This window comes from Martes martes (genome assembly GCF_963455335.1).
Source record: "Martes martes genome assembly, chromosome: 14".
NCBI classification, from domain to species: Eukaryota; Metazoa; Chordata; class Mammalia; order Carnivora; family Mustelidae; genus Martes; species Martes martes.
Window position 1 is genome coordinate 8,491,659 of NC_137902.1, and position 70,908 is coordinate 8,562,566.

At 48.6% G+C, this 70,908-nt stretch overlaps 3 protein-coding genes across 4 annotated transcripts; all 3 read right to left on the reverse strand.

Moving 5' to 3' along the window:
• Positions 1–20,820: 20,820 nt before the first annotated feature.
• Positions 20,821–33,910, reverse strand: BUB3 (BUB3 mitotic checkpoint protein). Of its 2 annotated transcripts, none has more exons than XM_080823092.1 (8): positions 33,680–33,910; positions 33,027–33,221; positions 32,411–32,480; positions 30,287–30,438; positions 27,500–27,658; positions 25,432–25,609; positions 24,522–24,738; positions 20,821–22,294 (listed from the first exon to the last, which is right to left on the reverse strand). In XM_080823092.1, exons 2-8 carry the CDS (start codon positions 33,219–33,221, stop codon positions 22,285–22,287), a joined length of 981 nt encoding a protein of 326 aa, XP_080679218.1. In that variant the 5' UTR covers positions 33,680–33,910; the 3' UTR covers positions 20,821–22,284. The 2 variants fall into 2 exon arrangements, with proteins under 2 accessions (XP_080679218.1, XP_080679217.1); XM_080823091.1 differs by having other exon boundaries at positions 21,889–23,541; positions 33,680–33,897.
• Positions 33,911–38,015: 4,105 nt separating this feature from the next.
• HMX2 (H6 family homeobox 2) lies at positions 38,016–39,699 on the reverse strand (the record flags this gene model as incomplete). Its single annotated transcript, XM_080822698.1, has 2 exons — positions 38,016–38,566; positions 39,432–39,699. The coding sequence occupies 2 exons, from the start codon at positions 39,697–39,699 to the stop codon at positions 38,016–38,018; spliced, it is 819 nt and encodes a 272-aa protein (XP_080678824.1).
• Positions 39,700–50,175: 10,476 nt separating this feature from the next.
• On the reverse strand, positions 50,176–51,870 carry HMX3 (H6 family homeobox 3; the record flags this gene model as incomplete). Its single annotated transcript, XM_080823043.1, has 2 exons — positions 50,176–50,849; positions 51,471–51,870. 2 exons carry the CDS (start codon positions 51,868–51,870, stop codon positions 50,176–50,178), a joined length of 1,074 nt encoding a protein of 357 aa, XP_080679169.1.
• Between the last annotated feature and the right edge of the window lie 19,038 nt (positions 51,871–70,908).

The window sequence follows — 70,908 nt, forward strand, 5'->3', positions numbered from 1 at the left end:
AAGCACCTGCCCTTGGGAAGCTCGCAGATGGCGGGCAAGGAAGGCAGGGGGGCCAGGGCGGGAAAGACCCGAGGCTGATCTGTCCCTCTGCCTCCCAGAGCCACCTGGCCATGGCCCTCTGAACCACTCTCTAGGTCCGGTACCCAAGAAATCAGAAAATAATGAAAGGCAATTGGCTGGTTTCCTCAGCAGTGAGAGTTTCATACAGACGACGCTCTGGAAAGAGAAACCACTTTGAGGGATGATAAAGGGCAAAGCGCCCTGGGCTGCTTTAACCTTCTCATTTAACTCCAGGATGGAGGTTGGCACTACCGAAGTTTCCAGAAGACAGGAAATGAGGAGAAGTTGACCTCCTATCCCAAGCTAATGGAGCAAAGTAAAAGGGGGCAGGGTAAAAACAGCTCCTGCTTATCTCATTTAAGGAGCAAGAGTCTGGTTAACTGATTTACCCACTAGGATCACAGCTCATAAGGGTGGACCCAGAATCACAACACAGATCCACCTGCTTCCAAAACCCTTCCCTTGGGCTCCACTGCACTATCTTCTCCAAGAAAAATTGCCAAGGAGGATTGATAATAATACCATCCACTGCGGCAGAGGGCTTCTAGATGTTTTTCAACGTGCTCTCACACCTCCAACCTCCAGTGAAGTCAATCAGGACAGCACAATACCCACTTTGCACCAAAACAGAAAATGACCTGGAGGAAGTCATCCTGCCAACAGCAGCCGTGACAAGTGACACTTCCTCCTGACCTGGTGGTCATCTTGCTAGTGCTGGTAAAACAAATCCTGAGAGAAGATACGCCTGGCCTAAGAGGTATAAGTCCAACCCCTTGGTTTCGTTTCACCAACCAGAATTAATTCTCTCAATGTAGGCAGTATCGGGAGACGGTAAATATTCGATCCACCACTTTTATTTTTCTAATTGCTTCTCATCAGGTCATCTATCTGGTACAAATAAAGCGAACTGTTTAAACCACATGAGCTAGCTCATCAAGATGACATATTAAGCCCACATTCTGATCACCCTCTGCTCCAGACACCACAGCAAAGATGGCTAAATTAGAAGAGAAACAAAAAAGACAGATTTTGACCCAAAAACCAGAAACCCACATTTCTGTGGAGTTGAACAGCTGATCTCTGGGGCTGTCAGCAGCAGCAGGGAGTTTAGTGTCTGCTGGGTGACAGGGACCTGCTAGACAGGAAGGAGGAAGTATAAAGAGAGAAAAACCAGTAGTAACAACCAAGGACCAAAATTAAGAACCTTTACTCAAAATCTCAATGGGGAATTCCTGTGACAATGTATACATATATCAAATCATCCCACTGTATACTTTAAATATCTTACAATTTTGTCAGCCTCAATAGAGATGGGGGGAAATAATAAGCCTAAAAAACAAAATTATAAGTCAGCCATCAAAATCAAACTGAAATATCTATTTACTCCAGATGACATTCATTTTAGAGCTCTGTCAACCAAAGACTTTCTTTATGTCTAAAATATTCGAGGAGGTCAAGGAAGGCATGACTTCATTAAAATCAATTTAAGAAATTATGTATCAAAAATAGGCAAATATAAAATAAGAAGAGACAGATATAAAAAAAAACCAGAAATCCTAGAAACAAAAAACACTTACTGGGTGAAATAAATTCTACAATCCTAGAAACAAAAAACACTTACTGGGTGAAATAAATTCTACACTAAATACAAAGAGAAAACTAATACATTGGAAGAGAGTTCCAAGGAACACACTCAGAATGGAGCACAGAGAGAGAATAAATTCCAGCAAGCAGAAGTGCCAGAACAAGGGAATGTAACGAATTTGGGGCAAGCAATACTCACAAATACAAACGTGACAAATTTTCAAGAAGTTAAAGTTTGTACACTTTGAGTACCAAGCAGGTATAGATAAAATAAATCACAGTGAAACTACAAAATATAAAGGATCAGAAGAAGATCTTAATAGCTTCCAGAATGTAACAGGTAATTTTATGTGTCAAATTCACAGGGCCACGGTGGCCAAATACTTGGCCAAACATTATTCTGGGTGTCTCTATAAGGGTGTTTTTGGATGAGCTTTATATTTGAACTGGTGGACTTTGAGTAAAGCAGATTCCCCTGCATGAAGTGGCGGGCCTCACCCAATCAGTAGAAGGCCTGACTAGAACAAAAGGTTGACCTCTCCCACGCAAAAGAGGATTCGACCAGCAGCTCGCCTTCAGAATTCATGTGCAACATCAGCACTTTCTAGTTCACCAGAAGACTGCCTTTGAGGTGCTCTCTTTACTAGCATCCAGCCTGCCAGACTCCCCATATCCAATTTTGGACTCACAAGCCTCCACAAATGCATACAAGTTAACTCCTTAAAATAAATCTCTTTATATACACATATACATCTTATCAATGCCTTTTCTGCAGAATCTCGACTAATATACAGAAGGAAAAAACACAGATACTCTATAAACAATAGTTACACTTATAACAGGCTTCTCAGCAGGAAAGTACAGATGCTAACGAAAAGCAGGCTGAGTCTCTAAAGCAAATTTTCAACAGACATAGTACAGCCCAAATTTAATAATTAAACTGTTTAGCAATGTGGAAGAATTTTCTGTTAATATTATCTATTACTATTACCGATATTAGTTGCTCAGAAACTATCATAATTAGAACAAATGAAAAGATGTGGAAATAAAGACAGTTTTTAAAAAGAAAAAAAAAAAGGACGGTGCCTGGGTGGCTCAGTCAGTTAAGCATCTGGCTCTTGATTTAGGCTCAAGTCATGATCTCAGGGTCGTGGGATCGAGCCCCATGTTGGGCTCCATGCTCAGCAGGGCGTCTGCTGGAGATTCTCTCTTTCCCTCTCCATCTGCCCCTCCCCACCCCTCTCTCACACTTTTAAATAAATAAATATATATATATATATTTTTTTAGAATTCTTTTTTTTTAAGATTTTTATTTATTTATTAGACAGAGATTGCAACTAGTCAAAGAGTCAGGCAGGGAGAGAGAGGAGAAAGCAGGCTCCCCACTGAGCAGAGCCCGATGCGGGGCTCGATCCCAGGACCCTGAGACCATGACCTGAGCCGAAGGCAGAGGCTCTAATCCACTGAGCCACCCAGGCGCCCCGAAATAAATATTTTTTTTAAAGCAGACTGAGGGAAAATTAACTGTCAACCTAGAATTTTATATACAGCTAAGCCACCCTTTAAGAGCAAGAACAAATAAAGACATTATCCAGATACAAAGATACATTCATGCTCACTATGGGTAAAGATTTTTAAAAAGTTAATACATGTAATTAATTAACTATAAAAAATAACTAACTTTGGTATTTTAAAATTGAATAAAACTAAAATTAAAACTGTAAACATCAATTATAAAATAATGGGAAGGAGTGTTTAGTGAACAGGTAACATGTGTGAGACCACAGTTGCTGGGAGGCTAGTGAGGCTGAGCACAGAGTTTGATAGAACATTTCATACTTGTGGTGCCTCACTGACTCAGTGTGACCCTTGATCTCGGGCTTGTGAGTTCAAGTCCCACACTAGGTGTAAAGATTAGGTAAAAAATAATCTTTTGGGAGCGCCTGGGTGGCTCAGTGGGTTAAGCCTCTGCCTTCGGCTCAGGTCATGATCTCAAGGTCCTGGGATCGAGTCATCGGGAATCTCTGCTCAGCTGGGAGCCTGCTTCCCCCTCTCTCTCTGCCTGCCTCTCTGCCTACTTGTGATCTCTGTCTGTCAAATAAATAAATAAATAATATTTTTTAACAAATAAAAATAAATAAAATCTTTTTTTTAAGAGAAAGTTTTGTACTTAATTATGAGTGTTTAAACTTGAAAGGTAGCCATCAATCTACAGCCTTCAAAATGAAGTGATATGGAGAAGGAGAAATATGAAAAACTTTATCAATCCACAGAGAGCAGAGGAAAGAGAAAAGAGAAAACAAAAGCACAGTAAATAAAAATACTCAAATCAATGAAATAGTGGAAACTATAGAAATGAACTCATATACATCAGTGATCACATAAAAATCTAAGTGGATTAAGCTCATCAATTAAAAGACTGAAATTATTAGACTGTATTTCCATTTTTAATCCAGCTATATGATGCTTAAAATAGACATACATAAAACCCACAAGAAAGGTTGAAAATATTGGAATATAAATATATATTACATGCAAATGTTAACCAAAAGAAGCTCGCAGAGTAATATAATATCAGATAATACATAAAGCAAAAGGTATTCATAGGGATGAAGAGGTATACTTCGTAATAAAGGGAAAAATCAACCTAGAAAATATAATAATCACAGAGTTGTATATGCCTAATAACATAACCTCAAAATAACATAATTCATAAAATATATAAAAATATATAAGGTAAAAAATTACACAAAGCAAAAATAGAATTACAAGCAAAAACTGACAAATCAACTTAGTTGGAGAGCTTAACACATCAGAAAATTGATAGCTAATGTAGTTCAAAATTTAATAAGAACATAACAGATTTGAACAACAAAATTAACTTTCTAATAAATATAAAAATTGAACTCTACACCTGACAGAGAAAATTCTTTGCAGATGTACATGAGCCATTTATAAAAAATATGTGTCACAACGGAAAGCATAACAAATCACAAAAACTGGTATCATTCAGACCACTCTCCCTGTCTACACTGTCATTTAGTTATAAATCAACAAATAGCCCACGTGTTTGGAATTTAAAATGTACATCTCAATAATTCATGACTAAAAGAGGAAATTCTCAATGGAAATTATAAAGTATGTGGAACCAAACAACAATGAAATAACTCATATCAAAATTGATGAGATAGAGCAAAGAATATACTTAAAAGTAAATAGTGTAGAGCTTTATGTACATTTATTTTACATTGAGAAAGACTGCGTATTAGTGAGCTTTGTGTTCAACTCAAGAAGCAAGAAAGAGAACCAAAGAGAAAACTGGTGGAAGACGGTGGAAAAAGGATGGGGCGCCTGCGTGGCTCAGTGGGTTAAAGCCTCTGCCTTCAGCTCAGGTCATGATCCCAGGGTCCGGGATCGAGCCCCACATCGAGCCCCGCATCGAGCCCTGCATCGAGCCTTGCATCAGGCTCCCTGCTCGGTGGGGGCCTGCTCCACCCCCGCTCCTGCCCCTCTGCCTACTTGTGATCTCTGTCTGTCAAATAAATAAATAAAATCTTTAAAAAAAGGAAAAAGAAGTTGGAGGAAAGAAGAAATTAATGAAATAGAAAAGTAGCAGCAGACAGGAGCAACAAAACCAAAAATGTTCTGTGGTGGGAGGCAATTAATAAGATAGACATTCTTCTAGCAAGACCAGTGAATAAAAGTCACAACCAATATTAGGAATAACAAAGTAAGTAGTGAAGATTTTTTTAATCATAAGAGAATGCTACAAACAATAAATCTGGAAATTCACATAAAATGAAGGGTAATATATGTATTACCAAGATTGACGCAGGAAGAAACAGAAAACTGGAATAAATCGAATTAATTACTCATCAATCTCCCCACCATCCCTACCACTTACAACCTACAAGGTCCAGATGATTTTCTAGGCAGCTTTTACCAAATCTTCAAGGATCAAGTAATCCTTAAATTGTTTCAGAGACTGGAAAAATAGGGGGAGCTACCCAATTTGTCTTAGAGGACGAACAATAAACTTGATCTGACAACTGGACAAGACCCGGCAAGAAAGAAATCACGGGGCGCACTGAACGGCACTAGAATGGAGAGCGGCTGCATGGGCCGGAGAAGCGCTGTGACCCTGCAGCAGTTGGAGCTCCCCAGCTCCGCGCCAGAGAGGTTACATCCTACCAGCTTCATGAAAACTTCAAATAGAAATAAAGCAAGAATTCAAATTGTCTCTTTTTTTTTTCTTCCCTCCTATACAACCTAGAAGCCACGTTCTCGCTCTTCAATACAGCTGGGTGACGTCAGGCTGAAATCAGTCACACTCTACCCAGAAAGACAGCACCTCCAATCCCACGCACACCCAGAGGGACTTTGGTTTTCTAACAGCCAGTGTTTCTTCAGACTGGGCGCCGGGTGCTAAGCAAAGACGCATGTGTGGCCTGTGACTGTGGTGAGACATACATGAAATTTACCAGTTCTGCCGTCTTCAAGTATACAGCAGCGGTGCGGAGTACATTCCCATAGCTGTGTGGCCATCGCCATCGTCTCCAGAACTTTTTCGTCTTCCCAGACTCAGTTCCCATTAAACAACAAACCCCTCCAAGCTCCCCTCCAGCAGCAACCACCATTCCACTTTCTGTCCGTGTTTGACGACTCTAGGTACCTCACGTGGATTGGGCTCACACAGGGCTTGTCCCCTCGTGACTGCTTTATCTCCCTTAGCGCACTGTCTTCGGAGTTCATGTGTGGAGCCTGTGTCAGAATTTCCTGACCGACCAGTATTCCATTGCAGGTGCAGAACCCATTTTGTTCCTCCATCATCTGCTGATGGACGTTTACTTGCTTCCGCCTTCTGGCTACTGTGATTCACGCTGCTGTGAACAGAGGTGTACAGATGTCTCTTCAAGTCTCTGCTCTCAATCCTTTTGGATATATACCCAGCAGTCGGTTTACCGGATTACAGGAGAATTCTGTATTTCCTCTCCTGAGGAAAAACCTACTGTTTTCCACAGAGGCTGCTACCAGCAGGGCACAAGGCTTCCGGTTTCTCCACACCCTCGTCAACACTTGTGAGTTTCTGGGTTTTTTATAACAGCTGCTCTCACGGGTGTGCATGACATCTCATTGTGGCCAGAGAGATTTTCAGGACACTGGACGCACGGTGGGCATCCTTGGAAGAGGGCTTCTGTTCCCACAGTAACAGCTCAGTTTAGAGATCAGTTTGGGTTTTAAAAGAGACTAGGGACTAAGGCAGGGCTGAGGGTAGGGGGGTGTGTAGTTACAAGATGCACCGCCTGAAATAAAAGACCTTTTATTTATTTTTTTTCTATGTTATGTTAGTCACCATACAGTGCATCATTAGTTTTTGATGCAGAGTTCCATGATTCATTGTTTGCATACACTACCCAGTGCTCCATGCAATCCGTGTCCTCCTAATACCCATCACTGGGCCCACCCATCCCCCCACGCCCCTCCCCTCTAAAACCCTCAGTTTGTTTCTGAGTCCATAGTCTCTCATGGTTTGTCGCCCCCTCTGATACCCCCCTTCATTTTTCCCTTCCATCTCCTAATGTCCTCCATGCTATTCCTTATGATCCACAAGTGAAACCATATGATAATTGACCGTCTCTACAATAAAAGTCCTTTTAGATTAGAAAGAGAATATTCGATTGAATCCCATGAGAGTTCCCCGCTACACAACGGAGCTCCTTTAAACCGAAAAAGGAAGAGGAAAACAGGAATTTGTGTTTATTTTTGGCTCTGTGGGTCAAAGATCACCTTCCAAAAGCATACAGTTTATATAACAGCCAATGTAACATAATATTACCATATTATATAATATATTATGTAACTAATTAGCATGAATTGAGTCCTCACTGTATGTCGGGCACTGGGCAAGGCAACTTTCTTAACTTTTCATGTCATCCTCCTAGCAATCTCCTTTCTCGGATGAGGTGGGTGAAGCCTGGGACATAGGAAACGTACCCCAGATCACACAGCTGGTCACCTGCAAAGCCAGGATTTGAATCACAGGCTGTCTGCTTTGGAATGTTCCAGTCCGTAAGTCATAAGACCTCAGGATTTTTTTTCTCCCGTTCCAGTTTACTCTCTTATAAAACTTAAGATCAGCTTTGCTCACCAAGTTAGCTGCCGCATGCTTCAGAAAATGGGAGCCCCTCAGAAGAGGAAGGATTTCTTTCAGTCATGCTACAGTTCTCTTATGAACTTGCAGCATCCTCAGTATAGACAAAACTCTTCCCTCAGTGGAAAGCATGGATCACACACACCCAACTGCTTCCCTCTGGATTGGGGCACATGTTAAATGCTGAAGGTTTAGGACGGACCATCTTACAAACTCACAAGACAGCTGGATAGGGTTTGAATCTCCAAAAATAAAGCCCCCACTCTTTACATGTAATAGCATTTATCTGGCAATCAGTAGTCAATTGATTTACAACTACACCGCAGAACAGAAAAAAAGGCCTATAGATGAGTCTGTAGAACTTCATCCCAGAGATCCCAACAGAGTTCAGAATGCAAGAAACGCAACAGAATATACAGCCTAGACACCACTGATCAAATGTCTCAGTGGAAGCAGGATCTCCACTTCTCAGGGGCTCCATGGTCTCTGCTCCTCGGTGCACACCTACGCTCCCTTGTCCCCACCTTACTTACCTGCCTGTCCTAGCAGAAGGACCAGGAGCTTTCCCAGCCATGAAACGTACAAGAGCCTCCGTCCAGCTGCAGAGCCGACCACCAACTGGCGCAGTCTCTTTAGTGCCCTAGGAATGAATTCCAGTTGATCCAACTCATCTTCCTTGAGTTGGAGGACAATGAAAGTCCAAGGTCACCACCCTATTTCCTACCAGAAAATCAGATGCCCTTGGGTCAAATATCCATCTCAAGTCCATTTAACGTGCCAGGAAGGAGGAGGAGGTGGTGTAGGAAGGAGGAGGAGGTGGTGTATATAGTTCTGTGGCTTTAGAGACCACCCCATGGGAGAGGACTCAGTCCAGGACCAAAAGAGCAATTGTGTTGCACAGAAGATATGCTGGGGAGGTGATAATTTGGGAGACCTTTTGTTTTAATGATGATTATAATTATATTTTAAATATGTATGTAGCCTCATAATGCTTATCCACCTATACTTTCAGTATCTCTAAGCTTAAGAGAAAAACACCTAACTCTTGTCCCTTTCCTCTCAGCCTCAAGCCACTTTGCTGGCTTCTGTGTCTGCCCCTCCCCAGTAAACTGTCAGCTCCGTGAAGACAAAGACTGCATGTGGTTCATCTTTGATTAACAGTTAACAATTACATATCAATTCTATCTCAATAAAGCTGGAAAACAGTAACAGCAGTTAACACTGTGTGCTATTAATATACCACACACTGGTGTGAATCCCTTTACACCTGTTAGCTCATCTAATCCTTATGACTATTCTGTAAAATACACACTGTTATCACCACCACACAGACTAAGGACATAAGGCACAGAAGTTAAATAACAACCCCAAATTCCATAGTCAGTGAGTTATAGCACCTACATTCAAACCCGCCAGGTCTACCACAAAGCCCACCCTTCTAAACCCAATGCTATGTCCAAGGCAGGTCATTCAGAAGTGTTAAGATCTGAAGATGGATGGACGGGTGGATAGATGGATGGATGGTAAGTTGGTGGGTAGGTGGAGGAATATGTTAGGAAAACAAAAAAGTGACCCACAAAGGGAATACTTTGGTGGCCAGTGGGCTTAGTAGCATTAAGGCATGTTCCTGAAGGAGGGGAAGGGCATGGATGTGCTGTATTCCTGGCTTTCCTAAAACTTTAGATCCTTACCACTAGTCCTAAAACCATAAGAGGTTCTATGACAAGGAAAGGAGGAAGGGACGAAGGACAGAAATAAACATGTGTGTCTTCTCTCTCATGAGCTTTCACAGATCTGAATTTGTCTTGATCAGCACGAACACCCCCTTCACAAATGGTAGTGAGTCAGAAGGGTCATCTTCATATAAAAAAGGACATCTCATTATGTCCCAGAGACCACAGAAGCAAGGCAGAAAGGTTTTAGCACTTTTGTCCACTACTAAACACTTGCCCTTAACAATTTTAAAAGCGAAAGGCTTCGAAAGAATGAAAGTCCTTTGGAAAAAAAGACTCCACACTTGCTTCTAATTCTCGTCCTCCTTGGGTCAGTCAGGGTTCAGTCAGGGAGCAGAGACACCACAAAGACATGGAATGGGATTTTATTCTAGGAACCTGACTGTATGCAGTTGTGGGAAGAGCTGAGAGGGGGGCGTGAAGGTCCAAAAGGTGCTGGCAGATCAGGAGTCACCAAACAAGCAGAGAGGGCAGGCATGTCCAGCCACAAAAAGGACTACAGTGGGGAGCCGGGCAGAGGCCTCTGTGTAGTTGCTGTCCTGGGAGTCTCACCCACACAACTGGTGGTGGGTCTCAGGCTCCAGCTGGGCATTACAGCCAAGTCAGGAAGAAATGCTGGGGCGAGGACAAACTGGGCACTCATTAGACTCCTCTGCTGCCATCTGTCTCCGCACCTGACGGCAACAAAGCTTGAAGAATTCCGGCCATGTTTCTAGTCTGTGTACCTTCCTCTTTGGGCCACATCTCACCCGGAACCATACAGACAATGGGACGCTGGGAAATGTAGTTCTCAGCTTAACCAAGGCAACCCAGCATAGTCCACCAGACTCCTTTAATTAAATATAGAATACTTAACGTTATTATTCATATCTTTGGGGAGACTGTACATTTTAATCATAATTACATGATAAATATTTCATGGTATATATCTTTGTCATATAATTAGGAATAAAAAATGTAATCTCAAAAAGATGCTAAATAATTCAAATGGTGGAGGATGTGATTAAAGCCATGATTGAAATATGGTCAGAAGGTAACTCGAGGTCTTCACGTATGATAGCCCAAGAAACATGTCACACCTAGGTATTTAAAAAAGTGCACTGAAATGGAAATGACCCAAAAGGAAAAAATTTATATGGCTATTGGGTTCAAAAACCTGAAGGATCTCTCCAGCTCATGTTAAAATCTGGCAAGAAATATTCCAGCCAGTTTATGAGATCAATAGCTATTCTTCTCTGGCCATTGCTGGGGCAGTGGTATTCATTTCACTCACTGTGAAAATTATCTTCTTTTTCTCAAACCCCTTGAGGTTATGGACTGTGCTATGTTACTTCTAAAGGCCCTCACAGCACTTAGTACCAGAAAGACTGGCATTTGGGATACAGCTCTTGATGAATTTCAACAATTCCGTATTTACCGCATCCTACTTCATGTAGCATTATGTTTGATGCTGGGTTGCTGTGAACTAGTGGGGTTCCTGACCTCTAGGGGTTCATTAGCCAGCACAAGAGACAAGAGACTACTTGTGCACAAAATTTATTCTGAAACAGAAACAAACTGGACTTTGAAAAGTATAAGGAAACATGCCTTGGGGAATATGGGAAGAGGTGAGATCAATGTGATGTGGGAAATTTGGGAAGGCTTCTTAGTGGTGGTGGTGGGAGAAGACCTTGAAGATTAAAACATCAAAAGAAGGAATATGTGAGACAGAGAGGCAAAGAGACAGATGGGGAGGTGGGGAGAAGGAAGGAGGAGGGAGAATACAACTGAAGATAATCTGAAGAACTTGTTGAGGAGGGTCCGCGGGGGTGTGACTTCCCAGTAGATCACCTGAAGCATTCTAAGTGTCTCCCTTAACTTACAGCGAAGTGACTATCCACACCTTCCAACACTAAATCTCAAATACAGTAATAAACAACTTCTATCAAGTGTTACATCCTGGTTTTTGTTTTTTTTTTTCAAGATTTCATTAATTTAGGGGCGCCTGGGTGGCTCAGTTGGTTAAGCTTCTGCCTTCAGCTCAGGCCATGATCCCAGGGGTCTGGGATGGAGGCCTGCATGGGGCTTCCTGCTCAGCAGAGACTGCTTCTCTCTCTCCCTCTGCTGCTCCCTCTGCTTCTGTGCTCTGTCAAATAAATAAATAAAATCTTTTTTTAAAAAAAGATTTTATTTATTTTATTTATTTGAGAGAGAAAGAGAAAGGGAGAGCACAGAGGAAAAGTAAGAAAGAGAAGCAGGCTACTACTGAGCAGGGACTCAATCCTAGGATCCCAAGGTCATAACCCTAGCTGAAGGCAGACACCCAACCAACCGAGCCATGCAAGCACCGTACATCCTGCGTTTAAAGAACTCATACCTATGGAGGAAATTGGAAACTTTTTTTTTTAAGATTTTATTTATTTATTTGAGAGAGAGAGAGAGAGAGAAAAAGAAAGAGCATGAGAGGGGAGAAGGTCAGAGGGAGAAGCAGACTCCCCATGGAGCCGGGGGCCTGACGCAGGACTTGATCCCAGGACTCTGGGATCATGACCTGAGCCAAAGACAGTCACTTAACCAACTGAGCTGCCCAGGCGCCTGGAAATTGGAAACTCTTGGATGGGTCAAGCAAACTCTTGTACCATGAACTATGTCCATCCTTCCAGACAGGTATTCATGTAGCATACATAAATTTATTGAGCACATACTCCAGTCCAGACACTGTAGAAAAAAATGAAAACCGGGGCGCCTGAGTGGCTCAGTGGATTAAAGCCTCTGCCTTCAGCCCAGGTCACAATCCCATGGTCCTGGGATCGAGCCCTGCATCAGGCTCTCTGCTCAGCAAGGAGCCTGCTTCCTCCTCTCTCTCTGCCTGCCTCTCTGCCTACTTGTGATCTCTGTCTGTCAAATAAATAAATAAAATCTTTACTAAATAAATAAATAAATAAATAAATAAATAAATAAAAATGAAAATCAAGACACCATCCTTATCCTGAATGAACTCACTACCTAGCACAGTCTGGAACTCAGTATGGGCCAAAACAGATATAGAGAGAATGAATGAATGAATGAACAAACGAACAAACAGGAAAATAACATACAACTTCATCAACTACACAGATAGAAACAAAATGGCATAGCAGGTTAAGTGCTCAAGCTCTGGAATGAGGCCAGGTATGAATCCTGGTCCTACAGATACTAGCAGTGTGGCCCGGTTGCTTAATCCCTTGAAGCTTTGGTTTCCTTGTCTGTCAAAGAGATTCATAATATCACCCTCTTTGATTGGAGGGAGAACATTATGCAAGGACAAAAATGACCCAGTGTCGTTCAGGAGATGCTACAATCATTGAAGGGCTCTGAGCAGGTAGAGGCAAGACACTTCAGTTTGTCTTCACCTTCATCTACTCAAATACTTAGAAACATTACAGGTCCATCCCTGTAGAAGCTGAGAACCCCTGCCTCTTTCAAAGGCAAAGGGACAGCAGGTCAGGCCACGTCGGCATGGGGAGGAGCCTCAGAGAGCCTTTCAGAAAGAGCTGGAGCCTAGGGTCCCCCCTGCGCCCCAGGACACCCTGAAAGGTAGGCCAGAGGCATGTTCTGCTTATCATGAGCCCTGTTGAGAAGCAGGAATGAAAGGATCTCCTAAGCTAGTATCTGGCAGAATTCCTCCACAATGCTTGTGTTTCTGTGTTTTCATGTACGGAAAGGAAAACGTGCTCTTTCACTGTGCTCCCAAACGGCCCAGTGATTTCACGGCATAATGCATACAATGGGCTGAGTTACCCAGTGCCACCCACCAACCACCTGGACCGAAAGGCACAATGATGTCTTGAGCGTCTATTTCAAAAATCCACCAATGGCCTTATTTTCCTAAGTCAACTTCTACACAAATGCCTTTTATTATCAGTCCACTGACTGAAGGAAAGAAGGAGAAAAGAGAAGGAAGTGAGAGAGGAACAGAGGCAGGAAAAAAATGAAGGACTGTATCCCCTGAATTACAGATCTGATGATTAGCTCTACACAGCGGCCAAAAGACCTTGAATGATGCACCATTTTACGCAGCCAGGCGTAGGCTTCTGATCGCTGAGGATGAGGACGCTATTGTCAAAGACCCTGATATTTTTTCCAGCAGGTACTTGGCAGTAATGGATGGTCCCATTAGAATGGCCACGACTCCATGTTTTCTATGAGGCCGTCAACATTCGGTAAGAGGCCAGACCTGAAGAAGCTTTTCAAATCTCCATTCTCCAGATGTCCAAGGATTTGGAGAGCCCTCACTCAGCAAGCTCTGGCAGAGGTCCAAGGAGACTTGTTTCAAACTGATTTCTTCAGTTTCTAATTCCTGACCTTTGCACTTCTCCGGGGCTAAGAAAAACAAAGATGAATCCCCTTCTGCCAAAAGTAATGACAATTCCACCCACAACCACCATACGCATAGCCTCCAGAACAGCTGTCGCCCCTTCCAACATGTCCCCTTCCCTCTCTTGCCATGAGTTGCCAAAAAAGGAGAACTTCTTACAGGAGTTTTTGTCTCTTGAAGTCCAAATCTACAATTAGATATGCTCAAAGCAACAAGAATTAAAAAGAACTTTCTCTAATTTATTTTTTTTTCTCATCCACTCCACTAAGAAGCTCTAGTCAAGGACAAAAACACAAAAAGATGAAATCAATCAAGAAACTTGCGGAGAGAGGTCTAAATGCTGTCCAAAGAGGAAACAGAAATAAGCCTCTCTCCTGGCTCTCACCTCGTCGGTGGCCAAAGTAAAATTTTGCCTTGATAGCCCAATGTAAATTTCAGGTTAGTCCTACTGTTTCCCAAGTAACCCCAAGAAGCTGGTCTCTGCATGTTTCCACAGGTTTGTCTCCGATCACCAGCTTAGAGGTCTCGGGTAAATCAAACTGTTTCACCATTTTTGGCCAAAAAGTGTTTCTTCAGAAACATGACACGTGCCCAGCCTCTGGAATGGGGACGGGTCCTCAAGCGTCTCCAGGCCGAAGCCCTGTTCGATGCCCAGATCCAACATTACCACTCTCTCTACCAAAGTGCTAAATTGCCATGAAGAACTCACCTTTCAGGAGTTAAGTATATTCCCTCTGATCTCATTTGCTTTTTCTCCTAAGTCAAGTCAATTTATCACAAATTCTCTGTTAGTGAAGTCCAAACAAATGAGATTTCTCTTCCTCTTCAATAGCTTCAGACCAGAGTCAAAAATAAAACCGTGGCAAACAGTGGGCCCTGCGCGGGAGGAGCTTTGGAACAGAACGCATTAGTGCAAAGCGAAGGCCAAGTCCAACCTTCACAAGTACATTTAACACTGCCCGAACACAAGCAGAAGGCTGGGCCATCAAGGGAGGACCAAGCCGTCAATGAACGGTGCCTGTTCCAGACTTCTGCTAGTAACTGAAGTCAGCGTTCACCTGACAGACAGAAGTACAGAAGGACAAAGCGCAACGCGGGGAGTGGCTGTCAACACGCTTGTGCCCCCGCGGCAAGGACTACGGTTCCCTGGGCCGCGCACGGGAAGCCGGGCTCCTCCCCGGTCTCCCCAACACCCCCCGCTCCCCCATGAACTAACCGTGAACCTGCCGCCGAGCCTCCGCCACACCGGAAGCTGGCAGGTGCGCACGGCCATTACTCCGACCCAGGGTGTCTCCGTAAATGGGCGAATGCTGATAACGGACTGCTAGGGTAAGCCGTGAAGTAACGAGGGAGCGGAGTGATTTCTGTCAGGCGATTCCCTAAGAACGTCGGGTGTCACCGGCGGAGGAGATATGGCTAATAAAGCACCGAAGACAAATCGCCTGGCCTCTTTAAGAATACATGGCTGGTACTAAGAAAATCTTCGAGAGCCGAGTATTTTGAGAATTATAAAGTGATGTTATAACAAGGTCAGGAGTCTAGGTACATAGGTTTTAAATTACTGCAATAGCCTGTAACACGGTCCTATAAAGGGGCTGAAAGGTACTTCATTACGACACTGGAAAAGCAAACGTCGGGGCTTCCCAGACGACCGGGTGTACCCTGTCTGGCTTCCTCAGGTTTGCTGGCCAGGATGGTCAGAGGTGAAAGAATACTTCGTGGGGAATTAGTTAATGGAATAAACCACTGGAAATGAGCCCTCGATTCCTTCAGCAGGACACGCTGCTGCATTAAAGCTAAGGAAAGCAAAACATTTCTTTTTCCATTTCTCTGCTCAAGTCAGGTGACTCGGGAAAGTCAGACCACCAGTGGTGTATTCACGGAGAGCAAAACAACAAAATAAAACCAATTGCTTTTCATTTAAAGTAAGGTTCTGAAAGCCGGTTGCCAAATCCTAAATTATATTAATCCGGCAGGCTAACTTGTGTTGTACTTGCCTCGTGACAGCTCGCCATAAATCACAGTGCCGCCTGTACCTTCGGATTTCTTCCCTCAGGATATAAAGTACTTCCCAACTAAGAAGCCAACACCCCACGACAACCCCACAAGTTCTGTGGGCATCCTTCAAAAATGAAAGCAATGTTGGGGTGCCTGGGTTGCTGCGTCAGTTAAGCCTCCAACTCTTGATCTCAGCTCAGGTCTGGATCTGAGGGTCATAAGTTCAAGCCCCATGTTGGGCTCCACACTGGGTATGGAACCTACTTAAAAAATAAAAATAAAAAAATAAAAAATATATATATAAGCATTGTTGCAACACACCCTTGATCAAGGGGAAAGTACCTTTGTACTCAATGGTCCAATGCGCATTTGTGGGCACCACACTCAACAGCGAGTTTCTCTATGTGCCAGTTCCAAAGCAATGGAGGCAGCCAGGGGCCATTTTTTTAAAAGAAACTGCTATAACTAGACCTTATAGCTTAAGTAAGTTGTTTCCCAAGTGAAAGATGGTGGCTAATCTCACTCCTAGGAGAAAGGGGGCACTCGCTCAGTCACTCCACTCTACAACCTTGCTGCTTTGCTGTTTCCCTACAAATGATCCTGTCTTTGCCCCTTTCCTTCTACATTTTTTTAACCACACTTGATGGAGAATAGGGGCAGGCTCATTCCAGGATAGAAACAGTATACCATTTCTGCAACTTTTTTTTTTAAGATTTTATTTGACAGAGAGAGAGAGAGGAGCACAAGCAGGCAGAGCACTATGCAGAGGAAAAAGCAGCTCCCTGCTGAACAGACAGACCGATGTGGAACTTGATCCCAGGACCCTGGGATCATGACCTGAGCTGAAGGCAGATGCTTAACCGACTAAGCCACTCGGGTGCCCTCCATTTCTGCAACTTAAAAACATGTATGTTTTGGGGGCACCTGGGTGGCTTGGTTAAGTGTCTGCCTTCGGCTCAGGTCATGGTCCCAGGGTCCTGGGATCGAGCCCCACATTGGGCTCCCTGCTCAGTGGGAAGCCTGCCTCCCCCTCTCCCACTCCCCTTGCTTGTGTTCCCTCTCTGTCTCTGTCAAATAAATAAAAAAGTCTTAAAAAAAAAATGTATGTTTTGTAAATACCACATGAGCCTAAAGTCATAAAAGGGTACAACTCTTAAGAGGAAAAATGGGAATGGGGTGAGAAGGGTACAAATGAGGCCTCAGGTATGTGCAAAGCTTTATAGTAAAAATAAGCAATTAAGTAAAGATGGCAATATTAACTTTGTAAAATCTGGATGGTGGGCTTGTGACTGTTTTTCTGAATGCTTGAAAAAGCTTATCAGTTTTTTAAAACGATATATATACTGGCAAACTTAAGAATGAGGAATCCTATAGATACATGAGAACTATATTAATCTACTAAAAAGGAAAAAAACCTAAAAGTCAGCTAATAAATGAGAGCAACAGATTATTTTATTTAAGGGAGCAAGGATTTGCTATTTATTGACTTTATCAGATACACCCTCAGAAACATGCTACACACTCATTTCTAACTCCATGAATTAGGTATTTTCTCCACATTTTACAGATGCTGAAGTTGGCTCAGAAATTAACTTGGCCAGTGATGCAATGAATGAAGCAGAAAGTTAGGATTCCAAGTCAGGTTCAAAGGCTAGTGTCAAGACTCAAGCTGTCTCATCATGCTGCCTGACCCGGTAAACTAGCAGACCCAATTCTGGAGGGCTAACAGGCCACACAGGTGATAGGCTCTAAGACTCTACACTATCTTGGTACACTCTCTCCTTTTTAAAGTACTAACTAGAAAATTCTTAACAGGGGCCTTCTGTCTGAGCTGCTTTCCCTGGTGCCCAGGTTGTCATAGTATCTGCATTATTAACCAGTGACGTAACCTTAGATTTAAGAGCAATCACGAAACTAGAATGCCCCCTTCCCTGAGACGATAGCGGATGTGAGGACCAAAGGTCATCCAAGTGCTTCAAAGCAGGACTCGGTCACAGTAGGGCATCTTAGCATTTGTCAGTTGTAACTTGTCTGCATGCTCGTCACTACCAGCCACAATCCCTGCCCCAGACTGGTGGAAACCCACCAGGGATAACAGGGACTTTACCCTACTTACCAATGGCGCCTCAGCACCTAGCACAGCGCCTGGCATACATACAACAGGCATTAAATATTTGTTCAAAACCTTAAATGAGGTGGCAATTAAAAATAAGGCAAGGGGGCACCTGGGTGGCTCTGTCGGTTAAGCATCTGCCTTCGGCTCAGGTCATGATCCCAGGGTCCTGGGATTGAGCCCTGCATCGGGCTCTCTGCTCAGTGAGGAGCCTGCTTTTCTCCCTCTCCCTGCTGCTCTGCCTACTCGTGATCTCTCAAATGAATAAAATCTTTTTTTTTTTAAAGATTTTATTTATTTATTTGACAGACAGAGATCCCAAGTAGGCAAGAGAGGCAGGCAGAGAGAGACGAGGAAGCAGGCTCCCTGCTGAGCAGAGAGCCCGATGCGGGGCTCAATCCCAGGACCCTGGGATCATGACCTGAGCCGAAGGCAGAGGCTTTAACCCACTGAGCCAGCCACCCAGGTGCCCCATGAATAAAATCTTTAAAAAAAAAAAAAAAAAAAGGAGGCAAGAAACAAATGAGACTCTTCCTAATACATTAAGTGTATAAGCCAAGGTTCTTCCCTGTGACCCAAATGAAACTGCACACAACACAGCCCCCGGTCTTGCTCAGGAGCACCTTAGCTGTAGGTAAACAGGCACCTGCAGCCTCTCACTCTGGAACAGCCTAAAGAACGAGGCCATGTGAGAAGCAGCTCACTTTCAAACTGTCACCAGTCATTTGGAGCACCTGCCCAGTATGAATGACAAATGGGGGGGGGAGGTCCAAATTTGAAATCCATCTGTCGTGAATTCTCCAGCACCAGGCTCCTCTCAGCCACCGCGGTAAGATCTCTTGCATTCATGCTTCAAATGCTCTGGGAGACGACCAGCTGCCCATTACTTCAAAGTACACCTAGGCTACCTCCTCAAAGTAAATGCCACGAGGACACACGGCATGTACCATACATCCCACCATCCATAAAATCTCCAAATATGTTCACCCAGGCTTTTCATCATTTGATGTGGTTAACAAAATCGGTTACTCACAGAAAATTCTGAAGGATGGATTTTGGATAACCGAAATGTTATCTCCTACTGTGGGACTGTGTGATAGTACAACTCATTTTTTGCATGTTGTTATCTAAACATTTCTACAATGAACAGGTTATATTAATTCTGTAACAGTTACTAAATGCTTATTGAATTAACACAGCCAAAGGTCACATGTCCAGTAGACTGGACACTATTTCAACACTGTATTGATGGGGCGCCTGGTGGCTCAGCTGGTTGAGCATCTGACTCTTGATTTCGGCTCAGGTCGTGATCTCAGGGTGGTGAGACTGAACCCCGCCATCGGGCTCTGCACTCAGCAGGGAGTCTGCTGGAGAGTCTCTCTCCCTCCGCCCCTCCTGCTGTTTGCGCTCTCTCTAAAATAAATCAATCTTAAGAAACAAAACAAAATTATACTGAAAATAACTTTTGTAAAAGAGATCACCTCTATCATCCAGCACTATCAAATCGGCCCAATGCTCACGTGCCAGAGTGTATAAAAAGATGTGGTCCCTGCTTTTGATGGAATGGAATAAGGGAGCAAGGTCTATACATACAAAAATGTGAAAATACCAGGCAGTATATGCTAAAGGCAATATAAACGGGAGGTGCTCCATGCAAGCTTTGAGGAAGGATATACTATCTTGAGCTGGAGTAAGGCTGGAAGGCTTTGTAGCCAAGGGGATCTTGAACAGGACCTTGCAGGTTCTAATTAAAACTGAAAACGCAATTTAGGAAAAGGAAAAGCCTAAGCGGGCTGTGAAATCTGGTATCAGCATGATCTGAGCGACAGTAAAGCAAACAGCACTTCGAGTCCAGAATCCTGTTTTCTCTGGGAAATGGTAAGAAGCGCGGTGTTAGGGGCACCTGGGTGGCTCAGTGGGTTAAAGCCTCTGCCTTCGGCTCGGGTCATGGTCCCAGGGTCCTGGGATCGAGCCCCGCATCGGGCTTTCTGCTCAGCAGGGAGCCTGCTTCCTCCTCTCTCTCTGCCTCTCTGCCTACTTGTGATCTGTCAAATAAATAAATTAAAAAAAAAAAAAAAGCGCAGTGTTAGGGCTGGGGGGTGTGGAGGGCACGGGGACAAGGGAATGGGGCAATGAGGAGAGGCTTGGGGCAAAGGCATTTGAGAAAACCAGGTTTAACAAAGTTAAGAGGCTTGTCTCTACTGGTGGAATTCTTCAAGCTCCTAGTGGGATAAGGTGCACTGAGCCTCCTCCCCCTGGAGAAGAGATCGTCTTTGACCGTGCCATCCTTTTTCACCGAAGAGATTCATGCAGAGGAAAACAACTCAGGACACACCTCTTCGACAGAGAACAGAACCAAAACAATAAAGGGCTTGAATGCCAAAGGCAAATTTCGGGGTCTGGCCTTGGTCCAATCAGGCCTGGATTTTCCCCAGAACAGAGGAACTGCGGATGTACCCTGAAGTTTCTACACAGAACTCAAACCAGGTACCGCTACCCCCACATATCCATCTACTTGTCAGAATCCCCCGTGGTCAGCCCCACCCCATTCTTCCGAGAGCACCTGGACAGTCAGCAGTGGCTTCTGGGTGATCTGCAGGCCTTGGGCACATACCTTCTTGTAAAAGTGATTCAGGGACTTCTATGAGCAGTGGGGCGCACTGGACAATCCCAAGCACAGCATGAGAAACAGAGCAACTGTTTTTAAAGTCTTACGTGGCATAGGCAGCCTTTTCAAATTAGAGGTGGCAAGGCATGTGTTATAAAATCAGTTCAGGGGACCAAAACCAGCATTTCTTTAAAAAAAAAAAAAAAAAAAAAAAGGAAAAAACCAAACAGATACATCATAGGTACAAAGAACAAGGAATACTTTATGAAATTTATCTCTATTACACATACTGGATTGACCTCTGTGTGTTCTGGACTTCAGTCCAAATGTATTTCCTACTTGGATCACAGCTAAAAAGGTCTGAAAGTCACTGTTCCAGCAGATGCAGAACTCGGGGCAGAGCCCCAAGGCTGCTGCACATCCCAGATGGGTGAGTAGCAGTGGGAGACGGGCAGTAGAAAGAATCATCATCAGAAAAGACACTTAAAAACACTGAAGAGGATATGGAAAAGGAAATCAAGGAGAACACTAAGGTTTTTTTACCCCTGGGTCATCTGGGGGAAAAGTGGCTGTAATCCTAAACAGGCAAATCGTGAAGGAGAGCAAGCAGGTTAACAGGTCCACAAGGGAGGCCAGGAGACACCTTCAGGTTGAGACACATCCGGTTTCAAGAGAAAGAGGACATGCAGATAGAAGTAGAAAAACAGCCCTTCCACACCACGAACTCAAAACAGGTCCCCAACATTGCTTTAATTTTAGTCACCTTTTACAACACCATAGTAATTCCCTTTCAGTTAAACAATGTTTTAAATTTATGCTTTGTCCTCAACCAAGTGGTTAAGGAGTCTGAAAAGCACATAATCACACTCCAGCACCAATGCCATCAGTTAGTCTCTGGCTGTTACATTATTTACCATCCCAAGGGCTTCACTTTGATTTAGCGTTTGATGGAGAAGTACAGACGGGTCCGTCACCTGGCTCTGTGCAGGCGCGTACGATGACTGCACCGGCCCACGGACGGGGGAGCCGCAGGACCCCTACTGCACCAGCGCAGGAGAGTCAGGCTGAAGGGTGCCCGTCAGCTGCCACCCTGTCTGTGCCCACCCTGCGAAGCTACACAGTTGGCTCAAGGCCCCAACTGATCCAGCAAGAGGGCACGAGGGAAATGGCAGAACTCCAACAGATCACTTTAGCCAGGACTGAATCCCCAACGTACACAAAAACAGACGTAATTAAACGAGGCCGTGTGGACTTAAAGGTAAAATGTCATCCCTACCAGGCCCTTGATGAAACGAGTTTTGCTTTACAGAAGCCTTTTTATGAAGTAAATTACATTAATTACCAACATTTAAAAACATCCAACATTTAAGGGTTCTGAATCTCTGATTTATTAGACAGCACGGCAGTAACAGGGTTAGAATATTTTACAAAAAGAGCTCAAGCTGCTCCGAAACAGCAACTGGGCTTTCTGGGGGTAAAAACAATTCTTCAGACTATCACCCAAGGACACAAAGACTCCTCATCCTACACAAAGTCAGCATGGAAGGGCACACAGACAAGTTTTTTTAAGACAGAAAACAGAGAAATCCACATACTAAATAAGGTGTCCACAATGACTACAACGCATCCCTTAGGGGATGAATATGTGTTTGTAGGAAGCAAAACAAAGCTTGCCATAGAGAAACCACTTTCACGAGATGATTAGGTGGACCTGCAATGAAGAAAATACATTTCAAAAGATGGGTTCACACTTAACACTAAGTTTTCACTGAAATGCTTACAAAATAAAAGCAAGAATTTCTCTGTATCAAAAGAATTAAAAAAAAAAAAAACACGTCATGTGTCAATTTCAGTAAGGGTCCAAGGCCCATTCAAAAACATAAATTTGCAAATAATATAAATAAAACACCGAAGTCTGAGCACAGAAATACTATTTGGAACTAGCTAGAATAGACCAAGCTAAGTTCGTGTTCTGCTTCAGGGCATTACATTAAAGTGAATCTCATTCTCACTATAATTTTTTCTTTTTAACCTTAATCACCAGTGGCTGGGCAACTGCAATGGACATGAGAACTATATAAATGTCAGAGAAATATGTAAACCTCGTTAATGTTTCCAAAAATTCATTTAGAGATAGAAACAGGTCCAAATAGATGCCTGTCTAAATGTACTGCAATTACGTTACAATTATTTTTCCAAATACACAGATATGCTCTGTCTTTTCTCAGCTCATTACTGACTCAAACAATTTGCCCTTCTGGGATCAATTGTTTGCTAATAAATAATTGTTTACAGTCACAAAATGAAGTTAGGAGGTTTTCTTATTAGTTTTCCTTCTGCACCCTAATAAGATTGAAAACTAGCTGATTCCCAGGAGTCTAACCTTAACCTTGCTTTGTGGAACAGCCCAGGAAACGATGACCCATCTGCTTCGGAACATAATGGGCGGCCAAGAGGAAATACTGTTTAATTGTAGATTAACCTCCTCATGAGGCGGTCTGAAGCAGCTTTCGAATTAGCAACTACAACCAGCAAAAGAAACAAATGGCTCAAGAGCCTGTTCCTCCACCATTTAAGGTCCAGAAAGAATGCAAAAGGATTTTTATTACCTATATTTATTTACAAACATGTATTTCCACAGTGGAAACAAAAATTACCAAGGTCAAAACTGATTCTCAAAAGTGCGGTCACTGCCCTCCAATTTCGTTTTGCCCAGAATACCTTTAATGCAACAAACCATCAACCATCTCATGCACTTAAGAGTGTTCATTTAAAAAAAAAACAAAAAACAATAAAAACCTCTTTTCCATTATTTTCAGGTTCTTATAATATTAAAATTAATATATTTCCCTGGTTTCTTTGTTAATAGTAATAAATCCACCATTGGGGAGTACGAATTGTTTTATTATCATCAACATGGCACTTAAGTAAATGAAATCTTGTCAAGTACATGGTGACCTACAAGTTCAAAAGAAAAAAAGAACAGCATGAGATCAAAATGGCCGGCCAGGACAAGAAACACAAAAGTGAGAGATTATAAGCAAACACAGCCCTTTATCCAACAGGCTTCACATGCTAAGTCTTTGCTAAAATCAAACCTGCAAAAGTATGCACGTAATTGAATATTTACTACTCTGCCCCCTTTTAGGGACTCAACCAATTTAGCAAGGGTGTTAAACCATTTTAACTCAGACAAGTAGAAGAATCCTGAAAACATTCAATTATTCCGTATTTACTGAGGCCTGGGTAGAGAAAGACAGAGAACAGGGACAAAGACCCCGGGGAGGGTAGGTATTTTACGGTTTAAAAAGAGCCTAAGTATCAGTCTTCCCTCAGGCCTGGTGCGGGTAATTAAGTAAAGAGCTTTGCCCTGTTGCTACCAAAAAAATGTAAATCGTCCATCCCTGTCAACAGTTACAACCAAAAGCCAAAGACAGCGATGAAAATTTCAAAACTACGGAAATTTGCTATTCCAGGCAAGGCCATATTACTCTGGGTTTTCAGTAAGACCTGAAGGTCATTCGCTTTGTGTAAATATTAAAGAAACAACCTCTGTGGAGAGGAAAGATTTTTGGCAGTTCAAATTCTTAAACATCTTAAATAGAATTTGCTAAAATAAATTATTCTTGAATTCCTCAACTTAATTTTGAAGCAACGAGCTGGTAATAACTCCAGAGATTCAAATAATAGTGCCTATTCAAGAAGAATGAGAGTTTGACATTCTTCTCTACCAAACAACTAGGCACAATTTTATCCATCAGACGTCTATCAACCTACGGATATTGAAAACTTGGGAGAACAAGATAAAATCAACTCCAACCCTACAGTCAGCTGTAATATCGAGCAGGCATCAACAATGCTATTCATGAATTTAGAAAAATTAATAAATCCTGGGTTGAATGCGAGAAAAGGCTCAAATACAGGTGAAGCATACTCACTTGGGTTTTGTTTCTGCATCTGTCACTTGGCGAATGAAGATACCATCTTCGGGATGTTCTGTGTCATCCATTTCATACATATACGACGATGCTATTGCGAGCGTGGTCCCGTCGTTACTGAAGGCCAGGGACGCAATGCTGGTGGGGTACCGGTGGAACTGGCACAGCCGCTTCTTGTTAAAGGGGTCCCAAATGTTTACAAATCCATCCGAGCCACCTGCAAGTCATTTCAAAAGAGCTAAAATGGTTCTTAAAACCAGGTACAGGGGCGCCTGGGTGGCTCAGTGGGTTAAGCCTCTGCCTTGGGCTCAGGTCATGATCTCGGGGTCCTGAAATCGAGTCCTGCGTCGGGCTCTCTGCTCAGCAGGGAGCCTGCTTCCCCCCTCTCTCTCTGTGCCTGCCTCTCTGCCTACTTGTGATCTCTATCAAATAAATAAATAAAATCCTTAAAAAAAAAAAAAAACCCACGTACAGAAAAAAACCATTACCCTTCATGGTTAATTTCTAAGGTCATAGAAGTTACATTTTCCCCAGAAGATCATGTTCCCCAGAAGATCATTTTACTCCCTAAGTATCAGAAAAAGCAAGCCTAATTCTTTTTTCAAAACTCTGCCTAAGTTTAACTGTCTAGTGTTCAATTACAGCCAAAACTGTCGGGTCGCTGGGTGGCTCAGTTAGTTGGGTGTCTGACTCTGGATTTTGGCTCAGGTCATGATCTCAGGGTTGGGAGACTGAGCCCCGTGGTGGGCTCTGCACTCAGTGTGGAGTCTGCTTAGGATTCTCTCCCGCCCCCCTCCCCTCCCTCTACCCCTCACCCCCTTCTCTCTCTACAATTAATCTAACGGAAATAAAATAAAGCAAAATCGTTATCGCAATGATGGGACGTAGGCGCACATGCCACACTGTATACCTGTAGCAAATGTGTTGTGGATGTTGTGAAAGGAAATGGCATTGACCGGGTAGATCTGCTCGATGTTGTTCTCCTTCAATCTGTGACACTTGAAGGCGTACTTCTTCTTCTGCACCTCAGGGCTTGGGTCCAAGTACTCAACTGCCACTCGGCCTTCTATGGAGCTTAATACATAGCCCTGCCAAGAAGGAACCAGAGAAGGACAAACCTGGTGACTCCAGCTCCCAAAAACAAGGCACTAATTCCCAACTTCAATCCGCATTAAAAAGGATTACTTCAGAAATGAAAGCTAAGTACGGCCAGGTTTTCACCAGGTACAGGTTTTAAACTACACTAACATAGCTATGACCGGTCCAAGAGTTCAACATTTATACCCGTTCCATAAAAAAAGAAAAATAAGGCTATCACATCTAGTAATTCTGTCAAATCTAGACAAGAATTTTCAAGTGCTTCAGTATCATTTGTTTGTTGTCTTGTCCAGACGGGGCTCAAACTTGTTCCATCACTTGGATATAATCTGCTGTGCTCTGTGCCTCTTCACCTCCAACAACTCTTAAGAACTGTGTGTCCTGGGGCGCGGCTGGGTGGCTCAGTTGTTAAGCATCTGCCTTCAGCTCAGGTCATGATCCCAGGGTCCTAGGATCGAGCCCCACATCGGGCTCCCTGCTCGGCGGGAAGCCTGCTTCTCCCTCTCCCACTCCCCCTGCTTGTGTTCCCTCTCTCGATATATCTCTCTGTGTGTCAAATTAATATATAAAATCTTAAAAACAAAAAACAAAACCAGAACTGTGTGTCCTTCGAGGGGGGGGGAGGTTATCAATGATCCAAATCAACTAGAACACCAGCCTTCCACCTCTGTCATTCTGCCTCTTGCATGTAACTACAGCAAGCTGAGTTCACACACGAACCCACAGATTTTCAACGATGTTCAAAGTGGTTTACCGTTTCAAACCTTTTTCACCTTCCCTTGAAATGACAGTATGTCAAAGAAACTAAGAGATACAATAAATATGAACCCTATATATTTTTTTTTTAATTCTGAAGGTATGAAAAAGAATTATTCCTGAAAAACTACTCAGGGAGAAAAAAACACATCAGTGAAATCTTAAGCTTCCATCATCAACTAGAAACATGTTCTAACAGTTTCAGACTTAAGACATAAAAATAATATTTAAAAATACAAGGATATCTTATAATCACCGAGTCAAATCTTCAAAAGTCACATAATTGCAATGTCTTCTCTTTAATGGAAATTCACAATTTCCTGAGAAAAAGAACTGTGATCACCATTTGAGGTACCAGCCCTTTGAGATAAAGGGCCAAGAGAGTAACTGACATAACTGCATCCAGCTCGTCAACCACTAAGGAAGAGCATAAGATTTCAAAGATATCTGCTGTTTTTAATGACATCTCCTCTCATAAAATTCTTACAGCAGCTGATCCCACTACCAACTCTCCTTCAAACTTCTAAGGATTTCAGGGGAAAGGGGCTCACTAATAAACAGAGCAGTCTTGTTCAGTAGTGATGACCGGGAGGGGAACCCACCCTGTGTTTTGAGAGGTAGTCATTACGTAAGGATTATCATCTTCTCTTAAAAAAAAAAAAATCCAAGTTCTGCTGTCAGACCAGCTAAAGAACTCTATTAGTATCAGAGTTACAAAGAGACCAAAAAAAAAAAAAAAAAAAAAGAACAGCAAATTCCATAAACCTGTATTTCCAGATTTAAATCTGAGTTCACTGGTTTGGTAAATTGAAATATGTGCGAACTGCTCCCTGATTACCGTCCACCTGTCAAGCGTCCTGGACTGAGGGAATCAGAAGGCCTCCAGTCAAACCACTGGTAGATTACTTAACCCCTCTGAACATCGAGATCTTCTCTGAAACTGGGTTAACACACTGCTCTGTAACACAGGGCTGTTGGAAATGTAACTACAGCAAATTCTAAATCAGTCCTCAAAACATTTTTGAAAAAGCAAAGCTTTAAAAGGCAGTGACCTATGAGATGAGATCCTCTTATTTTCAAATTCGCAAACGGGGCGGGGCGGGGGGGAGGTGACAGGTCAGTACCTGCTTGTTGGGAAATGCCCGGATGCAGCGAGTCTGGTACTTGAGGCTGGACTCCCGGCGCTGCTGCACGTAGCCCATGTTCCGTAAGTCCCACACCAGCACTCTGCGGCCTGCAGTGCCCACAATCAGCCGGTCTCCAGACACTGACAGGGTGTACACCTTTCAAGAAAGACCAAAACTTACTAAAATCCACCCACTTGCCTGAACAGGCCATTCTGTCCCCCAAAGAAGTCCACTAATTGTGAAACCGTAAAAAAGTTAGCTGATCAGGTTCACAAACACAGCTATTAAATTTGAAATGCTACAGTTACATAAACCAAGTAATGTGCACAGAACCATCAACCCGAAATATTCTTATTACTTAGCCATGGGTCATATAATGTACATTCTAATTAATTCTGCAAAAACTTTTGAAGACTTAATTCTCTTGGTTACTAAAACAAATTCAATTATTAAGCTATTTTTCCAGCCTTCTTGCTTCATTTAGTTAACAACACGAAAGTGTAAAAAACTACTCAAAGAGGAGATAATAAAGCCTTAATAACAATATAAGATACCTCTCAACAGGCTTCTAGCTTTTCACAAAATAATAATTTTCCAAGTTATTTTTCTATGACTGCCCTTTAAAAAAAGATTTCCTGTTGTAACTCTAAAAATCTTGATTTTCTAGCTGTCACAGTGAATAAATAGGCCTTTCCAAGAAGAATGAAGGAGCCATCATTAATTAGCTGCTTAGTTGCTGTTCGTGGCACATGTACTCAAAATTAAAAGACAAGGACAGTGGTCTGGCATGTGACAAAGCACATTCTTGTTCCCTGACATCCTACTAAACACTCAAGACAAAGTTCATCTTTAGCGAAAATTTAAAAAGCATTTTCTCCTTTAAATGCATTTATTTTCCCCATATAATGCCCTTTTTACAGTATTTTTTAAAATTTCCATTAAATTCCTTTACAATAAATCACAGAATTTCCTGCAAGTATTTCAAGTGGTTTGCTTTCAAATTATGTCAAATGCAAATAGCAAATTCATGAAAATGTTGAGAAAATGTATTTTCCTAATCATGTTAAATAATTTTTTTTTAAAATCTAGACTTCAGGCATAAAATTGTACTCTGGTTGTTACTTTCAACTAAGAACCAACTCTAATTTAATCTGATTTAATATTTTAAAACCTGAAGAATCGCTATTAAAAAATGAAGAGAGCCCAAGGCCTGCTAAGACATCTTTTTAACATTCAGTCACTAAACCACAAGGTTAATAATTACTAATGTGTTAACTATATACCACCACCCCAAAATACCAAGTTAGGTTTAACAATACAACAATCCAAGAGTCTCAGATTTCTGACCTTAAAATTCAACAACTAATTTGACTACGGGAAATACAAGGAATTAAGAAGATTCAAAACAGTAGATTACCATAAGCATATATAAATAAGAGAAATGCAAATCTACTGCACTTTATTCAGGAAAACACAGTGTTTGCAGAAAAACAGAAATTAACCTACGACAGTGAGATGGCAAACTTAAAAAACACAGAATCCAGACAGAGATCGATTTATAACAGTACAATCAGATTGGGAATTTTATCTTAAATCTTTACTATACAGGTGACACCCAAGCTTCTAACAGGGCTTTCTATCCCCACTGATCGTAAATCATGTGAAACCACTGTCATGCCAGTGACTAGGTGTATACATTTATCAAAGAAAGTATTAAAAAAAGTGACATAATGAACCTTGCTGAACCAATAAGCAGCTTGATTCAGTGTGGCTGTCCATTATACGATATTCTGTCAGCAATTTATCACAGCTCTTAACATGTTACATAAAACCATAAATCAAAACTAGAAACAATGCAATTATTTTATTCTGAACAAAGGTCTTGCCAGGAGTAGATTCGACTGTGATGTGACAGAAATAATGGCTCTTTGGATGCACTACAGTATATAATGATGGCTAACAGGAACTGAATAGTATATTTACACTAAGGAAATAGACTGGAGTGAAGGATACCTTTAAACTGCTGAAACAATCAATCTTTAAAATTAACTACCACCTGATAAAGTCTGATGAGGATACTGCAACAAAGCTCAATTACAGTTTCATTGTACAGATCAAAAGGTTAGAATAATAACACAAAGTTTGGATTTTAAAAAGCTTTCTTCAGGAGAGCCTTCAAACAACATCTGCCAACATTAAAAATAAATTAATAAATGGCAAAACCCGGGGAATATAGAATACCCTTCTCACTAACTTCAAGTGATAACCCATTCTACCCTCTTAACAGTCCACTCAAATGAAACCTGAGGTGGTAAGTGAAAATGAGTGATGCTCTGTCCCACTTCCAGGTCTGGGCACGTCAAACCCAGTTTTAAGGCAATCCGACAGTCTTTGCTAAATGACTTCTCTGAAAAGGCATGGAGTTGCTTCTCCGTCCTGGGATTTAAAGCATTAACAATAGAGAGCAGTGGGTTTACTTAAAAGCTACCACTATCCAGTACAGAGGTGACAACAAACAGAAAAAAAAGTTGACCCAAATACCGTAATCCAATCCCTCTCTTCAAAAAAAATCAACCTCTTAAAACTAATCTCTAGGCCTCATCCATGTGGGGCTCAAACTCATAATCCCAAGATCAAGAGTCGTGTTCTCTACCGACTGAGCCAGCTGGGCACCCCTCATCAACTCTTAATTAACCTTCAAATTCAACACCATATTCGCCAACCATGTATCAAATCAAATCACCCCAAAGATTAAAATTCCTATTATGAATGTCAAGAGCCTACCTTTTCGGGCTGAGAGAAGGTCCCTGCATTACAAGGAGTTCTGGGATCCCACAGTTTAACTGTCTGATCCCAACTCCCTGTGACCATCACATTCACTTCTGGGCAATATTCAACACACCTGATAGGGGCATCATGGGTTCCGACGAGATTTTCTACAACAGGGAAAAGAAAAAAGAAAAAAAAAAAATCACCCAGCTTCATTACCGCCACTAAACAAAGATTCCTCGAGTGAACAATAGAAGGAAACACTCATTAAACTGTAATGAATCTGCTTCCACCAACTCAATGAAAATGCCTGCATACAAAAAAATTTCTCCCTGACTACAAACCGTCACCCATCCCTCTCTGTTCACCTTACACTGCATAGTTTGGTTCACTAACTATTCACTTCCTACCAAAGGCCGACCTGAGTTTCACATTACATTAAATTGGTGGCATATCTGTTTTTTTTCCTTACAATGATTCTAGATTCCTTAAGATCAGAAGCCTTATTCAACTCTATAGTTCTGACTTTATCTACTGCAGGTTCTGATACATGGTAGGTACTCAAATACCTGCTGAATGAAACAATGAGTAGAGAACTCCGTTCTTCTGGATCTGGATAAAATTTATTGGTTTAAAGCCAATGTTTATAAGAAACTTGTTTACGTGGTCTAACCAGGTATCTGAAAGCTGGGCGATAAGGAAGGCAGAAGAGTCTTATGACAAGTTCACTTGGTTTTCACGGTGGGTCAGATTTCCAAAAGACAATTTCTTTCCTTTCAATTTCAACTCTTCACAATATCTCAACCATTCATTCAACGAACATTTCCTAAATGTGTATGTGTATGTGCCAAATCTATGTCATGTGCTAAGGGTATGACAAAGAACAGTATGTGGTCCTGATCCTCAAACAGGAAAACTACCTATTTAAAAAATGTATCATTTAAGGGGCGCCTGGGTGGCTCAGTCATTACGTGTCTGCCTTCAGCTCAGGTCATGATCCCAGGGGCCCAGGATGGAGCCCCACATGGGGCTCACTGCTCAGTGGGAAGCCTGCCTCTCCCTCTCCCAGTCCCCCTGCTTGTGTTCCCTTTATATCCCTTAAACAAGAAAAAAGAGGACCTCATGTTGTTCAACAATGACCCTGAGAGTAAACAGCTAATTCCCTTAACTGTTGTCTCCATATCAAAAATCTTTTTATTTCTGTGGTTTTTTTCCTCCTAAATTTTCCAACAAATAGGACTCAAACCCACAAGCTAACTTACTATACAAAATAAGCTAACAAAACCAAATAGTTATGCAGTTCTAAATTACATGACAAAGTGACTTTCCTGAAATAACCTCTTCTGAGTTATTTTTTGACAAAATATTGTATCCCTCTTCTTTCCATCCTCCCACTGTCCAGCTCACCCTCAGCTAGTCCTATCTTCATGCCTCGCCAACTGCTTCAAGCACATCTATACCTAATGTATGCATATACAGAAAAAATCTTTTTAATGCTCCAAGAGGTTCTATGCATTTGAGTTCCATTCCATTTCTGCTCTGCTCCAAAGTCACCATAAAAAATTGGTTAAGTCATTTCCTATCCGGACCCTGAAGAAATTAAGTGAAAAGAAAAAATGTGTCATCATCTTATTCATTCAATAAATGCAACTGAAACATATTCTATGCTAAATCATCACACAAGCAGAATTAATACAGCAGCTGGACAGGACTGCCTATTTTATAACAGCAGATTTTTAAAAACCTATCATCCTTCAATCTGAACTAAATAAGCTTCTGAAAAGAGAACACTCAAACATCTGCACTGTCCTGGAAAATTTTAATGAGCAGTAGATTACTATGGCATCCAGTCCACTTCTGAGGACAGGTAAAGGTCAAACACTTAAGGGTAACTTCGTGTAAACACCTAGAGTGGTGATCTAAATGCAAAAGAATTTACTGAGAAAGTACATGGATAATATTTTGTGCTCAGTAATTTCACGGTTATCATTTAAACAAAAAGTCCTAAACTTAAGCCACTTTTACTTGTAAACAATTTGGAAACTAAGCAATTCAGGAACCACTCTTCTTAAATAAACATTTACACTTCAGTACCCTAGCTGAGAAAACAATAAACCGGTAAAAATGTGGCATTATTACCTTGATCAGTGTTCAAATCATGCATTTTCAACTGATGGTCTAATCCTCCACTCCAAGCATGTGTTGGATCCTACAAAATAAAAGTTTCAAGTCATTCAAAAGTTACAGACATTTATAAAGAATTTCAAAATTCCTGTTTCTACAGCCAACTGTTCACTTTATGCTCAGGATGAGGTACACTGGGCTAACACACACACACACACACAAAATACAACAAATAACTGGTCACCAAAATTAACATCAGCAAATTAAGGAAGGATTATTCACATTGGCTGAGAGCACATAGGTATTCCTATGTCCTAGCTTTAAAAAAAAAGAAAAGAAAAACCTTCGTTTTGATAAGGGCAACCAAATTTTACCGTCTTGTTGCAAGACATACGAATGTCATGTAACCAAAAAGTTTGCAAGATTACTCTTTTTGACATCTAGACATCTGCATAACCCCAGCCCCCCCCCCCCAAAACTATATTTGTCTCAAGACCAGTGTTCGGGAAAATCTTAAGTGCTATCCAAACCACCACCGACAGAAGCTTCTGCTCGACCTAAGTAGAAGGACGCTCCCAACACAGGACATCCTGAAACAAAGCGGGCAGGTGCGCGAACTGGGGACACCTACGTAGAAGGCACAGTCCAGGACGGCGCCGGTGTGCTGGTACTTGAGCCGCATGGAGTTGGCCGGCACGTCGTAGAGGCGCACCGACGTGTCCCAGGAGGAGACCAGGAGGAACTGGGAGGTGTTGGGGCTGAACTTCACCGAGGAAATGCCGTCCTCGGGTGGCTGGTTCAGTTTGAACTCGTTAGAACCGGTCATCTACGGAACAAGCGACCAGTCAGTCCCCAAGGGTCCAGGATGGGGTGCTGGGCTGACGGCAGGCCGAGCATTCAGAGGGGCTTCACGGACAGGGGGTTCCTTACGGGCGGGGGGGGGGGGTGCTGTCTTGCGGGGGGAGGGACCTAGAGAACGTCGGCGACCGGGAGTCTGCGCCTGCGCAGCATCAGCGCGCCCGCCGCAATCGGGACTCACCCCCCCCCCACCCACCGCCGCCCCTTCCAGGCGCCCCAACTTGCCCCACCCGCGCCGGGGCACCCCTAACGCTCCGCGGGCTCCCGCACCCCGGCCCCTCCGCCGGGCCTACCGCCCTGGACGCTCCTAAAATAAAGCAAGAGGGATGGAAGCCAAACGGGTTCCCCTGGACGGCTCTGCCGGCTCCGGACCTGGGATGTCCCCCAAGAATCCGCCCCAGCGTCCCGTCGCCTCGTCCCTGCTACCTTGGACTCCCCTCGAAGCAACTTAGCCGCTGCAGACCGCCGCCACCACCTCCTCGCTTTCCTCCGAGTACTCGCGGGCTGGGCGAGAAGAGGCGGAGAGGAAGGTCCAGCGTATGACTGCCATTGGCTAATTTCAAACGCCAACGTCTCGCTCGAGGCAGCCAATTGGTCCGCTCGGAGGCCCGGCGCCCGTCAACCCAGCCATCTTGTTCCGGCTCAAAGGCAAACCGCGGCTTTTCCGATCACGTGGGCTTCCTTGAGCACACCGCTGAGGCTCCGGTCCTGGTGACGGCCCAGTGGAAACTACAATTCCCGAAGTGCATCGCGCCCAGGCTGAGCCCACGCTCTATCCCGCCCTTTTGCAGCACGCTGGGAAATGTAGTTTCCCTGGAGCCGACGCCCGGTTGCTCATCTGAATAGTAGGCGGGAAAGATGCTCTTTCCCATTTGACCTGTGGCTCACTTCCCAACTCAGTATCTCAGACTCAAGAACCCTCTTTTGGTCAATACTTCATTTCTCCCTTTCACTGGACATGCACACGCCCATGAAGTTAACCAAAAATTGGAATGGAAATATTTGCTCTAATCAATTGCATTACTTTGCTCTGATTTATTCTCATTTTCCTGGTGTTTCCACCCCTGAACCAGGATCTCACATTTTCCATTGTCTTAAGATCTATTGATATCATGAAAAGTCATCCTTATTTATACTATGCTTTCTCCCTCCGTTCCCTCTTTCTTCAAACATTTATGGAGCACCTACTGAATACCAGGCCTGGTGAGAGCCTCTGGGAAGATGCATTAATCGGACAGTCCTTGCTCTTGAGGGAACTCCCTGTCCAGAAGGGTGGACAGACTGGAAAACAATTACTCTGCAGTGTGTTCAAGCTCAAAACTTCCGTATGTTTAAGCAGGGTCCTAAAATGACAGCTACAAGCTTCTCCCCATTTACCTCCCTACCCCCCAAAACTCCCTAGAGTTGCAGGCTCAGCTTGCTCCCATTATCTGTTTCTAGACTCCTCCAGAAATAGGAGAATCAAGAAGTTGCTTCTGGAACTTACTTGATTTCCATGAAAGAAAAGTTAATTCTTAATTTATAACTAGAATGCTATGGCTCAGTTACTCTTGAATATAAAAAACTCATTGACAATTTTCAATTTAATCCACACTGTAACCTCTTTTTCGCTGCCTCTTGCGGGGGAGGGGGGAATCTTATGATGTGATTTTGTATGAAGTGGGAAGAAATCGTTGGAGTTAAAGGGTTTAACTTTAAAGGTATGTTAATAAAGGAAAGTGTTGTTGGTCTTTACCCCCTCAGGTGCACTTCTCTTTAGGATTCTTGACACAATGAGCATGCACACAGTAATCACCCTTCTGCCCACTGTGTTCATATTACCGCTAAAAGAACAGATCCTTGCTCTCCCTCAATGCCAATCCTCCTACTCAGTTCTCTACACTTTCTCTTTCAAGAAGTTAATGGTGAAGTTAAGAATTTTAAAATGCAGTGCCTTGCCATTCTAACTTCGGCTAAATAATTTTATCTCCAAATAATTCTATTTGGTTCCCTCTCCCAGTTGTTTATTTAATTCTATTAGAGTTTCAAGATTCTGAACATGAATTATCTGCTAATAAAATCTAACAGTATTTCATTATACAGTGTGTGTATGATTCAGGTCCCTCTGGGCACACAGCTGCAGCCGGACTCTATTCGAGTTTTAAGAAACGTCAATCTTTAAAATCCAGTTTACAGCCTAAAAAGGAGGCTGATGATTTTGCTGATTATTCAAATGAATTGATAGCCTTGAGATAGGAGATCTGGCCACAATGGAATCTTGAACATTTTAAATCCAAATGCAAAGTCGTGTGTGTGTGTGTGTGTGTGTGTGTGTGTACACTCAGTTACCTGTAGGAGCAGGGAATTCCTAGAAACTAATTACACTGTTGGATCACCTTTGACTGCTAATTTCTGAATTAGTAAAAGGGTTGAAATATCCACTATATGATAAACCGGAAAAGGGTCATCCCTGAAATCTTAAGGGCGAAATCACTCTGCCATTAAGAGCCTAGAGTGGCTGGAGAAAACCACTTCCTATAAGAGAAGTAAGCGTAAGGAGGATTTAGTGACCCAATACTGTTAAAACCATCATCTCTTGACAAAAACGTAATCTACTGAAATGCAGACAATAATGAGATGGATGGAATATTCTTATACAAGTAGTTCCTTGAGCAAATTGGTTGTTTCTGCATGGAATATTCAAATAACAACTTTAAAGGACAAGAATAATTAAAAGTGGGTCATCTGGAAAGAAAAAATCCTTTGGAATAAAACACATGTACCAAATAAGTCAGAAGAAAACAGATCCAGTATCACTTTTGTTTTCTCTCTTTGTCTATACAATACTTAGCCTAGTTCTCAGCAACTTCTAGGGCTCAGTATACATTTACTGAATTGAACTTGCTGGAATGAAATAAGTGGACTAGAACTAACTTAGCATCTGCAGATGTGTTCTTGGATAACATCCCTCTGACGTCATCTTGAAAGAGATTGTAATTTTCATGAAATCTTATATGAGAAAACAACAACCTCAAAATGGACAGGAGACCAAGCAGTTCAGATAGAATACTGCGGGTCACACAGACGGTTTACAGATAGCCTCCACATTTCCATAAAATGCTGATAATTTCGATGCCTCTCGGCTCAGAGACAAATCCATCACGCATATGCTTTCCTTCTAGAGCATAAGGTCCGACCTCCTCACTGCGCACTCCCAGCACCCTTGCACGGGCTAAGGGGATCTCGGGACCGGAGGCGGCAGGACCGGGGGGTTCTCCCCACGTGACACGGGACCGACGTCCTCCTCTAAGTTCCAGCCATCTTTTCCGACGTTTTCCTCGGAACAGGCGGCTGCGATCAAACATTGCAAAACTCTGCGATTTGCATGACACTCGCGCTGCAGTTCTCTGGGTGCCGCGCCCTCCCAGGGGCAGGTGTTAGGGCGCGGAAGCCTGTGGGCAAGGAGGCACCCTGCCGAGGTTCCTTTCAGCGCGACTGGCCACGTGCTTGCCCTTGACCCCGCCATTCAGCCACGCACAATGCAAAACATACAACAACCGCGACAACAGGGCGCGCGGAAGCGCCTTTGCAGCCCGCGCTTTCTTCGCGGCCCACACCTGCTTTGCCTGGTCTCCAGCCTCAAGATCCCTCTTCAGCCGAAGAGCCGCCTCTCTGCGTCCAGTTCCCGCGCGGCGCCGCACGCACAACTGTGCCACCCGCTCGGGAACTGTGCGCGGCTGCAAGCCTGTCGCGCCGGGTTGGGGGACGAGCAAAGCGGGCGCTGCACTTGGTACAGGCGCTGCCTTTCCACATGACCTTCGCCCTTGGAAGGAGGCGCGCGGCCCACGCTGGGCCAGGTCGCCCGGCGCCCTGCTGCGGCCAAGCCCAGGGCGCTCCCAGTGCTGGGAAGATGCTCGTTCTGGGAAGGCAGCGCTTCAGCAGTGAGGCTCCCCGCCTTTGTCCCTCTCCGCGCGGGCTCCGGAGCGGGATTCCGGCCCAGGTGCGCCTCAGCCTGCCGCAGGTCTTTGGGCAACAGGGAGTGGAAGGGGGCGCAGTTCTAGCCCGCGTGCGGCCTCAGCGGCGCCGAGGTCCCCGCCTTTAACCCCTGACCGCAGTCCCACCCGGCACGTGGGGCGAGCAAGACCTCTACTGCCGCGCGTCTCCCCGAAAATCGAGAAAAGTCGCCCGTTAGCACGCTGGGCAATCAATCTCACCAAGATTAGCAACGATGCTTAAAATGTTTTATTTTTTTTTTTCCTCTTTAAAAATATTTACAGATCTGAAATCTCCTCCTGCCCATCCTCGGGACGAGGAAAACGAAAAGAGGCGTTGAGATCATTGTCCGAAGCCCCCGCTGGCTTGGCCGGCTGTGTGTGCATGTACGTACATACAGGTGTATGTATGGGGAGAGGAGTGTACCTGGTTCTGTGGGTGTTTTTCTGATTTTGTTTCCCCCTGCCCATCCGTGTAGATCTGGCCAGAACTCCCTTTCCCACCGCCACCCGAGAACATCCCCTCCAAAATGGTTTTCAAAGCGTATTGGTTTGTTTTGGCTAGAAAGCAGGCGATCTGGCTTGAGAAATGCCGATAAATAACCCGAAACAATCCAAACAAAAAGTCGGGCAGAGGCCATAAATAAGAGATAATGAATACACATGGTGTATTTCTTAATATTCCTGGCAACGCACCGGCCCGCGCCGCAGCCCCGGGGAGGGGGGCGGGGGCGGGGGAAGGAGGCGCCGCCGGAGGCGGCGGGGAGAGCGCGGCACGGGCCGGCGGCCGCTCAGTAGTCGAGCTTGTTGTAGAGGTTGTAGAGAGGTAAGGCCGAGAGGTTGCCGCCGGGGTAGTAGAGCGGCGCGGGGAAGGCGAGCGAGCGCGGCACCGGCACGCGCAGCAGCGAGCTGTCCCGGAACACCAGCGGCATTCCCACCAGAGTCTGCGCCGAGGCGTGCGCCATGTTGGCCGCCTCCAGCTCGGCCGAGAGCTGCCGCTTCCACTTGTTGCGGCGGTTCTGGAACCAAGTCTTGACCTGCGTCTCGGTGAGCTGCAGGCTGGAGGCGAGGCAGGCGCGCTCCGAGCTGCTCAGGTAGCGCTTCATGTCGAAGGTGGACTCGAGCTGGTACACCTGGCTGCGCGAGAAGACCGTGCGCGTCTTCTTCTTGGCGCCCGCCTGCCGCTCGGCGCCGCCGTCCCGAGGCCGCTCGGGCCCCGGCGACGGCGACCCCGCGGGCAGCAGCCGCTCTTTTTCTTCCTTAAAGTCCGGGTGTGACGCGGAGAGGAAAGGCGTGCGCTCCGAGCTCGCCGGCCCCGCGCCTCCGCTGCCCTTGGGGGTACCTGGGAGGGAGAACAGACAGGGAGGCATGGAGTCGCGGAGCCTCGAGACCCCCAGTCCTGGCCGAGGCCAGGGGGATGGCAGGAGGCTGCAGCCTTGGTCCCAACGCCTTCCTCTTCTCCCTCTCGCTGGAACCCGAAGCCCAGCACCCTAGCTTTGAAAAGGCAGCGGGACCCAGCTACTTCGAGAGTATGGGGTCTCCCCCCCCCAGCTTCGGAGAAAGGACATGTGGCAACGGGGGAGCAAGTCTGGACGGGGAGGGGGGCACTAGCATCATTTTAAAAGGTGATTTTGCCTTGTAATAACTGAGCTGGAAGAGTTCCCCGAGCTTTATCGGGAGGCATCATTTCACAGACCGTTTGTTCGGAAATCACGCTAAGGACTAACGCGGGGCTCCCCTTCGTCAGTGTTGTGAAGAGGAACCATCTCTGAAAGGCACCATTGTCAATCATCTTGGAGTGGTAATCAGGCCGAGGGGGGGCGGGGAGAGGAAGCGAGGAGAAAAAAGAAGCTGGAAGAGATTGCGGTAGAGACAGATGGACCGCTGGGACCCGACTTCTAGACCTCTTGTTCGGAAAGTATCCGACCGATGTACAAAGGGGATATTGAGGGCAGAGCCGTGTGTGCGGCCCGCCCCATACCGGCCCGCTGTGGTATACGCTCCTTCCAACCCAGCCTTACCCAAGACCGTTCCCGTCCCCTCGCGAGCTCCCTCCGGGAGGAGGAGACAACATCGCGCGCGTGTCCCCTCCCCTCCTCCCTGGACCCCGGGCGGCCGGGGCTCTGGCCAGAGGGGCCCTGCACCCCGGCACAGCTTCCCTCCCCCAGAGCTTGCTCGCGGCCGGCCCGGCGGCGTGCGATCCTTACCCAGGCAAGGAAAGGGGATGGGGGGGTGATGCTTGGGGCCCGGCTCCTTGGGGCCGTGCGGGTCTGGGCAGAAGCAGGCAGGTGCCTTCCAGCCGTCGTCCGGCTCCTCCTCCTCCGAGGACACGGACAGGCTGCGCTTCCTGGCCGGCCAGCCGGCGGGCTCTCGTGGCACCTCCGAGGGGCCCCCGCCCAGGATGGACTGAATGGTGAAGCTGGAGACGCCGCCGGCTGCCGGACACCCCTTGCCTGCATCTTCCTTGCTGCCCATCCTGGGTTCATAAGAAATCGGAGGAAACCAAGAACTCCCTTTAGAGACGATCTGGGTGGAAGGTGGTGCGGGAACGCAGGCGGGGGGAGGGGCGGGGAGGGGAGCCAGGGGGAGGGGGCGGCGAAGCTGGTGAGGCGTCCCCTTTGCGCGGGGGACACGCGGGCACCGGATGGCTGCGCGGGATCCCTGCCTGCCCGGCTCTGGGTGCGCCCGCCCAGCCCCGCCGCGAATGCCCCTTCCTTGCCCGCCAGCTCGGCGGGTCTCCGCCGGCGCGGAGGTGGCGCGGCCTCATTTGCATAGAGGTTACCGGGACGCGGCCAATCGCAGCGCCGCCGAGCGGCCCCGGAAATTTTCAAAAAGCCCAGGCCGGGCAAGCAGCCGCTGTGCGCCCGGGAGCGCGCCGAGAAGCCGGCCGGCATCAGCTGTGTCCAACCAGGGACAGCCGGGCCGAAAGCAGCATGTAGATTTCAGCCCAGGTTCCTAGCCTCTGTGGTGACTCCCACCGCTCCGACTCCGGCCCCCTCCAGGGGCAGGGGGCAGCGAGGGGTCCGAGCTGGAGTGGCCCAATGCCTCCGTCGAAGGAGCTCGAGGTCCCTGGGGCGTGCGGCCGGCCTGCAGAGCTGGCGCCGATAGACCGCTGCATTCGGCAAGGGAGGGAAGGGGTTTAAGAGCATGCGCTTCCATACTGATGCCCTTCCTGGGAGCTTAACTGGGAGGCCCGGGAGCAGACAACTTCTGGCCACCCCACCCTACAGATCTCTCCCCGTCACAGGCCCCACAGGCCTGCATGATCCTTGGGGGTGGGTTTTTGTTGCAAGAGATCCTGGTTCAAGTCCCAGCCCCACCACTTACAGACTGCATGAACTAGGACAAGTCCAGTTCCAGTTAGAGCCTCACTACCCTCACAGGTGCAATGAACTTCTCAGTGGCACCTCCTCCTTTCCCCTGTTTTGAGGATGGCATTAGGTAGGAGTGGAAAAGGCGTGGAAAGCCCAGAAGCACTAGGAGTTTATAGTAGGTACTCTGTAAACTTTTGCTGGCTAGCCCACAGCCCACACTCGGTTTCACAAGTGATTTTCCAGTTTTGGCAAAGACTGCAGACCGGCGGAATTGCTGCAGAAATAGAAGCGCTTTGATGTGGGAAGAAGGCGAGAACAGGTTATGGTTTTAGAATTAGGCAAAGTCGATTCAAATCTCATCTGGGTAGTTTTGGGTATGCTACTAAAACTTTCTGAGCATTGGTTTCCTCCCTTCCTGAAATTAGAGGAAGCAATGCCTACCTCGAAGAAGTTAGGTTAGGTGAAAGTGGCCATCTCGGAGGCGCGGATAAGTGTTCAATAAACCGTGATTCGTTCCCTCGGAGCGGCCTCCTCTAAGCCCTGGCTCTCGCCCCTGTAATTCCCAGATCGGCTGTTACTGGGTCTAGAAGCGGCCAGGTGCCGGCAAAACGGTACCGGGGCACAGTTGTCTACACAAGCATGGAGGAAACGAAGGTGAGGTAAGGCCCCAAGGCAGTCAGGCAAGACCACACTGCCCCGTCCCCTGTTCCCCTTCCCCCGCCCTGGGGCTGCGGCCTTGGGATTGCTGGACCAAGAGCTCTTGGGAGCCCCCGCTCCTAGGATATCCCCCCAAAAGGAACCAAGGTGATAGGAGACTCTGGAATCAGCCCCCACAAATGTCCAGACCCTGCACCATGACGGCGCAGTTCCCTCGTTGCCCGCGCCGCGCGGGGTTATTGAGTAACGCGCTTATAATATCATTAGCCGCGGTGAGTTACCGACTGCAGCCCTACCCGTGGCAGAACCTCTCGCTACTTAACTCCTCGAAGGGCTCGTTAATGGGCTAATTGATTAGGAGTCGGCGGCGCAGCCGAGCCGGGGCAGGCGAGGGGGTGGAGGCTAGGGGCTGTGCGCCACGGCCCGGGAGGCCGGCGAGGGGCAGGTGCCGGCCTCCGTCACCGCATTAACCTCTTCAGGGCTCGGCGGCGGGGTCGAGACACATTACAAATGGTCAGCTTTAATCATGGTGTCAGCTCATTAACCCGGAAGGACCCGGCGCTGAAATACAATTTGTGCGTCCTCTCTGCGCGGCGGCGGCGCAGGCTCGGGGGCCACGTCGCAGCCTGTCCCGCGCGCTCCCGCATGGTTGGGGGTTAGAGGGGAGGTTCCTGGAAACCGACTCTCTCACCCGCCTGCGGCCTCTCCGCCTGCCTCAAGCACCCTGAGTTGGCGCTATCTCGCGGCTCTGGCCGACGCTACCCCAAGGGAAATGGGCCAACCCAGAGAGCGGAGGCCGCCACCCTCTGGGGAAGAAAACAGGAGTTGTGGGGGAGGGGAGCATTGGTTGGACCCTTCCTAATTAGTAAATACTTGGCCCCAGCAACCAGGAACACGCCGGTTGCATCCTATCACTCTTCACTTTAATCCTCATAGCAAACCTGTGGTGCAAATCTTTATCCCCATTGTACAGGCGGGGAAACTGAGGCCCAGTGGGGGAAATTGACCAGCCTGAGCAGAGTAGGGAAGATTGAAGCTCAAGGTTGTTCCACAGCCAATACCAGGCCCTTGGGAGGGGCGAGGGGTGGAGCAGGCTTCAGCACGGAGTTTGGGGAATGGCTGCAGGGGAGACTGTGAGGTCCTCTGCTTTCTGGAGACCGCGGAGGCAGATGTATGGCTGCGGCCAAGGACCCAAGGAGTTGGCCTTTGCCCGAGCGGGGAGTATGTGAGGCGGCGGCCAGGCCTCTGGGGATGGACCTCGGAGAAGCAGCTCCAAGGCCAGGAGCAGCGAGAGTGGGGAGGGGAGTGTAGCGGGGTGGGGTGTGCTGAGGTTTGAGGACTGATTTGGGGACTCAAGACTAGGAAACCACGCAGCCCCGCGACCCCACAACCTCGCCCCAGCCCTCACCCCAGGCTAGTTTGGGAAGTCAAAAGGAGCCATCTGGCTTCTCTCGTACTCCGTTTGTTCGCTACCTCCCCTCGCACTAAGAGTCTGGTCTACACAGAGGCTCGCTGCAACCGAGTCCTGCAGAGCCTACACCACCTTCCCACCCCGCGCATCTTCAGACGCGCACGCGTTAAGCCGCACGCACTTGCATAAATGCTTCCGCCTTCGCACGCATTGAGTCAGCAGACGTTCGCTGAGCTCCGACTAGTGCGCACACACACGCACACTCACTCACACTCTGCCCTGAGCCAGGGAAGTGATGGTGGGCGCCTGACGGAGGCAGGGAGGCCGTGGCAGAGACCAGGCAGACTCCTGGCTCTGCAACCTGAAGGACTCTCCTCTGGGGTCTCCCTTAAAATTCTCAGCTGGTCACCGGCGGGGGCTGCGACCCCTAGGGCACTGGTAGCAGTCACACAGCAGGGACCGGAAGGCCAAGACTCGATCTTCCCGCCAACCCTTCGGGGCATCCGTGGTTCCCCGAGACTTCACCTAGAGTGCAAGGGCCCAGATGTCCTCTCCTGGGTCCAGCACAGCTATAAAACACACTCCCAGGAACCGTCAGCTCTAGGAACCACCCCCCACAGACACCCCGTCTCTCTGTCCTCAAGTGTGGCAATCTTTCAACTCTGTACCACCTCCCGCCCCACCCTCCCAGTCTAAGGATAGCTCCGCCCCTCCCTACAGCGTTCAGATCAACCGCCCAAACTCTGGAGTATGGCCCCTCCTCATTTTGGGGATCGCCCCCTCCCTAGGAATTAGACACAACCGGGTTCTAAGGAATGATAAACTCTCCGAGGCTGAAAGGACGCTTAAAGTTTAGATCTCGAGATTATGCCGCTGCTCAATATTAAAGCGGCCCAGAGCAAACTTGCCGAGGAGCCTAATAAAAATTGATCCTCTCTGCTCTGCAGCGGTTGGGAAATAGGCTGGCTGAGCCCGGTAATGGAAGGAGGCTCCCTCCGAAATGACAGATGAAGTCATAAACAAGTTTGATCTTGGAATCAAGCTTCGATAAATATTAAACACAGCCTGCCCCCCCACCTTTACGGGAGTGGATTATGATATATGGTGCGTCCAAACTTTAAAATAAGGAAATACCAGAGAAAATGATCTCAATAAATTTTCTAAGTATAAACGTTGATTATGTTTCGATTTTCATTCAAGGACCTCTGCTGTTCGTTCTTTGGTGCAAATGACATCTCGCAATAGGCTTTTGGGGAAAAGGGCTCCCTATTTGAAAAAGAGAGCCCCAGAGGTGTACAATTTATGTAATCTGCGGCTGGAAAATGAATTGTGTAATTTATTGGAAAACAGAAAGTCATGAAGATTGGATCAGCATAGCCGAGTCCCGACACCGCCCCCCCCCCACATCCATCAAGTTCCAATTAACAGCCTAACCAGAGAGCTTTAATGGGTTTCCAATCTAGTGGCCTGATAGACTCATCAATTCCTCTGGGAGAAATTAAGAAAATCGACCGCCCCTTGGCGACGCAGTGTCATTCCTTTCTGCAACTATATGTCAAATTAAAAACACAATTAAAATTTAAACTGTTTCAATCAAAGGGTGCCCTGCAACCTATGTTTCACTTAATAGAACTTTGATGAAAATCTGATGCGTGCACTCCATCACCAAGGGGGCGAGGGCGGCGAAGGAGCTCAGGAAAGAAGGGGATTCTTTCTATTTCTTTAAGACATTAGCGCTCCGGTGAGGCACACTAGGTGACTCCCCCTCACTTCTCTGGACTTAGTAATGGGTGCCGACTCGCTCCCCTCAGAGCTTGTTGGCTCGCTCTATACTTCTACCCCAGCTCTTTTTCCTCTCCTTCCACCGCAACCAGAAGCAATCCCTTTGGGACCCCAGCGACCCAGATTTGGGGCAGTTTCACCCCACAGACTCATCGCCTGGAGCAGCAGCCGAGAAGGGGATCTGGACGGGTACAGCCAGCGTGCACTTGCCTGGGAACTCTCCAAGGAGGCACACAGCTTCCTGCCACCCCCTGCCCCAGGTCTCTGAAACTGCCTGAGGCTCCAATGAAGGTCTAGGGGACCCTGGAGGCAGAAGGGTGGGAAGTAATCCCAGACAATTAAATGGACCCCAGAGAGGGCTAAGGCTGCGAGGCAGTCTGAGACCCGCTCTCCACCCGAGAAGCCTTTAGGGTACTTCCACAGGAGGGGGCCTCGCGCGGAGACAAGTACCCCCAAATCTCAACTCAAGATCCCGTTGGAGCAGTCAGGGCTCCAAAGTACAGCCGGCCTAGTTACCTTTGCGGCCTTTTCCTCTCTCTTAAACCCCCCCCAACACCCCTCCCATTGTTTATAGGTCAAAGGGTCAACATCCACGCAACACGCCTCGACTGGGCGCGGGCACACGCGCACACAAGGGCGTGCACACTTCCAGAAGCCTACGCCGGGACGCTCGGACCACCGGCAACCAGAAGCCAGAGAGAGCCGGCAGACAGGGCGAGGTGGTGGGCAGAGAGTGGGTGGGAAGCCTGGAGGAGGAGCCTGGCGGATTTTCTCTGTCGGGCCACGTGTCCGCGCCCGGGCAGGACGAGTCCCCAGAGCTTGCCCAGCTGCGCTTCGGATCCTAAGAGGGGATTTCTGTGGTGCTCGTGGTTCTTGCACCCTGTCTCTGTCTTGGCGACCCAGTGGAGAGATCTTTTCCCAGCTGCTTTGCGGAGTCTGGTTTTAGGTCGCTAAAAGGGAGAGGCTCCTGGAGAGGCCGCTGGGTCGCGGGGCGAGGATAACCGTGAGAGGTGGGGCAAAGTGGAATCTTGGAGGCAGGCAGTTGAGTCTGCATCCCACAGGCCCCTCGAGGGAAGCTGAAGTGTCCCGCGAGCACACTGGGAGCATGGGACCGGCCCGGGAAGCCCCACAACGCGGGGCCTAGCCAAAGCTCCCAAAGGCCAAAGGCTGCTCGGCTCTCTGGGCCCCATTCCTCGGATCCCGGTTCCGCGGACCCCCACCCCCATCGCCCAGGCCATAGCTGGCCCGGCGCGCGCCCGCCTGCAGAAGAGAAAGCAAATCTCACCGACCTGGCCTTCTCCTCTTTCTCCCAGCTCTACCCTCCAGCGGGCGCTCTGAGAGCGGGAAGACGGGAGCGCTCTGGGTTTCTCCCCGCGAGGCCTCTGGCTCTGGTGTGCCCGGAGCCAAGAGGACGTCCCGGTTCAGAATGAGCGCCCGGTGACGGGAAGGGGGGGGCAGTTTATATCTGTCTTGCCGCTGTTTGATGTACACAAACCCGCTCTATTTACTATCAAATAAAAGAAATACATCTGTGTTGCCAACAGAAACAGCTCACGCGCTGCAGCGCGCTCTCCCAGGGCCCGCAGGCGATCGAGGGCGCTCAGACTGGCAGAGACCCACATTGTGGGGACCTCGGCTCCTAGGCAGGTCCCGGCCCATAGGAGTATGGGAGTCTGCGGCGGGGTGCTGGTAGGCTCCGCTGCTTTGTCGCAGATGAGAGAGAAGGAAGGAACGAGGCCTTTCTGCTGGACTGCTTTCAGGCTCCGTCCTTTCCACGGGATTCTACCCAGCTTGCCTTAGCCTGGGGTCATCAGAGAAAACCAGCTACCCAGGGTCATCTCAAACAAAGTGTGCCTGATTTTGTGTGTTAGCGATAGCTGTAATGCTAAAATATGCGGGTGGGTGTACAGTGGGCCACTTGATACGGGTATGTTAAGGTCTACCTAAAGTGTGTGTGTGTGTGTGTGTGTGTGTGTGTGTGTGTGGTGAGTGTTTATGTCACACGTGAGTGGGCCCTATGTGGGGTTTGCTGGTGTGTCTATTTGGATGATGCAGGAAGGATTTCGCCAGAACAACGTGTCATTTGCACTGACTTGAAGATTAATAGGGGGTACAAATAGGGAAGGCTCTGAAGTTAGGCCAGGTGGAAAGAGAGCTAGGTTCTACGATGGGAGGGCAAGGAGGGTGAATGTATAAAATCTGGGGTGTTGGTCTACCGTCCTAGTGTAGGGGACAAGGGCTGATGTTCCACAGTGGAACGTTCTGGACGAATTGCGTACATAGAGGTACCCTCCCTCCTTCAGATAGCCCCCTCCTGCTGAATGGTTCCAGCAGCCCCTGGCAATTCCTGGGGAAGTGGGAGTGGGGAGGGGCGTTCTTTGTAGGGGAAGCTGACCCCAACCAGCTCTCCAGATGTGACAGACCCACACGCACCAAGAGGTTTCTTGGGCTCTCCTGACACCGAGGCCTCGGAAAGCCCTGCAGTAGAGCCTAGGATGTTTCCTTGTGAGCAGTGATGCTTGGTGCCCCCATACTGAGGCTCAATTCTTTCTCTCGCATCGTGAGAAATATGACCACCCTGACCAGAGAGGAGGGAAGCGGAAGTTTCCTGCCTGGGCCGGCTTCTAGGCTCACACAGCCGCCAGTCCCTGGAGGTCTGAGGCTGCCCTTCTCCCCTAGGGCAGGCACAGTGGCTCCACGGAGAAACCTACCGGTACAGGGCAGCGGGGCTCCCCAATAGGAGGGAAAGGGAGGCCACCGGGAGCAGGACAAAGGATAAATTGTGCACACGGGGAACCAGTTATTTCTTGACTTTGTAAAGACTGGGTCAGTCAAGAACCGTTTTCTAGAATCCAAACACAAATAAAGAGGCATTTTCTTGGCGTTTGATAGCATCATGTTCTGGCTGTAAACTCTAAGGACATGTTTGCTATTGCAACATTATTTTTAATGAGCTGTTATTGGCCTGTCCCACGGTTAGTATTGCCAACAGTAAAAGGCATCACTGTGTTTGCAGTTAACACAAGGAACAACATATTTTGATCCCGAATTTCTGTTTATTTTTCATTTACGACACATGCCCTCGTTTTTATTTCAAACCACAGGGAAATAAAGGGAGATCTATTTTCACTGAGGTTCAGGCTAAAATTGTGCCATAAATACGCATGCCAGTTTATTTGGGGGCAGTTGCCCGTCACTAGGAAAGGATACTCAACATTTCAGCTATAGTAGATTCAGCTGTGTCCATTGGGTTTGAGGAACCCAGCAAAGCACTGAGAAAGGGGATGGGAGGGCGTGCAGGCGCTCCCCAGCGGACGCGCCGCGGTGTGCTCTTCGGAATCTTCACCGTCTACAGGTTCTTCATCTCCCCCTTCTGGCTCCCCAGCTTCAAACTTGCCCTGCCAGGAGCTGGGCGTACAGACCCCATGCTCTAAGGCAGGCAGCCCCGCGGTCGGCAAGGAGCGCCCAAGCACCGCTTCTGCCCGCGGATTCACGCTTCCCAGCAGTTCGGGGCGCCCTGCGCCTCCGCAGGCTGCCCACCGAGCGCGTGGGAACCTCGAGCTTTGCGCTTCCGGGGATGGGCCAGACAGGGACAGCAGACCAGAGAGGCTGCCCTGGAGGTGGTGGGCGCCGGTGGACAGAAAGGGGCCTGGCCGGGAGCAGACAATTTCCTCTCAGTGGCCGCTGCCACAATCGGATGGTCTGTGTTCCCTGGCACCCGACACACCGGGACCGCGCCCCGCCCGGAGCCGCCCCGAGAGCCACAGTTCCTCACGCCCTGGGGATGCCTCCCTGTTCGGGCGGTGGTGGGTCTCCCTGGGTCTGCCCTCTCTCGATCCCGCTTCTCCCAGCAGTACTTAGAGACCCGCCTCTGGCCACAGCTAAATTCTAAGTTCACACCCTTCTTTCCTCTTCCCGCTCACCGCCCCCCCCCCCTTCTTGATGCAACGGAGCCCAGCACAATCCAGGCCCGCTAACCAGTGCCCGGGAATGTTCTGCCCCGAAGCTCAGGGCTCTTGAAGGAACCGTGGCCTGGGAGCGGAATGCGAGGCTGCAGCACTGCGATGGGAAATTTATCGGCCAGTTCTCAGCTCGCGGCTGCCGCTTCGCTCAATTTCTCAAACTAGATAAGCTTAGGTTCTCGCCCCTTCCGCCCCGCATTCCCCCCTGAGCGCAGGGCTTTGCAAGCCGCAAAAGACACCGGGGAGAGAGCAGCCCTGGTAGCGAACAAAGCGGCCTCTGTCTCTGCGGCCTCCTGGATTACCGGGATGTGCATGCAGGTTGGAATCGGCGAGCGCAGAGGCAGCCGGGGAGCGAGGAAGAAAAGAGTTACAGAGACACCTGCTCTGCGGAAAATCGTCCGAAGTTACACACTCCGGCAACACAAAACGCATCACTTTTCTTTTCTTTTTAATTAATTCAGTTTCACGACAACATTAAGTGTAACAATATTTTGTGGGCCTTTTTCTCTTTTTCTTAAAAAGGGACAGAACCCGGGCAGTGACAAGGGAGATGGGGGTGGGGAGGACAAGCTATCGCAGAACAACAGGTGTAGCCGACAGAAAGAAAACAGATTGGGTGGCAGAGCCAGGAGCCCTGTGGAGTTGAGGGTGAACTTTACAAGAAATCTGTACATATATCAAATAAGTTAAAATTCTCCTAAATTGATTGTCCTTCACTTAAAGCGCTCCAGTATTTTGAGCATTGCTACCTTTGAGCATTGCTACCTATCCTTGTTTCTTTCCTCCCTCCTTCCCCCTTCTTAATTTTCTCCTCCCAAACGAATGACCAGGATTACACAGTGAAAACGTCTGCTCCTCTCCGTGGAGAAAGAGACCAGGCTCCCAGGAAATTTTGTACAATATTGCACAGGTCAAAAGTCCAACAGTTACTGCAGAACAAAAAAGGGGGGAGAGGATAAAAGACAGATCCTTTTTTTTTTTTAAATATTGAAATCACTCTCTCAAAACAGGGAACAAAGCAATAATGGTGATAATAATAATTTACCAACAAATGAAATCCCCCAAATAAATGCTACTAATAAATAAGACCACTCACACCGGGCCAGATGTGGAGTTGTTTCAATAATCAGAAGTCTAATTTGGGGCTGTCTTGTCTTTTCCCTTTAAACACTTAGAGAATTCTACAGTCACAAAGCAGGATGGATGAAGAGGTCAACGGTGACACACCTCTGCGCGAAAAGCGGCCTTTGTCGGGGTTCCTACCAGGGGCTTCTCAGATTCTGAAAATTGGGCAGGATAACTGGGGCTGGAGAGGGAGAACCACACCCAGAAATCCAGGAATAAAAGTAGGATAGTGTGAATTATCTCCTTCATTCTCTCTCTCTCTCTGGACTTCTGAAAATAGTTCTATAGAAAGTGAATAAACTAGAGGGGTGTAGGTTTCTGCGGCTTATTTCTCTTCTATAAAAATAAAACCAAAAAGCCACAGCGCAATGCAAATTTGGGGGGAAGAGTTGCACCTTTTACAAAAGCTTTCGGACGAAGTATTTGACCCGGGAATTTTGTCTTTTTCCTGCTCTTTCTTAATATAACCAAAACCAAAAGTAAGAGGGGAAGCGCCTCAAATCCGTTAGGGGTGAATTGCACGAAAATGCATTGCAAATACTTACAAAACGCTACCGATTGGGGGAGGGGAGGCCGGGGCGGCGAGCCGAAGCCCCGGTTCCCGAAGGCCGCTGGACGTCTCGGCGCCCTCGGCCCGGCCCAGTCTCCTCCGGGGTCTGGGAAGGCGGCCGGGCGCTCCCTCCCCCTCCCCTGTCGGGCCTCAGACGGGCCGTAGCAGCGGCACAGAGGAGACCACCGGGTGCGAGTAGTACACGGGGTGCGGGAAGGTGAGCAGCGGTTGGCTGACAGGCACCGGGGCCCCCGCGGCCGCGGCCGCGGCGCCCTCGGCAGCCGAGTTCTCGTGGTAGAGGATGGGCACCCGCACGATGCGCTGCGCCGCGGCGTGGCTCAGGTTGGCCGCCTCCAGCTCGGCCGCCAGCTGCCGCTTCCACTTGTTGCGGCGGTTCTGGAACCAGATCTTGACCTGCGTCTCGGTGAGGTGCAGCGACGCGGCCAGGCCGGCGCGCTCCGAGCTGCTCAGGTAGCGCTTCATGTCGAAAGTGGACTCGAGCTGGAAGACCTGGCTGCGCGAGAAGACCGTGCGCGTCTTCTTTTTGCGGCACGCGGGCTTCTTCTCCGGGCTCTCGGCGCCCTTCTTCCAGTCCTCGGCGCCCGGCGTCGCCGCCGCCGCCCCCACGCTCGCCCCGGCCGCTCCCGCCGCCGCCTCGCCCTCCTTCTTGCCCTCCTCCGAGTCGCTCTCCTCCAAAATGATCTCGTCCGGGCTCTTGGAGTCCAGCTCCTTGTGGTCGGGGTCGGCTTTGAGCAGCGGCTCGGGGGAGTCGCGATCGGTTCCCGAGGCGGGGGAGGAGTCTCGCAGGAGGGCCTTCTCCGAAGCTGGGGAGAGACAGACAGACGGACGCACACACACGCACACCGACACAGCCTTCAGCGAGGCCTGGCGCCTGGGGGCCGAAGGCTCGATCCGCGCCGGCCCCTGGGCCCCAGGCCTCGAGGCCTCTCCGTTCCCGTGGGCCTCCTTCCCGGCTGGGCCAGGGCAGGGCCTCCGCACCCTGGGATCCCCTTCCTCCCGGGGGCAGGCGAGAGACCCGGACGGTGGCAGAGCGACCACTTCCTTTCTTGTCCTCAGATCTCCCGCCAGGGGCCCACGGAGACATTCGCCTCTGGCCTGGGCCCACCGGGTCATGCCTCCATCCAGGCCCCGTTCTCGGTCCCAGCTGGCTGAAGCCTCCCCATTCACACCCCAGGCCACTTTTCCCGGGAAGCGCGGCGCCCCGGGCTCCAATTCCACCTCCTTTTCTCACCAAGTGGGATTGGATTCCCGGGCAGCGCAACCGGGCGCGCGGGCAGGAGATGCAAGCCAGGGGCCGGAGGAAGTTGGCCAAACTGCGGGCTGGAGGGCGCGGGGGTCTCAGGGTTGAGGTGGGAGGCGGCGCGGGGCGGGGACGGTACTGGCGCGCGGGGGAGAACAACGAAAGTTCAAAGAGAGCTCGGTACCTTCAGGTCTCGAGAGGTGGCCGCCGGCGGGGGTCAGGGTGTAGGGGTACCACCAGGCCGGGGAGCGCTCCAGGTAGTGCGCGGGCAGGGCAAACCTCTGCGCCGGGATCTCAAAGCGGGGGAAAGCCAGGTCGCCCACCTGCGAGAGCGCGAAGCCCGCGGCGCCCTCCAGAGCCCCCTTGGCCGCAGCGGCGGCGGCAGCGGCGGCGGCAGCAGCGGCGGAGGCCGGCGCAAAGAGCGTCCGTGGGGGCGGCTGCGGCTTAGGGGGCGGCCGGTGGTGGTCTCCGTTGAGCAGGTTCTTGATGGAGAACGGGGACTCCTTGGGCGCGGGAGGTGGGGGTGGCGGCGGCGGGGGCTGCGCGCTAGCGGTGCCAGGGGCGTCCGGCCCGGGCTCCGGCATGGTCCCCTCTCCTCCGGGTCCCGGGGAGGGAGGGATCGGGACAGGCGCGCGGCCGGGCGAGCAGGCGGGCGGCCGGAAATCAGACCATAAACGGAACTCAACTACGGGGCGCAAAGTCGGGGGCCGCCCCGGGCGCAAATCCAGCGGCGGGAGGGCGGGGTGAGGACCCGGCCGGGGCGGGCTCGCATGTGGGAGGGGTGCTGAGGGGCGGGGAGCGGCCCAGCCGCGGCAAAGAGGGAGCGAGGCGGCTCGGCGGCGGCTGCAGCTCCCGGGGAGGAGGCGGCAGGAGCAGTCCCGGGCTTGGGGCTGCGTCAATCCGGCGCCGGATGCTAATGATGAAATCAAAATGTCATCCAAGTTAAATGCGGGGAGTATACGGCGATTGGGCGCGTACAATGGCAAATGGGATTAGGCAGGCGAAGGCGCAGCCGAGTCCGGGCCCCGCAGCCGCCTCCGCCACCGCCCCCTCCTTGCCGTCGCTCGGATTTTGGCGCTTTGGCTTCGGGCTATAAGAGCCTGCCTGTTATTGGCTTTATATAGTCCAATTAGGCAGCAAATGAGGACAAGCCTATTAGCACAAAAGGATATTGGCTCCCGCTAAAGAGGCACTCGGAGCGCTCCGGCGAGCGCAGGAGGCGAGCGAGGGACGCAGAGCCGGCGGCGCCCCCGGCCGGAGCGCACTGACAGCCGAAGCGCCCGGAGCCCGCGCCTTCCTCTCCCCCCTGCAGTTCGGGGACCCGCTTCCAGCCGCCAGGCCTGCGGGAGGGGGAAGGGGCGGGCCTGGCCCGCCCGGGTCACCTCGGGGTTATCCGCGCTCGCAGCTGCCGATCCCCCGCCCCCAGGGGCTCGACAGGGTCCCGCCGCCTCCGCGCTGCTGGAGAGCCACGCAGCCCTGGCCCAGGAGGCAGGACGCGACCTCCCGCCCGCGGCGAAGTCAGCACTTTCCTACCCTTTGGGGTCCGGCGGCCTCAGCATGTTCCCTAAAGCCTGCTAAGAGCACGGCCACGAAGAGGGGGATTTGGGTTCCCGTCTAATCGATAGGAAGGGAATCGGGGTGTAAGTCCTTGCACTGCGTCAGCGGGCTCAGGAATCAGAGTGGCCTTGGCCTTTGGCCCTTGGAAACCGAAGAGTGGGTGTGCGTCTCGGCGCACCCGCGTATGCGCGCAAAACGGGCTAACGCCCGCGTGTCACTTGCTCGGGCTGCTAACCGACGGCTACGCTCGGAAGGGCGCTCTTCCTCTCCCGCCGGCGGCCCCGAAGACAGCACTTCTCTTAGGAAGTCTCTCCTGCCAGCGTTTGGAGCTGCCTAAAGCTTTAAGAGGGAGCAACGAGAACCGAAGGCACAGCGGCGGGACCTTCCTCGGTGGTGGCGGTGGCAGCGGTACAGCAGCATGTCCCCCAGGGCCGCCAAGTCCCTAGAGAACCCTGCTGGGCCTCTGAGGGACAGCCGGGCCGAAAGTCACTCTACTCCGTCGACTTTAAAAAACAACTCCCCAGGTTACACAAGAAGCCCATAAGGCAGGCATTTAAGACTCTAGATTTAAGCATCAGATAAAGTAGGATTGTTTGTGGGGTCCCTTCCCGAGAGACAGCTCCCTGGTCAGAGAAAAGCGGCAAAGTGGCCATCACTCTTCTCCACCCATTGTGAGCTTCCATACACCCAAGATCTTTTCATGGCTCCTTCCCTTCCCCATTGGCTCCCCCTCCCACTCCCCGCCCCGCGAGGTTTGAGCCGTCTCTCCGCTAAGTCAAGGCCGCTGTGCCCTGGCAGGTGCAACCGTTTCGGTTCCCCAGTAGGGAAGTGGGTATGTATTATTTTCTGATCTGATTCGGGTCTTCAGACCGCCCCCCAAATGTCGATCCGCGCATTTAATGCTTCTTTCAGCAAACATTCGTCTGCAGTAGTGAACCCTATTTATTTTTATTTTTTATTTTTATTTTTTGCTTTGGAAACCTGGAAGCATTGTAAATGGTGCTTCCATAAACAATCTTTATTCTCATTATTATTACTCCCTCGAGTTTGTACAGAGCTTTAATGGAATGCAAACCGCCAAAGCGTCCAAAATCTGAGTTTGAAATCAATCACCGCCCTGAAACTCAAGTAGGGCTGGTCTCACACTGGGGTTTTATAGATGGAACAGGGCTCCCGGAGAGGAGACTGGGTCAACGTCACCCAATCGGTGCTGGACACCCAGAAGTCATTTTCTCCCCAATTCAGAAATAGCTCGATGCGCGCAGGTCTCCGCGGGTTGGGTAGGCTCGGCCGCGACCCGCCCGCCACGCAGCGGAGGCTGCGAGAGAGAGGCCTCTGCGTGTGTTCGCGCGCATTGTGGGAGCTCTCCGATCCGGAGCGGACGCGCGAAGTCGGCTCAAGCTCTGCCGCGTGGACGCCGCCTTTAAACTGAGACAAGCAGACAAGCCGCTCATCTCCCAGGAAAAAGGTGCGGCCGGCAGACGTCGCCGAAAAGTTCTGGCTGGGGAAGTGGGCTTTGGGCTGATCCGCGAAACTGAGGACTAGACCCGGATGGCAAGGGGTCCAGGCCGGCTGGACAAGAGTCCGGGACAGCGGCGGGGACGCGGCTACCCGAACTCACTCTCTCGCGTCTTCCCAAGTTTTCCCGGGGCGCGCAGGTGCGCCCGTGTGCGCGTGTGTCGCCCAGAAAGAGGAGTTTCAGCATCCTCGGCCCATACCCTGAGTTTCAGGGATGCTGGGCTTGAACAGCCAATTGCACAGAGTAACTCTTCCTTTCCGCGGCCCTAAAGCTGGTGGATGTGGGGCCAGTGGCGCGGACACAGCCCTTCACTCGCCCTCCGGCGAGGGGTGCGGCTTCTGCTTACTCACGCCCGGACTCCATTCAACGGCAGGCAGACAGCGCCCTCTATGGGACAGCCTTGAAACCAAACCTGCAGGCTGGGTGGGAGAAACCACTGTCCCCGCAAAAAGCATGAAAAGCCATCGCTGTCTTACCCTTCCGGGCCAGGCTGGAGAACAAAAGCATTTTTTCCTCTGGATTCCTGAAGAAGCAGAGAGTGAAATCGACTGCAGACACTGCTGATCTTTACCTGGCCACCATAGGAAGTGTCTCCCCTGCCTCCCACACTCCTACCCTCCTTTCCTGCCCCTGTTTTAGGGCCCATTTTCTGTTCCTGCCAGTAACTGATTCCTGAGGTGTCCATGTGAGCCCCTGGAAGGGCCAGTGGTGCTCAGTAGGCACTAGTGTTCGTGTCTGAATGCCCGAGTGAGTGAGTGAGTGAATTCACAGTTCCCATGCCAGAGGATTTGTCTAGTTAATTATGGTTCTTCCCATAGCCTGATCATAGCCAATAGCATTTTTCAAAAAAACTTAGTGAGGGGGCACCTGGGTGGCTCAGTTGTTAGGCATCTGCCTTTGGCTCAGGTCATGATCCCAGGGTCCTGGGATCGAGCCCCACATCAGGATCCCTGCTCCACGAGGAGCCTGCTTCTCCCTCCCCCACTGCTTGTGTTCCCTCTCTCACTGTGTCTCTCTGTCAAATAAATTAATAAAATCTTAAAAAAAAAAAAACTTAGAACCTGAGGTCCTTTGATAACATGTTTCATAAAATCTAAAAAGCCCCAACAATAGGACTACTGAAGGGGATACTCACAGGCTGATCCCAGATAGACGGGCTGTTGAGAACAGTGTCTCTGCAGCATAGTGGGACAAGGGCAGAGGGGGCCTAGGGAATGCTAGTAATTAGCACCCAACTTTTACAAAATGGGATGAGGGCTGATAAAGGAGTGCTTAGAATGGTGTTCTCCTCCCCCTTCCCCTCTGCCCCCCTCCTGTGGCTGCCAGACACACAAAACAGTTATACATATGCACATTAACCAGTCAGTAAGTAGTGACTTCCCCAGGGGAGGGGAGCATGTCCATATTCTTTTTTTTTTTTTTAAGATTTTATTTATTTATTTGACACAGAGAGAGAGAGATCACAAGTAGGCAGAGAGGAAGGCAAAGAGAGAGAGAGGGAAGCAGGCTCCCCGCTGAGCAGAGAGCCCGATGCAGGACTCGATCCCAGGATCCCGAGATCATGACCTGAGACCATGACCTGAGACCATGACCTGAGCCAAAGGCAGAGACTTAACCCACTGAGCCACCCAGGTGCCCCACATGTCCATATTCTTCAGAACTTCACCTGCTTTCCTCCACAGGGTCCTCCTTGGATGTACAGCTTCCTGGGAGAGCCCACCTGCTTACCTATGGAGTGGGGAGGGTCTGCTCAGGCTTTCGGCTCAGGCTGCCAAGTTCCCAGGCATGGAGGCCCCCCACACAGTGGGCACTGACTCTGACGACCACACTTCAGCCCTTCACTCTTCTCACCCAGCAGGTCCTTGATTTGCAGGCAGGATTGATAAAAGTCTGGAGTAATGATCTCGGGGAAACTGTGCCCCAGTCTGCATGTGCTTTGGCTCTCTTTACTGGAAAGTTCTCTCATTTGTTCCAGGGCTGCCGGGAATGTTGTCAAAGACCCCTCCCTTTGGCTAACGATAGTGACTGTAAGACGTCTCACATCTGCATCCTGAGTCAAGTATAATTTCCTTAAAGTGGCTGAATGTCTAGCCCTTTCCCAAGAGTTAAGGATGATAATTACACGGGTGTAATATCAGCAAACAGTCATTGAGTCCCCACTATATGGCAGGCACTATAACCTGGGGATGTGGGTGCTGTTATTATTCCTCTTTGGCAGATAAGGAAACTGAGATACAGAGAGTATGACACAGGCAAGGTAGAGAGAGTCCTAAAGGAAAATGAGCCTCAGGGCATTGTTATAAGGACAGATGTTAAAAGGACAGCATACAGTCAGTCCTATGTAGTTGGGCTCTCTCTGGTTAATGGTATCCTTAATACAGTTTTTTTTAGGATGAGCCCAGAATGGGCCAGAAATCCATTCTTTTTTTTTTTTCAAGATTTTATTTATTTATTTGTCAGAGAGAGAGCAAGAGCACGAATACAAGCAGGAGAAGCAGGCTTTCTGCCAAGCAGGGAGCCTGATGCGGGGTTCGAACCCAGGACCCCGGGATCATGACCTAAGCTGAAGGCAGACGCTTAATGACTGAGCCTCTCAGGCACCCCCAGAAATCCATTCTTACAGGATTTCTCCCAGAAAGCTAGCAGTCTTAAAGGGAGAGACATCCCAGGACTTGCTGCCTTGTCCCAAGGAGGTCTTACTCTACTATCAAGGAGCAAGTTAGCTCTCCCATGACTGACCCCCTTTCTCTGCCTAGTTGCCTTGTCTTCTGAAAAAAGCCTTTCTCTCCAGGGCAGGTGGATGACTGCCTTTGGCTCAGGTCATGATCTCAGGGTCCTGGGATGGTGCCCCACATCAGTCTCTGGGCTCAGAGGGGAGCCCTCTTCTCCCTCTGCCTCTCCCCCTGCCACCACTTGTGCTCAGTCTCTCTCTCTCTCTCAAATAAATAAATAAAATCTTAAAAAGAAAAAAAAAAGGCTTTCTCTCCAAACTAGAATCTCTCACATGTTCTCATTAGGGGAAAACAAATGCATTTTGGCGGGGGGGGGGGGATGGCATTCTGCTCTACTGTATCCTACTGTTTGTAACTGCCTGGATATTTGGTGGGTTCCAGCTAAGAATTTGCTGTGACCTTTGACAAGATTCTGAACTTCTCTGTGTCCCAGCCTCTCCATCTGGAAAACAAACACCAAAATGACTTTATTAGGAAAACCAGGCAGGGCACCCATTGTATCTTAGAAGAAGACACTTATTGGAGAAAAGGCTTTGCAAGCTGTCAAAGCCCACCCTCAGGTCCTCCCCACTCCCGGGTCTGGCCCTCTGAGAACACCTGTGCTCTGCACACCTCCGCTCAGGGGAAGCTGCCACCGCTGACATTGCCTAAGGACCCACTGGGGACGCAGCCACTCTTCTTTGGTTTCTCCTACACCGCCGAGACCGGCTGGGATTTCCAAAGCAAGTCTAGCTAGATGCTAAGAATATCACCATAATGTATCCAGTCAATGTTTGTTGAGTACCTAATATGAGCCAGACTCTGTTCTAGGCCCTGGAGATGTCTCAGTGAATAAAACCAAGTTCCCTGCCCTTGGGGAGCTTACATTCTAGTAGGGGGAGCAAGTAAATTATAATGTATTAGGAGGCGATAACTGTCATGGGGAAAAACTTAAAGGGGAGCAGGGCACTGAGGTGGGGGGGTGTTGTAGTATCAAATCAGGTGGTCAGATGAGGCTGCCTGAGAAGGTGGGGTTTAAGCAAAGACTCTGAGGAGCTGTGGTGTTGGGCTGAGTGTTCCAGACAGAAGGATGTGTTTAAGGGCTCGAGGCAGAAGGATGCCTTGGTATGTTCAAGGAGCTGTTCGGCGCTGTGACCCAAGGGAACGCAGTAGGTGAGATGGGAGATGTCAGAATTTCCAAACACATGGGCCTCTGGAGGCCTGGGTAGGAATTTCGTCTTTATTCTGAGTGAAATAGGACCACCACAGAGTCATAGGCTTTAAAAGATCAGCTTTCGGGGCACCTGGGTGGTTCGGTGAGTTAAGCATCTGCCTCTGATTTCGGCTCAGGTCATGATCCCAGGGTTGTGAGATTGAGCCCCGTGTTGGGCTCCGTACCAGGTGTGGAGTCTGCTTCAAAGTCTTTCTCCCACTCTCCTTCTGCTCCTCCCCCCTCTAAAAATTCAACTTTTTTGAGGACAGTTTACCACTCAAAGAAATGCACACATTCTGAAAGTATGGTTAGGTGAACTTCGACAAACAAATTCAGTCTGGTGGTATGGTGTGGTCAAGGGAGGCTTCCTGGAGGAGGTATTCAGCTAGAGTCTTAATGAGTATGTTATCAGGTAGAGAAGAGAGAAGGACAAACAGACAGAGGACACAGCCCGGAGATGGCCAGAGAGGTCGGAAAAGGGCTTCACGTGCTGGGCAGGGGGCACGCACAGAAGGCTGGAGGGGGCCGGCCGAAACCTGACCGGAGAAGCTGTTTCCCTTGCGCGGGCCCTTGACTTCCTGCATCAAAATCAACAAGACTCCACCAAACCCACTGGATCACAAGGTGGTGGTGAGTCACGGGATCAGAAATCTGCCACTTCTGTGAGCTGGGGTCGGCAAACTTCTCGTATGATCCGTGTATTTGTTTCCTGGAGCTGTTATAACAGAGCCACAGACTAGGGGCCTCCCGAAATGTATCCTTTCACAGTTCTGGAGGCTATAAATCTGAAATTGGGGAGTTGGCAGGGCCATGCTCCCTGTGAGTTTCTAGAGAAGATTCCCTTCTGGGGAGGAATGCCTCTCTCTCAGCACCTGGTGGCATCTGGCAGTCTTTGTCTTTCCTTGGCCTGTAGCTTTATCTTTCTAATTTCTGCCTCTGTCTTTGCATGGCCATTTCCCCTCTCCATGTGTCCCTGTGTCTTTACATGTTCTTCTTATTAAGATCCCAGTTCTTGGATTTGAGGGCCACTCCAACCCAGTATCTTTTAATTTACCTTCATTTATATCTTACACCTACAAAGACCTTATTTCCAAACAGGGTCACATTCACAAGTACTGGGAGTTAGGACTCCAACATATCTTTTTGGGGGACACAACAGCCCCCAGTGATCCCTGCCTCCTAGTGTTCATGACCTTGTGTGATCCCCTCCCCTTGAGTGTGGGCTGGGCCTAGTAACTTGATCCTAAGCCAGAGAAGACAGTGAGGGTGAAGGATGTCACTTTCATGAGTAGGTAACATCTGTCTTATCAACTAACTAACTCTATTGCCTTCTCTGCTTGCATGCTTTGATGAACGAAAGGCAGCCTCTCTAAGAGGTAGGCAATGGGGAGCTATGGAAGGATTTTCAACAGGAGGCAAGAGGTATGGGCAGGTTTAAGTTCTGGGAAGGTCACTTGAATAAGTTGAAGGATTTGTCAGAAGAGGGAGGGGCAGAAAGCTGGGAAGCCCTAGATCAAGCTGCCAGTGGATTTGGTGTCTGGTGAAAGCCCTCTTCCTGGTCGGCAGAAGACCGCCTTCTTGCTGTGTCCTCACATGGTAGACAGAGGCTCATGGCTATCATGAGGCTTCATTCTAATTACCGCCCCAAAGCCCCATCTCCAAATACAATCACCCTGAGGATTAAGATCTCAACACATACATTTGGGGTCGGGGAAGAGGACAAAACTCAGTCCATAGCAACAAGGCAGCAAGGATCCAGGTAGGGTCAGAGCTGAGGTACCATGGAGATCCTATACTCCCAGAACTCTCCAGATTACCCCGGCCAGGCCTCAGATGTGCTGCATTCTGAAAAGCACTTTCTCACCCAACCTCCCACATCTTCTGTGGTCAAGGGTACTTATTACTCCCTCTCAGAAAACAAAACACAAATACTAAGTCTCAGGAAAGTTGACAACTTGCCTTCCTCTTCCTCAACTGCTTTGCTGCGCCTTTACCCTCCCTGACAACTGGGCGCGATTCCTTCCATTAGAAGTTAGCATCAGGCCCTCAGCTGCTGAGAGTCATGCCAGACTGAGCTAAGGTCTTCACACAGGGCTCAGAATTTTGCCACGATGTCACAGAAGAAAGTTCTCTCCTCTCGTTGTAGTTACAATGGGCCTGACAGGGAGTGGGAATTCAGCTGGGAAGGGAGGAGCAACATGGAACATGTGGTTTAGAATCTAAAGCAAGGCACATCTTACTTGCATCCCAACCTGCCTCCTTCTGGGCTGCAAGGATTTCGGCAAGCTGTCTGTTTCCCTGTCCCCTTGGTTTCCTCACCCGGATGGCGGCCATGACAGTGCCCACTTCCTGGACGGCTGTGGGGCTGAGATGAGGTCATGAGTGAGCAGTGCTTGGCGTGGTATCTGGCTAGGACCTGCTCAGTAACTGTAGCCGATCAAATGTTGGGGGTGTGGACTGAGCGCTAGAGGAAAGTGTATTAGTCCGTGCAGGCTGCCACGACAAAAATACCATAGATGGGGGTGGGGGAGCTTAGACAGCAAATATTTGTCTCTCACGTTCCAGAGGCTGGAAGTTTGAGATCAGGGTGTCAGCATGGCCGGGTTTTAGTGAGACCCCGTTCCTGATTTACAGGCAGCTGTGTCCCTGTTGTATCCTCACATGGCAGAGGGAGAGAAATCTCTCTCATTTTGTGCCTCTTACAAGGGCATTTATCCTATTCATGAGGGTTCCTCCCTGATGACCTGGCCACCTCCTGGAGGTCCCACCTCCAAGGACCATCACCTTGGAGGTCAGGGCTTTGACATATGAACTTGGGCGGGCAGGGGACACAAATACTCAGTCTGTAATGGCGGGGGTGGGGGTGCTTGGAGCCTGGATCTGAGTCAGTCCTGGTATCCCTGGGTGTCAGTCGTGGGTGGCACGGCTGAGTCATCTCCGTACTGCTCAATCGTCCCTGTTTCCTCATCCGCAAAGTAAAGGGCTGCACTAGACAGATCCAGCTCAAACTGTGATTGTGCTGTGTCCTTTTCTCACTTCCCTGAGAAACTCCTGCAGATTAGACACAATTGAAAAAGAAGAGCATCCCTGCACTCGCGTCCACAACTGACCTTTGATGAGGCCGGTTCTCTCAGAAACGCCAGCCAGAAGGCAGTCATTCCCGGTCACGAGTTTATCCCAATTTTCTCTATAAATAGGAGGTCCTAAACTAACTGCAGCCCTGGGGATTCCTCCCTGAAAGGTGTCAACTTTTCTAAAACTCAAGTGTTGTGATAATTGATAAGATACATTGTTTCTCCTGAAGTGTGTGGGATATTGTGATTTGTGTGGTTTGCATACTGAGGCTCCTGGGAGTGGATGTTGTTTTTCTGCAACGCGGGGTGTCTAGAAGCTGAAAAATGGAATTCAACTCGGCAGACAGGTATTAAGCAACTACTGTGTGTCCGGATCCCTTAAAGGGGCACAGGATTGATCAGGATGTGGTCTCCTGCCCTAGACGGTAAGTAAGACCACATCTCTGCCCTCTGGGAACTTACCGTCTAGGGCAGGAGACAGACAGGGGTCACAGCTAGCTATAAATTCAAGTTGGGACAGGATGAATGCCAACACTGAGATAGAGAGGAAGCAGCAGGTGACATCTGAAAAGCTGGGGGTGGGGGCAGCTGTCTTGGAAATTCTCATGGTGAAGGCAGGGGAGAGGAAGGTGACACAGAGGCCCGGTCTTTAAGGTAGAGGGGATTCCAACAAGCATGAATGGGAGGGGATGGAGAGCATTCCAGGGAGAGAGGACAGCAGGTGATGAGACCCAGATACTTGCAGATGGAGAATGGGGTTGTTGCATCTGTGGGCAGGTGGGAGCAAGAGTTCGATATAAAGGCATATTGTGTCCACATCATGAGAATCCTAATGCCCAGCTAGAGAGCTGGGATATTCTTGCAGTATTTGGGAGCCAGAGAAGGTGTTGGAGTGAGGGCACAGCAGGACTGAAGCTATAGTTTGTGAAGAGAAATCTGCCATCAGAGTGAGGCTGGGTGGGAGCAGGGAGAGTCTGGTAGCCGGGAGACCAGGCAGGAGGTTTGGGCTACACTTCAAGAGATAGACTATGAGGTTCTGAACAGAGAGACGGCCATAGGGATGGAAGGAGTGACTTGACTTGAGATTCATCAAGAAGGCAGAGCCACAGGACCTGCTAACTAATTACACACAGAAATCAGGGACAGGGAAGAGCTGAACGTGCCTGAGAGTGCGGCATCCAGGAGGACAGTCATAAATTACTGAACTTCCACAATTCTCAGACACTATCAATCTTAAAATACACCATCAATTTCATAACAGCCTTTTAGGTGGAAAAAAAAAAGCATGAATTCCCTACAGTAAATAAACACACTAATTGTCATTCATATCTCAATTTCAGAAATATTAAGTATAAAAGCATATCTACCTTAGAATTAAGGAAGTACCATCATTAAGGGAACATAGAAGAAAACCTGGTTTGAGCTGGTGGCAGATCAAATTGCTGCTCAAAATAGTTAGCCCATCCATGGGAGGCTCGTCCTTGCCACTCCAAAGACATCCAGCTTGACCCTGGACTTGCTCTCATCTTACGATGATGCATGCACTTGCCTGTCCCTTGACTTCAGGTCTGGCCGTCTGCTTTGCTTAGGCTGCTCTTTAGCTTGGGCCCCGGACTAGACAGACCAGAGCCCAGCCTCTGGTGAGGAGCCAGGTCTGATCAGACCCTCAGCTTCAAGTAGAGGTTCTCGGCCAACTGAGCCTCCATCCTCCAACTCATATAACCAATGGTGATCGATGCTGACAGGGATAATAATGAATCTGCGTTTACAAGACCAGTGCTCTAACCACTGAGCTATGGAGCCTGCCCGTTTGAATCTGGGTTTAGACTGGTTGGGAAGAGAGGCACAATCAGAATAAAAGAAAACACCAAGACAGAGCGAACACTGGTTTACCCACAATATTCTGGGCCTGGCCCTTTCCAGACTAACAAGAGTCCTGGAGTTTCAAACACAATGCTCAACAAAAGTGACCTGATAGTACATTTCCGTATTGGTGTATATAGATGATAATTTCCAAACTTTAAAGCAGGTAGGTTCTGCCCAAACTTATAAATGTCCTCACACTGTAGTGGTTTGTGATGTTCCCATGTCCATTTTCACCTGGTTTCTTTCTTTTTTTTTTTTTTTTTTAAAGATTTTATTTATTTATTTGACAGACAGATCACAAGTAGGCAGAGAGGCAGGCAGAGAGAGAAGGGAGGAAGCAGGCTCCCTGCTGAGCAGAGAGCCCGACGCGGGGCTCGATCCCAGGATGCTGGGATCATGACCTGAGCCGAAGGCAGCGGCCCTAACCCACTGAGCCACCCAGGTGCCCCTCCACCTGGTTTCTATCTGGTCAACCAGATCACTGTGACATCCGTGTTTGGTGTTTCCACCGCCACCATGAGTTAGACGGTGGGGCACACCCTCCAGCGAGATTAATACTTCTCAAGTACTTTCTGAGTGCCAGATGCCAGCCTCTGCTCTGGGGACACAGGGATGGCCAGGACAAAGGAGGGCCCTGATCTCCCAGGGTTCACACTCTGTTGAAAGCCAAACTAGTTCACACTCCGGTGGGGAAGCTAAACTAGTAAAGGAGAGAAACAAGATTTCAGACTTCGAGAAAAAGTAGCAGGAGAATGATACAATTTTTTACTGGCCAATGGTGAAAAAGGATCCTCTTGTTTGCTAGTTCTAGTGTGTAGCCTTCCATATCATTTGACTTTAACCGTAGATTTAATTTCCAGATAGCCAAACCTGGAGATTAAGCCCAGTGATCAGGGCAAACCTTTAGCAAGAGTGACATTTTTCTCCGTCACCCTCTCATCAAAATGTCCTGGACATCTACTCGAGGGCTGGCGCTGGCTAGGGGCGTGTTGAATGAATGTTATCGCGTTCAGTCCTCTCCCATCTGCAAGATTACACCTGAGGAAGCAGAAGTTAATCAACCTGCCCAGGGACCCAAAAGCTGGGAGGGGCTGGACCAAGGTATGAATTCCAAGCACAGCATTTTTCTCCCCGACAGACCGCTGCTGCCTTCCCTTGTGCCCATGGTCTTATACTCTCACTCCCAGCATAAAACGGGCCTCAGGTTATTGACACCTCCTTGCCTGGCGATTGTTCCTCTCTTTGCCTCCCCACCCTGCATTCCCAGGAGCCATCCTTGTAACACATGGCAATGCCCACCGACTGGAAGTGTTTGGACATGTTTTTTCTAGCCACATGCATGATGAAGTAGAGGAATGAGGTCTGGAGAGAGAGAAGCAAGAGGCTGCCCGGCAGAGAGGAGCTGGTCCTGCCCCGATGACTTTCTCGTCTCTGGTGGCACTCACTTCCTGAGGCCTGACGACACTCCATCTTTAGGTTCTATGTGTCCTTATACTAAATTTCCCTTTTCTGCTCAGGCTACCTTGAGAACTTACTCTCACCTGTCAATTTAGAAAGAGTCTAGCTGATTCTTACTCAAGCGTGCATGACTAAGAAAAGTTCCCTAAGATATTTGCAGCACATGTTTATAGAGTAGGAGTCAGTCCTGATGCTAAATGCCTCATGGATATGCCTTTAAATCTATGCTATACCAAGTCCCTGGTAGAGAATACCCATAAGTAGGAAGCTGTGAACTTGAGACATCAGACCCAAGCAGTCAGCCCAGGTTTAGAGGGCCAGGGAGAGTCTGGGCAGATGCAACCAGCAAAGGATCCTTGGCTGACCCAGCTGAGAGACCTGGGGTGATGCAGACACCTCATGAGGGTTTTCTCTCAGCAAATCTTGGATGTGACATTAGGACATGGCCACTACCCCCTTATGTTGTACAGGTGTTTGTTTGTTTGTTTTAATACTTTATTTTTTTATTTTCTTTTTTTAAAAGATTTTATTTATTTATTGACTTGTCAGAGAGAGAGAGAGAGAGCTCACACGAGCATGAGCAGGGGGAGGGGCAGAAGGAGAGGCAGGCTCTTGCTGAGCAAGGAGCCCCACGTGGGACTTGATCCCAGGACTCTGGGATCACGACCTGAGCCGAAGCCAGACGCTTAACCGACTGAGCCACCCAGGCGCCCCTATTTTTTATTTCCTTAAGGTATGCTCCACACCCAACGTGGGACTTGATCTCGTGACCCCAGGATCAAGAGTCTCACACTCCACTGACTGAGCTAACCAGGCGCCCCAGTCGCACAGGTGTTTTTATCCACAAGGGGCACAGGCCAGCTTGGCTTCTCCAGGAAGTGGCATGTTGGTGCAGGAAGTGGCGTGTTGGGTCCTTCGAGCTAGGCAAGAGTTTCTTGAGGCAGGATTTGGCTGGGGGAGGTGTGCTTCTGCCTCTCCCCGGAAGGGGAGGCAGTGTTGATGTGGCAGTGCCCATGACTGGGACGACCTTGCTGCCCTGTCTTCCTGGGGACTAAGGAGCGACAAGTGTGGGGGTGGGTGAGCATCCCTTGTGCTGGAGTGATCCGGGACCCTCTGCTCCCATAGTTCAGTCTGGACCAGAGAGCCCTGTGGGGTGGGCTGTGCTGTGCAGGAGGGAGGGGCGAAGGGAGGGGCGGCTCTGCAACTGGTCTGCCTGGGTTTGAGTTCTGTCCCTACCACTACCAGCCGGCTGAATGAGGACAAAGTGCTTACTGCTCTGTGCCTCAATGAAACATCTTTATAACAGGGGTAATGTGAGTGTCTTCTTCCTAGAGCCGCTGAGAGCATCAGAGGAGAGAATGTGTGGAAGTGTCTAATGGGAGACTCCTGGCACACATTCCATCAACACCAGCTGCTGGCAACGGGTGGAATGAGGGTTAGTGTTTCATCTACTTCACAGGTGGTGGCTCAGAGGGGCAGAGAGGCAAGAGGCATGCCACGGTCACTCAGCTACATAGAGGTTGTCCCAGGTTGGGCCCCCCCCCCCCCGGAGCAGATCCAGATCCCGAGGTAAGGATTTGCTTGATTATGGCAGCAGTCCTAGGGGGACTGGGAAGGTGCGGGGAGAGCTGGACGGGGAAGACCAGGAAACTGTGTCAGGTACAACTCCAGGCCAGGTTCTGGAGTGGGTGGGCTTGCTCTGATCTCGTGGGGGAGCCCCTATGAGTCAATTATGCCTCCAAGTGCCCTAGTCAGAGGCAAAGGTGCTGTACCTGTCATGCTCCCGCGTCCCCAGAAGCGGTCCAGGTAAGGCCTCCCTGGGGGGGACACAAAGTCCCAGGCACTTACTGCGGCAGCCTTATCATTTGGGGGGGTAGCCCCTCAGCAGTCCTGCTGGAAAGTCTCAGGTGCTTGTGGTGGGAAGCAGAAGGACCCAAAGCCATGTGGGGTTGGTGTGGGGCTGATGTGTGTGTGCGGGATCTGGGGATCCTGCACCCACCTATTCAGTGGTGGAGGCAGGACCCCAATCTATAGCTTCTGGATTTAAGTTTCCTCTGCCCCAGGCCCCCCCCCCCCTCCCTTAAACAACCTAATCCAGCAAGACCTGCACCAAGACAGACCCCATCCATCCGCGTTTGCCCTTTGGGGGCTGTCTGCTGGCTTTCCCTAGTTTTGGTAGCGATACTGAACCGATGGGGAAGAAGCCCCTGCTCGGCAGACAAAAGAAGGCCCTCTCCTCAGCCCGTGCCTTGTCTTTGCAAATTTGTGGCAACCATTTCAGTTGGAACGTATGACAATTAAATCGTTAAGAGTTCCGATGCCGGATTAATTACCCAGTAGAAAAGGGATCAATTGTGTAAATATATCATTTATGTAATGAGTCCTGGCTGTGATTTAGATGTCCAGATTGGTTTTTCTTCCAGCTTCTGTCCTGAAAACAAGTCTAGCCTTTGGGCCAGGGCCAAACAAACAGCCTCTATTAGGTCCGAATCCAGAGCATTAAGTGGCCCAAATAGACAGGTGGGGGCAGGTGATACAGGGGGCCGAGAATGCGGGAAAATTGGAGCAATTTGCCAAAATGAGCCAAGTTCCTCCTATTATTCTTCATGTCTCTGCAGAAAATTACTCTTCAGAAACAGGGAGTGGAAGTTCAACATCCCCTTCGATGGCGCCTCAGGCACGGCCCATTTCAAAGCCCTTCTCCTCCCTCCGCCCACTGCCACGGTCCCACTGGGACAGCCTTTCCTGAAAAAGGGAGCCACCGCTGGTTCTAGGAGGTGGCAGAGGCCCCCCAAACAGTAAGCATTCCTGGGATCATCAGAGCTGGCCAGCCCTGCCTGCCCAGCCCCGGGGGGCCAGGGAGCAAATCCCCTTTCCTACTGCCTCGGGCCAAGGCACTAGGCAGGCTCTGGGGGTGGGGCAGCGGCTGTTTCAGCTACTGAACACTCTTTAGTGAGCACTTACTTCGTGTTACTCCGTCCCTCCCTCCCTCTGCTTGCCCAGGCAAGAGGATCCCCCCTCCCCACCCATGTCACGCTCTCCACTCACCCAGCCCCACAGGTGTCCCCAGGAACTGCCCCAGCACCTATGGGACATGCAAACATGCTTTCAGAATGTCAGCTGGCCTCTGGGGGCTTGCAGTGGAGAGAGGGCCGTCTCAGCCAAGTCTCCACCCTAGACCTCCCAGGGAGCCCCCCTTCTCTGAGATACAAGCCCTTGCGCCTAGTGCCTTCCTTCTGTGTTGGAAACTACCCTGCCCCGTAGTCATGAATGGTCTGGTCGGGAGGAAAGTGAGCTGGCTTGAGGTCCATCCCAGCTCTGATCCCAGGAGGTGAGGGAGGGGGGGAGGGACCCAGGATGGGACTTCCAAGGCTTTTGCCTCCCTGAGACTCAGTTTCCTCACTAGAATAACAAGACCACTACTTTGTGATAAGATCCAACCCCCTAGCCCAGCTCCTTCTGGGTGAGGTGTACTCAAGATATCCATCCTGGGGGGAAAGGGGTGGAAACTTGGGCTTGACTTTAGAGGGTGAAACAGAACCTGAGTGGTCCGGGAAGCCTTGGCCTTGGGGAAAACGAGATTGGAGGGGGCAATTATGCATCAAATGCCATGTATTTGTCACGATTTCATTGCTTAATTGATGTTTTATTGCTCCCACTGACACGTGTGATCGAAATGAAATTGCATCTACAGGAGGGGAAGTGAAATTTATTTCTGCTTGTATCTTAATGGGGGGAATAAAGCGTCAATTAAACAATGAAGATGACATATACTTGATGTATGATCTGAAGAAGGAATATTACTCACTAAAATGTTATTTTACAATTTACAGTAATGGAGCACCTGGCAATAAGGAGAGGCACAGTTCACACATTTTCCATTATTTAAAAATAGCAAAAAAACGTATCATTATTAAATAATACAAGAAATTTCACTTCTAATAGCATAGTGTAAGAATTGTTCCAATGGATGCCTTGCTGAGTTACCCAGCTAACGAGTAACAGGTCTGGGACGGAGGAATGGGAAAGGTGATCTTGAAAATGAGACGGACAAGGAACTGGGGAAACCACATTCATAACGGGGGGCAGCTACTGAGCTCCTGTGTGCCAGGCTCTGTGCTGAACTTGACCTTGATCCTAAACCTCATGGTCACCCTGCTTTACAGACAAGGAAGCTGAGGCTCAGACACCTTGGCTGAGGTCATACAACAAATAGGCAGCAAAGGCAGGATTTGAACCCAGGTCAGCCAGATTCTAAGCATCCTCTCTTTCCTTTGTGACAGCAAATATGTAAGACACCTACCCAGAATGTTTTGTGAAAGCAGAGACAAAAGTGAGGGAGGATGGAATTTAGTTAAGATCAAAGGCCATCAGAGGGGAGTGGAGAGGGAGGAAATGGGAACCACAAGGAAACACATGGAAAATTCTGGAAAAAAGGAGAACCAGCAGGGCCATATATCTGAGGTATGTGTCTTTCATAAAGATCACCTTTAGTTTAGAAGTTCGTTTATCATAACAAACAGATTACACTCTCTATCAGTCAAACAAATGCAAATGAAAACATCAATGAAATACCTCTTTATTGTTAAATTAGCAAAACTAGGGGGAAAGATAATGCTTGATTCTGGTGAAGATAAAGAGAAATATTCTTGCATCACTACTGAGAATTTCCATCAGCATAAGTTTTCCTTGTTGGTGTGTTGGTGTGGGTTTCTATTAGTTTTGAAATCTAAGGACAAAATGATTGTCAAATAAATTAAATAAGTTTATTTGAACAAATTATAGTAGATTGGGAATTCACTTAATGGCGAAGCCGATGGTTAAGAATGAATTAAACTGGCCGTGTCCTGACATGACCAGCCAGCTCAAACAGTGCCCGAGTCTGTCCCTGCAGATTCCAGCTGAGTATCAGAAGTGGGCTTATATGTGTGCGGAGTATTTAATGTTATTTTGGTAGCATGGTGGTTCTTAGCTAAATGCACAAATGGATTTAGAATTTGGCTCATTTAAACGTGATAACCAGATGGTCTCTTTTTTGATAAGTTAATAATGTGGATGAAGTTGGTTTTTTGTTTTTCTTTGGTTGTGTTTGGTTTTTGGCAGAGGGAAGAACAAGAATTTTGTTTTATTTAAATTTTACTTAACTTGAAACAACAGTATCTGCCCCCTTCTTCCCAGCCCAGCAAACTAGTTTGGAGCCCTGAAAGGGAAAGAGGCTGGGGACCGAACGTGGAGGAACCACTTCCACACGGAATTTAAGAGTCTGGGCTCAGGTACAGAGTCAGAGGCCGGTCTCCTACTTGCTTACGGAGGTGACATCTGGTACCTCCAGGTACAGGCTCATGGCAGGTCTGAGTGGAAGGAGCAGTGGGTTCCGCAGAGAGAAATTCTTTGGAGGGATACAGCAGGGCAAGTCAAGAGATGGCAAGGCTGGAGACCGGGTTCAGAAAAAGCAGGAGCCAAAGGAGTCTAGACAGCTGTGAACATACAGTTGGGCCAGAAGCACTTTCTAGTCGGAGCCTGGCTGTTGCAGAGGCTGGCAGTGCGCTGGGACGGAAGGGGGTCGGTTCTCCCCCAGCCCAGCCACCAGCCTCTGCCGGGACCCACCACCCACTGTCTTGCCCCCACCCAAAGCCCAGAGTCCCAGCAGGAGCATCTGATTGGGCGAGCCCAGGTCACGTGACACGCCCTCGCTGCCAGGGGTGGGCGGAGCCGCGGTTTCCCGCCAGTTTCCAGAAGTGAGCCTCCGCCTCCAGGGTCGGGGTCCCTGGACACGTTCGCGTGTCCCGCTGCCCAAGCACGGCGAACGCCCGCCGCTCAAGTTCGAGGTGGTGTGCAGAGAATGAAGTAGGAAAATGAATATGAAGCGCTAAGCACAGCTCCTGGATCACAGTCTGGGCTCGTTCATGACTGTTGTCATGATCGTATTTGTTATTGTTTTGATAATTATCACACATGAGGCCTAGACTTGGGCAGTGGCCTGACCCTGGCAGGAACTCGGATTGCTGGCGGAGGGAGGGAGGGACAAAGAAGTAGGGGCCGGTGTTACTGAATGAGCTTCTATTTTTTTTTTTAATTTTTTTATTTTAATAAACATATAATGTATTTTTATCCCCAGGGGTACAGGTCTGTGAATCGTCTGGTTTACACATTTCACAGCACTCATCATAGCCCATACCCTCCCCAATGTCCATTTCCCCACCACCCTCTCCCGTCCCCCCTCC

What these genes read in the sequence shown, in the direction of transcription:
- BUB3 (XM_080823091.1), bottom strand. Translation starts at nt 33,221, where the DNA reads ATGACCGGTTCTAACGAGTTCAAACTGAACCAGCCACCCGAGGACGGC. An exon ending in TCCTGGACTGTGCCTTCTAC is followed by an intron (nt 32,481 to 33,026) that starts GTAGGTGTCCCC and finishes TTTATTTTGTAG; the next exon opens with GATCCAACACATGCTTGGAG. An exon ending in CCACAACACATTTGCTACAG is followed by an intron (nt 24,739 to 25,431) that starts GTATACAGTGTG and finishes AATGACTTGCAG; the next exon opens with GTGGCTCGGATGGATTTGTA.